Raw genomic sequence first — 72,089 nt, 5'->3', positions numbered from 1 at the left:
CCAGAGGCCATTACCTCAGAATAAAAGGATGCACCTTCATAATGGAGATGAGAAGGAATTTCTTTAGACAGAGGGTGGTGAATCTGTGGAATTTATAGCCACAGGTGGCTGTGGAGGCCAAGTCAATGGATATTTTTAAAGTGGAGATTGATAGGTTTTTTATTAGTATGGGTGTCAGGGGTTTATGGGGCAAAGGCAGGTGCTATATTTAAGAGGGAGTTAGATGTGGCCCTTGTGGCTAAAGGGATCAGGGGGTATGGAGAGAAGGCAGGTACAGGATACTGAGTTGGATGATCAGCCATGATCATATTGAATGGCGGTGCAGGCTCGAAGGGCCGAATGGCCTACTCCTGCACCTATTTTCTATGTTTCTATGTTTCTAGGAATGGGGTTGAGAGGGAAAGATAGATCAGCCATGATTGAATGGCAAAGTAGACTTGAAGGGGTGAATGGCCTAATTCTGCACCTAGAACTTGAACTGGGCCTGGAATTATAAGATCATAAAGCCATAAGTGATAGCAGAATTAGGCTATTCGGCTCATCAAGTCTACTGCACCATTCAATCAAGGGTGATCTAGCTCTCCTCCTAACCTCATTCTCCTGCCTTCTCCCCATAACCACTGACACCTGTACCAGGTGTGCTGCCGGCTGGGGGAGTGGCAAGGATCAGCGGAGTCAATGGTCACAGCCCACGAGTGGCCAGACTGCAGGTAGGGGGTCGGCAGTGGCTGTGGCAGGTGCGGCATGGAAGTGGCGCGAGCTGGGGACGGCCTAGGGAGCAGCCGACACTGCAAGCCTTCAGTATGTCAGTCTGCTACATCTGAAATCCATTATAAAGGGGTTTGTTAAAATGATGGTTTACTGTTTTGCCATGTGTACGGAAAAACAGACCAATTAAATTCTCACTTGCTGCAGCATAACACAGTATTCATAACACATCCAAAGTTCAATAATTTAAAATAAAAGATTTTTTGAGAAATAAAATGACACTGAATATTCCTTTGATAATTCTGAATAAACCCTGATATTCATTTTTTCTAATCCAAAAAGAAGAAAACATAATGTTGTATTCAAAAGAGAGTTAGATAAAGCTCTTAAGGCTAATGGGATCAAGGGATATAGGGAGAAAGCAGGAGCGGGGTATTTATTTTGGATGATCAGCCACAATCATATTGGATATGATTCATATTGAATATGGCTCGAAGAGCCGAATGACCTACTCCTGCTCTTATTTTTCATGTTTCTATGTATACTTAGCTGGAATACATTTTAAATAGCACTATATCACTGGTGCTACAATTACTCACAATTCATAGTCACTCAAACAGACAAACTACATGGGCTGCCGTGACAGATCATTTACTAATTTACAACTTGTGTTAAAACTGTAGCAACAGTGTGTGTAACATTAGATGGAAGCAATGGTGATTAATGCCTGTATGCTCGGTTTATCCTGTAAATCAACACTTCATCGGTCACAAGTGACAAAAGCAGTGGTGCGACATCAGGAGTATTCGCCCATGAGTTAAACAAAGAGACATTTGAAGAGGTTCAGTCATGAAAGTTTTTTCTTCACACACAGAGTGGCGAGTGCCTAAAAGTGCTGCCAGGGGTAGTGGTGGAGGTAGACACAATAGTTGTGTTTAAGAGGCATTTTAGATAGCCACGTGGATATGCACAAAATGGGGAGATGTGGATCATATGGAGACAGATATGTTCAGTTTATCTTGGCATCATGTTTGCCACAAATATTGTGGGCCGTAGGGACTGTTCTTGTGCTGCACTTTTCTTTGTTCTAAAACGTGCAGCAGAATAGATCACAATTTAGTTTAGCACTATTTATTTAATTGAACTGTGTTTTTGTTTGTGATATTATGTTATCCAATGAGTACGATGCTTTATAGACCTCCTATGATGCTGTAGATAATAATGTTATTGTTCTGGTTCAGTACATATTCAATTAAACACTCTTGACACTTCATGGTTCCACGTGGACTACTTGAAGCAATTGATATGATATCGAAAGTTTCACCCCCTAATACTGGTTAGTGTTAAGTGAGTTCAGTTCAATCATCGATTAAACTGGGAAGGCACGGTGGCGTAGCGGTAGAATTGCTGCCATACAGCACCAGTGACCCATGTTCGATCCTGACTGCTGCTGATTGTACGGAGTTTGTATGTTCTCCCTGTGACTGAGTGGGTTTTCTCCACGTGCTCCAGTTTCCTCACACACTTCAAAGAGGTTAATTGGCAATTTCTGTAAATTTCTGTAAATTTCTGTAAATTCTATCTAGTGTGCGGGATAGTGCTACTATAAGGGTGATAACTGGTCGGTATGGGCTCAGTGGGCCGGAAGAGCCTGTTTCCGCGCTGTATCTCGAAAGTCTCAAAGTCTAGTCTAAACCCATTATAGCAGTTCAGACTCCACTCAATGTTATCAATCATTTTTTTTACACTGTTGCTAGATTTAGTTTAATTTAGAGATACAGCATGGAAACAGGCTCTTCGGCCCAGCGAGTCCACGATGACCAGCGATCACCTGTACACTAACACGAGGGACAATTTCCAGAAGTCAATTAACCTACAAACCTGCATGTCTTTGCAGTGTGGGTGGAAACCGGAGCACCCGGGAAAAAAACCTATACGGTCATAGGGAAAACGTATGACAGCACAGACAGTACAGACAGCATCCGTGGTCAGCCTGAAACATAAAACAAAAATACTGGAAACACAACAGGTCAGGCGCCACACGATTAACAGGCCCGCCAACAGTCTGTTTTTTAAATTTTTTAAAAATTTTTAGTGAGTGTTAAAAGATTATGTAAATGTTCTCTGGTTTGTTTTCTGTGGGGAGAGGGGGAGGAGGAGGGTGAGGGAGAAACTTTTTTTTCAATTTCTTACCTTGCCAGAGATGCGTTTAATTTTCAGATTGATTTCTCCGGTCGCTCTATGGCTTACCATCGATGGAGCTGTAGGCCTCCTCGGACTGACCTTGGGCCCTACCTCGGGGCCTGGACTTACATCGGAGTCGATCCCTTGCCTGGGATCGTTCCAATTGCGGCCTGCGGACTTTACATCGGGAGCTCGCAGTCACGGGAGAGGACGTGGATGTCGGGAGCTCCAACGTCGTGGAAGGTTCGACCAGCCCCGAGGGAGCTGACATCCCCCCCGATCCAGGAGCAGATCACCTCGACACAGAGGGCCCGCCGCCTGCTATGTGAATCAAGATCATCCCATCAACGGAGGGCTCGAGGACGGTAGAGCAAAGAGAAGAGATTGAAGTTTTTTTCGCCTTCCATCCACAATGAGGAATGTGGAGGCAGTGCTTCCGCACCTCAAAAAATAATCTCCTTAAATAGAATCGCAAATTTCCTGGAATGTGATGGTGTTTCCTGAAATTTTCAAAAATGCTTCCTGCGTGTTGTTTTGTTGTTGTTTTTTTCGCAGGCACACGTTAACAACACAAAGAAGAACAAGGCAAAACAGATCTATGTAACTACACCATATCTGCCTGCTTCTGTTACTCACTTGTACAGTGTTATGCAAGGCAGCTTTCGTTGCCTCCAATAGCTTCATGTGTCTCAGTCTCTGCTCTCCCTCCCACACTCCCTCTCTCCCTTCTTCCTTCCCTCCACCCCTCCCACTCTTTAGCGATGTTACAAAACCTACCTTCAGCGGCGCTGCAGTTCTGCCACTGGCCATGTGCGCGACTTTGGCGCCTTTGAGGGGGGGGTGGGATTAAAATGCAGGTTTGTATCGCTGGTCGGAGAGAGATTTCCTCGGGCTGCTGGTCGATGAAGAAAAATCGATCGGACTTCCGTTCCTGGTTTTTTTAATTAAAAAATCGCTGGACAATTTAATAATTGGATTAAAGTAAAAAGGGACTTCGAACGCCCTCAACGCCTACAACATGACGGATCGTAATATCAGGACAAAACAAAAGGTAAGTTGTTTATTTCACATATAATCTTGCTTCTTGGGGCGAAAATGTTATTTGGGCCCCATACGAATCGGCAGTGTCTTTGCCTGCTGATATGGGGTTTAAATTCACGGCAACGGTAACGTTCCAATCGATCACATCCAGAAACACCCACTCGCAAGATGATTTAAATCTTCTTCTTTTTGGACAATAATGTCATAAGAGGATCTAAATCGTCTATATTTTGTGTAATTGTCTATCCATAGTCAATATTTTTATTCTAAATATCCACAACAGTTTTAGCCACATGTATTGTGCAAAAAATAATAATTTTGATTATATTGAGAGTGGATGTTTCTAGATTAATTTATGGGAATTAAACATTAAATTCCTTCCATCTGGCATATAAATTCATAACAGTGAGATTTAAAAATCATGTTATATTGTGAATTCTTGTGTGAATGGGATTAGTTTGTTATTTGGATACTTAGGCTATTAAAAAAAATATCCTTTTCTTAAAAAATGGATAGATGTTTAGATCTAGTAATTGAATTTAGATGAATTTAATTGATTAGATGAATTTAATTGATTTCATGAAACTGATGAATATGAATTTTTTGTTGGGTATTTACTATTTGTTTTAGCGTTTAACTTTATAATTTCTACCTTTTTTCTAAAACTGCAAATAATAACTTGTTTCTGTTAATGCTGTTCAGTGTTTTTTATCCTTTACATTTTAAACAGATGTCTCCGAAGAAGAAATGTAAAATTGTCAATCCAAATGCCCAGCAAAAGAGACTGATTTAGAAAGCATTCGTAGAGATTATCTGAATTTGGACTACTCCAAATGTGATGATCTACAGGACATTCTTAATGGGAAAGTAGTGGGCAGAAAGGCTTGTCATGTGTGGTTTGAAGAGCAAATACTTGTAGTTTACAATGCCAAAATTGAAAAGTTGAGGAAAAACAAGGTGTACAGAGTTGCTTATTGGTTACAATCTGAGGAGTATGATGATTCTACTGATTATGATATGCCAATGTACCAGCTAGCTTCTCCATAAAGACTTGTTCTATTGCTAGAAATTGTAAATTTTTTACCTACCTGTTACGGACTTACAGCATATGTACAATAATATTAAAGTTCTGATCTTGAGAATATCACATTTTTTAATTTTCAAGGCAGTCTGGGTGTTTATTACTATTTCTGTCACAATGGTCAATTTTGTAATTAGCTACAATTAGGTAACTAACTAATTATATGCTTTAATTTCAGGTCATCCAAGTAAGATGTATCATATTTGTTTCAGAATGCGTCAATCTATAATAACTGAACATTTCATTCAGTTCTCTTAATTTTTAAGAAAGTTATGGGTTTTTGACTGTCCTCGATCACAGCTTTTGTGTTAAGTCAATGGAAAAGCAATAGGGAACAAGATGTTGTGTTCAAGAAGGAACTGCAGATGCTGGAAGATCGAAGGTACACAAAAATGCTGGAGAAACTCAGCGGGTGCAGCAGCATCTATGGAGCGAAGGAAATAGGCGACGTTTCGGGCCGAAACGTCGCCTATTTCCTTCGCTCCATAGATGCTGCTGCACCCGCTGAGTTTCTCCAGCATTTTTGTGTGCATAGGGAACAAGATGTTAATTTCCGAGTATGAAAATGGCCATAGTTTTTTTAATACTGAAGATATGAAAGTGAATTAGGTATCAAATTAAACTTGTTTTATGCTTTATCTGATGGGATAAATTAGACTTGAATTTTAAAATCTCAAAATGTTGTAACATTGCTACTTCTACCCTCTCTCCTCCTCACTCCCTTTCCCGCTCACTCTCTCTCCCTCCTTCCCTCCCTCTCCTTCTCCCTCCCTCTCTCCGTCCCTCTCTCCCTCCCTCCCCATCCCTCATTATTATATGAGAATTTTCTCGACCTGTCTGTGACCCATAGCGCTGTGGCCATAGCGCTATGTTTAAAGCCCATAGCGCTGCAGCCAGTAGCGTTATATTTAGAACCCATAGCGCTGCAGCCGTCAGCGCTTTGTTTAAATTCCCATTTGTTAAACTGACAGCGCTCTGTTTAAACCTTTGAGCGACAAACCGGCAGTGCTGTATGTATTACCTTACACCCCTTTGCGGGCCGGATGCGGAAATTTCCCGAAATGATTCCATTTCCCTACAATTACCCGAAGGCAACCAGAATTTCCCGAATTTCGGGTAATTTCCTTCAAAGTGGAAACATTGTGCGGAGGAGTCACTGTGGTGGATTTTCATGTTACAATGTGTTTTGTGCGTTCCGTTGCTTTTTATTTGTATGATTGACTTGGCAAATGAAATTCCTCGCATGTTGCAAAACATACTTGGCTAATAAAATATTATTGTGATTGTGTGGTCTGCAGCAAGAGCGAGAGCTAACGTATCAGATCCAAGATCCTTTGTCAGTACTGAATCAATATCCCAGACCTGAGATTCCTGCTCCATTTTGCCAGGCGGTATTTCAGATTGGGAAGCACACGTGTCTGGGTAGAACAACTACTATTCCACCTGGGAGCATCTAGCTTGGCCTCTATTTCCAGGACGATACTTTAAGAATGACCAGTTCGGTGAGGCTTGTGAACCTTCTTATTTGCAGACATCTCATGATTAAATATTCACCACCACTGAGAGAAGATATTAGAAAGGCTTTTTCCCAAAATGCCAAATACATTTCAAATACAAATAAATTATTGAGTTAAGGGTAAGGCCATTGCTTTGGGCCAAACTGCAAAGGCTTGAGGCTATGTATCTATTGTCCGTGAAGTTAGAAGTTGCCTCAGTCGGCAATCCATGGGCACGAGGAGATCAAACCAGGAGCAGACTTTCCAGGGACTAAAGCATAGCTAGAATTCATGGAGTTATATAACAATAAGTAAATCTCCAAAACCAAGATGCAAACAAATGACAAGATGCAAACAAAAATGAAGTGCTGGAGTAACTCAGCAGGTTAGGCAGCATCTGTGTTGGGAACCGTTCCTTCCACAGATGCTGTCTGACCCACAAAGTTACTCTAGTGCTTTGCAGTTTACTCAAGATTCCGGTACCCACAGTTTCTCGTGTCTCATACAAACAAGTCAAGTCACGTAGTAACTAATAAAGAGGCCATTCAGCCCAACTGAATAGACTTTATATCTGCATGCAGGAATAGTGGTGATACTTTATTGTCACATGTGCCTAGATACAGTGAAATGCTTTGTTTTACATACAACCCGGTAAAATCATATAGCAGACCTCGCCTAGGCAGTACACAACGTCGCCACGTTCAGATGCCGACAAAGTTGCAAAAGTTCACGGAACAGCCCAATCTACTGCCTGCCGAGCCCCCTGGCCAGGTCCATGGTTCGTTCTAACCGGACCCCCTGCCGGGACCCCCATTGCTCTCAGCTTTCCCACCTCCCCTCGGGTCCCCCTTTTGTTCTTGGCAGACCCTCCCACAGACAGGGATGGCCCAGGCTTGGTCCAAAGGGAGGGGTTCAGAAAATTTTGAATAATTGGCATTTGAAAAAGTTACATTGGAATTTTAATTCAATTTAGCTTCCAACTGATTCCAACCAATTAAAAACAAAGTGCATTTGTTTAAAGTGACTTTGGTGAATTAACAATGGAGTTTTGCTCGTATTAATAAAATAGAAACCAGAACTATGGAAAAATACTCTGATGTACTTATATTTTCATTTCTACTTGGCAGACAACTTCAGCAAGCCAGACTGTACGAGAACACTATCGGAAACAAGGCAAATGCTGTAAATATAAAGAGTAAGAAAAGAACCCAGAGTTGCTGCAAATCATCTGTTTTCATGAACAAACGCAAAAGGCATCACAATGTAAACATATTCTTTATTTATCAAAATCCAATGACTTCATCAGAGGAGTGTATCATTAACTTGTGATGGGTGGCACAGTGGTGCAGCTGGTAGAGCTGCTGAATCACAGCTCCAGAGACTCAGGGTTCGTCCTGACCTCGGCTGCTGTCTGAGTGGAGCTTCCACGTTCTCCCTGTGGGCTTCCTCCGGGTGCCCCGGTTTCCTCCCGCATCCCAAGCATGTGTGGGGTTTTAAGGTATTTGGAATCTGTAAATGCGCCTAATGTATAGGGAGTGGATGAGAAAGTGGGATAACATAGAGCTAGTGTCAACGCGTGATCGATGGCCGGCATGGACTCGGTGGGCCATGTTGTATCTTTAAACTAAACTTAAAAACCTAAATTAAAATTTTGAAGGTATGTACAAATATGTATCCATGAGCAAAGATTGGCAAAATAAAATTAAGTTTATGACATTCTATCTCTGGAATCCATTAATTTGAACTACATCTAGATTGTATTGGTTTTTAATGTGAATGCCAAAGCAGAGGGGCAGGTGTTATGAGCAGTGGCACAGTGGTGCAGCGGTAGAGTTGCTGTGTTACAGACCAGAGACCCGGGTTCAATCCTGACTACGGGTGCTGCCTGTATGTAGTTTGTACATTCTAATTGTGACCGCGTGGGTTTTGTCCAGGTGCTCCAGTTTCCTCCCACACTCCAAAAATGTGCAGGTTTGTAGGTTAATTGGCTTTGGTTAAAAAAAATGTTTTGTCTTTATCTAAGATAGTGCTCATGTGTGGGGATCGCTTGTCGGCACGGACTCGGTGGGACAAAGGGCCTGTTTCCACGCTGTATCTCTAAAGTCTAAAAGAGAGGGAGTTGCTTTGGTCTAAAAGTTGGAATATAGACTTGGTCATAGTTATATTACACAGAAACCGGCCCTTCAACCCAACTCAGCCATGTTGACCAAATTGCCTGCCTGAGCTAGTCCCATTTGCCCATGTTTGACCTGACCAAAACATGTACCTGTCCAAAAGTATTTTAGACATTGTACCCATCTTCCCACTTCCTCTGGTAGCTCATTCCATTCTATATACACACCACCCTCCATGTGAAATATTTTGACTGAAGAAAGTCAGAGCCTATCCTCATAACTAAAGCCATCCAGTCCTGGTATCGCCTTTGTGAATCTTTTCTGCACTCTCCATAACTTAATGTTGCACTTTACAATATCTCTGCAAAATTGTATTGATAGCACCATTGCGTCAGGTTCTGAAATGCAAAGACAGGACCTTAAACCTTCATGACCTGGTTCTCACCAATCTACTTGTTCCAGATGTTATCCATAGCAGCATACATACAAGCACTCACCACACACCCCTTGTGGAGATGAAATCCTGTCTTCGCACTGACCTAGACTTCAAATGCCTGCATACACAAACGTTGTCTTCATGTTACAGATGGATGATCAAGCTTGGAGTGACCTTGGTTCTTGAGTGGAGAAAACGTAGGTTGAATAGTTTCCCATTTACCCTGTAGAATAGCTCCACTCCAGTGGGCAGCTTGGTGGAAGTAGAATGCAACATTCCAGATTGAGAAAATTGTTGGGAAGAAGATATAGCCTTTCTTGACATCTGTCTGAACTGAGATTGGGTCTGTTGTGGACCCATAGAAGCCACAGTGGTGCAACAGTAGAGCTGCTGCCTTACTGTGCCAGACACCAGAGTTCAATCCTGAATGCGAGTGCTGCCTGTACGGAGTTTGCACGTTCTTCCTGTGACCACGTGGGTTTTCTCCGGGTGCTCCAGTTTCCTCCCACACTCCAAAGATGTACAGGTTTGTAAGTTAATTAGCTTTGGTAAAAATTGTAAATTGTCCCTAGTGTGTAAGATAATGTTAGTGTATTGGGAATCGCCAGTCGGCACAGACTTGGCGGGCTGAAGAGCCTGTTTCCATGCTGTGTCTCTAAACTAAATTAAAATCATGGTTTGCATATCAAGCATGAAATGGAAACAGATTTCTGCAGGAGGGCAACTTTGAGAAGGATGCTCCACACTCCATTTCAATTGAAGCATTTTCTGAGATTAAAAAAAGCCCTGGGGTGGTAGATGCTACTCCTTACATTTCTCTTAGAATTGATGTGCTGGAAGGAACATGCCAGTTGTGCCTGTAAATGAATAGAAGCAAACGAGGCAGCTATTCAGGCACTAGGTGTTTGTGAAAGGGCCTGGTGAGGACAAATGTGGCAGCCTTTTGGGGAATGCCCAGCAGTTATCAGAATCTGGTGAGGCCCGCTCTCACTGCTCCCCCTGAGATCCAGCCCTGCCTCACCAGGGTCGCTGCACGATTGGCAGCCCTGCCAACAGTCTGTCTGTTTTTTCTTTTTTTTAAAATTATTATTAGTGTGTGTTTAAATTTAAAAGAGATATGCGGGGGTAGAGTGTTGTGGGTGCCTTGAATTGCAGCCGTGGTGGTGGGGAGGTAGATATGATAATGGCATTTAAGGATAAGACTTTTGGATAAGCACCTGGATTTGCAAGGAATGGAGAGATATGGATCATGTGCAAGCAGAGATTAGTTTAATTTGGCATCCTGTTCGGAACAGACTGTGGGCCGAAAAACCCGTTCCTGTGCTGTACTGTTCTATATTCTAACTTAGCATAGGAGCACCGCAAGGCTGCGTATTCTCCCCTCTCCTTTACTCTCTCTACACCAACAACTGCACATCCACAGACTCCTCTGTCAAGCTTCTCAAGCTTGCGGACGACACAACCCTGACTGGACTGATCCAGGATGGGGAGGAATCTGCCTACAGACAAAAAGTGACACAGCTGGAGTCCTGGTGCCATCGCAACAACCTGGAGCTAAATGCTCTTGACAGTGGAACTGATTGTAGACTTTAGGAGAGCTCCCCCTCCCCTCACCCCATTCACCATCAACAACACCACAGTCACATCTGTGGAGTCATTTAAGTTCCTTGGAACCATCATCTCCAAGGACCTGGAATGGGAAGCCACCAACGACTCTACAGTCAACAGAGGATGTACTTCCTGCGGCAGCTGAGAAAACACAATCTGCCACATGCAATGATGGTCCAGTTTTATACGGCCATCATAGAGTCTGTCCTCACCTTCTCCATCATGGTCTGATTTGGCTCAGCCACCAAGCACGACATCCAGAGGCTGCAGCATATCGTTCGATCAGCCGAGAAGGTTGTTGGCTGTAATCTTCTCCCCCATCGACAAACTGTACACAGCAAGGGCCAGGAAGCGAGCGGGTAAGATCATCTCTGACCCCTCTCACCCTGGCCACAAACTCTTTGCAACACTTCCCTCTGGAAGGCGACTCCGGACTGTCAAAGTCGCCACAGCCAGACAAAAAAAGCCTTTTTCCACGAGCAGTAGCTCTACTCAACAGCCAAAAGTCTGTAGCCTCCTTTTGCTCTGGTATTTTATTTCATTCTTCACATGTTTAAATTATAATGTTTTATTTTTAATTGGCCACTGTATATCGTGTTGTTACTTGCGAGCAAAGCGCCAGGGCAAATTCCTTGTGTGTATACATACTTGGCTAATTAAATGTATTCAATTCAATTCAATTCAATTCAGATGCATGAACAAATGTAAATGAGCGATCTGAAGGTGGATGTTGAACATGACGGGGTGGACAGGATGGATAGATACATCAGCACTTCTACAAATTCAAGTCTCATCTCAAGTAATAAAGCTATTCACAGTGATCTCAGACTTGAACCGTGCCTCAGTCACTCAAACTACTTGGATTTCTTCTTCACTTTTTGGACAAACACAATTAAAACCATTGACTAAAACATCTCTTTAAAACTGATATCGTTCAAAGATTTCATTCAAGGAAATACAAGATTTTGTTTTGAAAATAAATTCAAAAGAAAGTGGAGTTACCAAAAACTTAGAAGCATGAAATATTTTATTTTTGTAAGAATCACATCATAACTTTGAAGGAGGCATCATCTTAGTTTGAGATTATATGACATATGTTGGGTTCTCTGTATAGGAAGGAACTGCAGACGCTGGTTTATAGTGAAGATAGACACAAAATGCCAGAGTAAATCAGCGAGTCAGGCAGCATCTCCGTAGAGAAGGAATTGATGATGTTTCAGGTCGAGATCCTTATTAAAACTGAAGAAGGGTATCGACCAGTAACGTCACCTATTTATTTTCTCCGGAGATGCCTTCTGATAGCTGAGTTCCCAGCATTTAGTATCTACCTTCGATGTTGCCATCTCTGCTGAGTATGTTTACGGTGGGTTATAAGAGTGTGAATGATAATAGGTGTCCTTTCACAAACTTCATTCTGCCCATCAGCTGATTGGCTCGGTTTCCTTCATGAGCCACTGTAGTGTCTCCATTTTTCCTTGTTTCTTCAGTTCTGCTCCAATCACATCTCTGCATAACTGGTGGTAATGGTTAAGCCAATCACGCTAAAGGACATTGATACAGGGGTCATTATTCATCGTAATACTACGCACAATAAACAAAGCTGTTGAGTTATCAAATGGAGCTGAATCTCGAGACAAATGAATAATGTTTCAAACAAATCATACATTAGTGTCTGAGACCTGATATTTTTACAGATTGCGAGCATTAAAGCCAGATGGGGTTCCCACACTCCAATGGGTGCCTGATAGATGTATAATTGTTCTAATCACATATGCATCCACAGAATTACCTTTGTGTCAAATAATTGTTCAGGGTGTCAGCATGAGTCTGCAATTGTCAACTCACACACATCCTGTTCAAATATATTGTAGGAAATAAAGATTATTTTTAATCCAATTACTTACCTGGTAACATTTTAATCTTTGTTCAGGAAAAATATAATAGCACAAAGCTTCATCTGCCCCAGTGTATTCCTGCTCCCCCATACTTTGTTCATTTAAACCCAATCTACAATAAATTGTCTGTTCCATATATCAGTTCTCTAAGTAACAAATAGGGACAGTTGCCTAGTGGTAGAGTTACAGCGCCAGGGACCCGGGTTTGATCCTGACTACGGGTGCTGTCTGTGCGGAGTTTGTATATTCTCCCCATAACCATGTTGGTTTTCTCTGGGTGCTCCGGTTTCCTCCCACATTCTAAAGATTGGCTTCTGTATAATTGTCTCTAGTGTGTGGATAGAACTAGCGTATGGGTGATTGCTGGTCGGCGTGGACACGCTGGGCCGAAGGAACTATTTCCACGCTGTATCTCTAAAATAAACTAAATGTTCTAGTTATAGTGTTGAAACAATGAACTGCAGACGTTAGTTTACTCAAAAGAACACAAGTGCTAGAGTAACTCAGCAGGTCCAGCAGCATCTCTGGAGAACATGGACTGGTGATGATTTAGGTCGGAACCTTGCTTCAGAAGTAAAGTTTCTTACTTTAATTCTCACATTCCTCCATTATTTCTCAACATACATTTGGGATTTACAACACAGTTTATAAACAAAATGAATTTTCATAGATTTTAAACTGGTTTTGACGATCATTTTAAATGACAAATTAAAATGTTTAGATGCAGAATTTGATGAGCTGCTATTAACTTTTCATGTGTAGGAAAGAACTGCAGATGCAGATACAGATACAGAGGATAGACGCAAAGTGCTGGAGTAATTCAGCAGGTCAAGCAGCAACTCTGGATGGGTGACGTTTCAGATCGGAACCCTTCTTCAGACTGGACTTAACTTTACAAACTTGCTGATAATCGCCAGGCACAAATATCACCTTGAGGCAACCTGTCCACAAGATGTTAACGACTAATTACTTAATTTCATCAAATTCTGTTCCTAGATAAACCTGCAACATTGGATCTTTGTGTCTTCAAAATTAGTTTCAGATCATATATCACAGCGGGCAGAGCTGCTGCCTCACAGCACCAAAGACCCAGGTTCGATCCTTCCCTTAGGTGCTGCCTGTGTGGAGTTTGCACATTCTCCCAGTGACCATATTCTGCAAGGATGCTGCCTGACCCGCTGAGTTATTCCTGCACTTTGTATCTTTTTTGCAAACACGCATTTGCAGTTCCTTGCTTCTAGATTTACCCAATATAGATCCTTACTTCACGTCTAAACATTTACAGTGGATTCTTAAGTGAGAAGGAAGTGCAGATGCTGGTTTACACTGAAGATAGAGACAAAATGCTGGAGTAACTCAGCGGGTCAGGCAGCATCTCTGGAGAAAAGGAAAATATGACGTTTCGGGTGGAGACTCTTCATTAGACTGTCAGGGAGGGAGAAAGTGGATTCTTACCTCTTTTTCTGTGAGTAGCTTGACATTCACCATTTTGATTTGTATTGGGACGAGAGTCAATGCTTGAAATCTCAGGCTCTCTCTGTTCAGAAACCGGTACTAAATAAAAACAAAGATAATTTAATTCAGTGCATGTCGTGCATTATCATGCTGGGTTTTCATATGAAAGACAAGGCAGAGATTACCATAACAAACAGCTCACATTTTCCAGCAATGACTGAGAATATAAAACTTGTAATGAAGCCAGATTGGCACACTTAGCACTACAAATCTGTACCTTCCTTTGTTAAAACTATGAATACAAATCTTAACTTTTCTTATTTATCTCATTTCTGAAATGGGTGACGCTTCGGGTCGAGACCCTTCCTCTGACTGAGAGTCAGGGGAGAGGGAAAGTAGAGATATGACAAGGTTCAGAACAAATCAGAGGCGGCACCGATGAGCAAGGAAAGGTGGAGCCCACAATGGTCCATTGTTGGCTGCGAAAGAGGTGATAACAAAGTGACCTATGGATGCAAACAATGAAACTAGCAGGATGACTAGCATGGGAGAGGGACGGAGAGAACGGTATTGGGAGTTCAGTATTGATGTGGATAGAGAACTAGCTGGCAGACAGGAAGCAAAGAGTAGGAGTAAACGGGTCCTTTTCACAATGGCAGGCAGTGACTAGTGGGGTACCGCAAGGCTCAGTGCTGGGACCCCAGCTATTTACGATATATATTAATGATTTGGACGAGGGAATTGAATGCAACATCTCCAAATTTGCGGATGACACAAAGCTGGGGGGCAGTGTTAGCTGTGTGGAGGATGCTAGGAGGCTGCAAGGTGACTTGGATAGGCTGGGTGAGTGGGCAAATGCATGGCAGATGCAGTATAATGTGGATAAATGTGAGGTTATCCACTTTGGTGGCAAAAACAGGAAAGTAGACTATTATCTGAATGGTGGCCGATTAGGAAAGAGGGAGATGCAACGAGACCTGGGTGAAATGGTACACCAGTCATTAAAAGTAGGCATGCAGGTGCAGCAGGCAGTGGAAAAGGCGAATGGTATGTTAGCATTCATAGCAAAAGGATTTGAGTATAGGAGCAGGGAGATTCTACTGCAGTCGTACAGGGTCTTGGTGAGACCACACCTGGAGTATTGCGTACAGTTTTGGTCTCCTAATCTGAGGAAGGACATTCTTGCCATAGAGGGAGTACAGAGAAGGTTCACCAGACTGATTCCTGGGATGTCAGGACTTTCATATGAAGAAAGACTGGATAGACTCGGTTTGTACTTGCTAGAATTTAGAAGATTGAGGGGGGCTCTTATAGAAACGTACAAAATTCTTAAGGGGTTGGACAGGATAGATGCAGGAAGATTGTTCCCGATGTTGGGGAAGTCTAGAACAAGGGGTCACAGTTTAAGGATAAGGGGGAAATCTTTTAGGACCGAGGTGAGGAAAACATTTTTCACACAGAGAGTGGTGAATCTCTGGAATTCTCTGCCACAGAAGGTAGTTGAGGCCAGTTCATTGGCTATATTTAAGAGGGAGTTAGATGTGGCCCTTGTGGCTAAAGGGATCAGGGGGTATGGAGAGAAGGCAGATATAGGATACTGAGTTGGATGATCAGCCATGATCATATTGAATGGCGGTGCAGGCTCGAAGGGCCGAATGGCCTACTCCTGCACCTATTTTCTATGTTTCTATGTTTCTATGAAAGACAAGGGTTACTTGAAATTAGACAAATGAAAATTCATGCCACTGGGTTGTAAGATGTCCGTGCAAATTATGAGATGCTGTTCCAATTGGTGTGTGGTCTCAGTCTGACAGTGGAAGAAGCCCAGGCAGAAGGGTCAGTATGGGAATGGGAAAGGCAGTTAAAATGTTTGGCGACCAGCAAATATTTCAGTGTGAGGAAGAGCCTCGGCTCAAAGCGTCACCTATTCCTGTTCTCCATAGATGCTGCCTGATCCGCTGAGTTACTCTTTTTTTTTTACACAGAGAGTGATTGGGGGCCTGGATGCGCTGTTGGTGGGGATGGAAGAGATATGATGTGGTGTTTAAGAAACTTTTAGATAGACACATTGATAGGCAGGGAATGGTGGAATATGGATTATTGCAGCTGAGATTAGTTTATCTTAGTAGCATGTTCAGCATTGGCATTGTGGGCCAGAGGACTTGTTCCTGTGCTGTACTGTTCTATGTTTTAATCGCAATGTACGAATGGGAGGTGTGAAAAAAATCACAAGCAATTCCTACGACGTTATTTAATATGTGATGCAAGTCTTTTCGCCATTTGAGACTTACACACATTTTTTTAATGGTATTTCCAATATTTCTTTTTTTTGGAAGGTTGGAAAGAAATCCCTTAACAAATAACGCAAAAGGCAAAATCTCAAAAGGCAAATAAAAAGTCGTCACAATTTGAATGATAAAAGGACAGCCAGAGGCAAATATTATTAAAAATGCAAATTAACTCGGAATAGGGTTATGAATGATGACTTCCTTCAAGAATTCATGAAGAAAGGCATGAGCAAACTGCCTGCACTAAACGGCGATAACCAAGGGAAAATGTACAACTCTGATATAAATGAACTGTCCACGTCAGGCTGAAAGGGCTCTTAACAAATAAATTGCTCAGTTGACAGCTGATTATAAGAGTATATTGCAGGCTGTTGGGGTTTAAATAGATGATTGAAGTCTGGCATTTTAAACAAAGCATCCCTGAAGAACATGCTTTGAGGCTGCTGCTGTTTCATAAACCATGCTAATAATATCCCATTAGAACAAATTCAACATCTGAACATCTGTATTCAGATGTTGTTTCCATGCAAAACAAAAGCCTAGAATACCCACGGCACATTTAAAAATCTGCACCTGCATTTGAATGCAATAATAAAAATACAGTTAAGTTTCAAATCAAAGTGGGAGCTGATTATATGGAGGTAATTGTAAACGAGTGGCTTTCAGAAACAGAATCAGAACAAGCTCAGTCTGCATTATTTTGACTGTTTATTAAGCACCCATTGGAGGCAAGCACCCTGGATCATGTTTAAACAACATTATCCACATCCTAGTCTAGTGCATCTTATAATGCACCAGAGACACCGTACAGCAGACTGTCGGATCGAATCACAGCTTGGTTTGGGAATAGCTCTGCCCAAAACCGCAAGAAATTGCAGACTTCTTTATGTAGTCCAGTGCATCATGATACAGTGGTAGAGTTGCTGCCTTACAGCGCCAGAGACCCTGGTTTGATCCTGACCTCGGATGTTGTCTCTATGGAGTTTGTATCAGAGAATGGGGTTGTGGGGGGGAAATAGATCAGTCATGCTCGAATGGCAGAGCAGACTCGATGGGCTGAATGGCCTAATTCTGCTCCTATGTCTTATGAATTTCAGTTAATGATCTCCTTCATCGTTCTAACCCTGTTTATGCTGTTTGGTGCACCGCTTTCTTTTTGATTCATTCAGAGAGCACAGTGCAGTTGGGAAAAGTTTACAGTTGGATTTTGCAGTTAGCAGGAACCATGGGCGGAAATCCTGGAGGGGGGGGGACGGGGGGGGACACCTATCCCCCCATGTTTTGAGAGGCGGGGGACAATCCCCCCCATGTTTTGTGAAACATTTTGCAGCAAAGGAATCGCAAGGTGGGGGGTGAAGAAAGATCGGATTACGATAGATAAAACTGAAAAATAAATAAATATTGGCTTTGATTTTGCAGATTTGCTGGCAATTCCATATGGCATCAATATACAAGCTTTCACAAATGTCACGACACCCACGTATGTGCAGAATTTCCAATCCTGCTTTGCACGTTCTGATTACAAATTCCTGGCAGTGCACACTGTGGGAATTCCAAGCTGTGTGGAGGCCTGCTGAAATTTCTCAGTAGTTAAGTGACAAGGGAAAAAAAAGACAAATGTATGTTACTTTTTCTAATTATTTGAGTTTTCTTTTATATTTTTAGTTTAGTTTACTTTAGAGATACAGCATGGTAACAGGTCCTTCGGCCCACTGTATCCACGCCAACCCATTCACACTAGAGTTTAGACATACAGCGGGTAAGCAGCCCTTCAATCCACCAAGTCCACGCTGACAATCTATCACCCACACACTCGTTCTATGCTGCTCCTATCTCACACACTAGGGGCAACTTACAGAAGACAATTAACTACAAACCTGCACGTCTTTGGGATGTAGGAGGAAACCGGAGCACCTGGAGGAAACCCACACGGTCACAGGGAGAATGTGCAAACACTACACAGACAGCACCCTGTGTCTGGATCAAACCTGGGTCTTTGGCACTATGAGGCTGCAGCTCTTCCAGTTGCACCAATGTGCCGCCACATTTGTGATAATATCTTCAGACATTTTCATATTTTTTTTAATTATTTACTTTTTAATGGTTTGTAAAATGTTTCTGAATGGCAAGAATACTAAAATAATACTGAGGGAAAAAAAAGATAGTGTTGATAAGTGGCAAAGGTGGTGGGAAGGTGTGATTTGTTGCTTGGCAAAGGTTTTCAGAGGGGTTTCATGGGCAGTCTGTGGCCACATAAACTCTTGCTGTTTGGCTTTAGGACAAGGAATGGATAAGATGGAGGCAATATGCTGTGGCAGTGTAGTGTATGTGTTTGTTCATTTGTGTGGTTTGTGAAAACCCTATAAAGATTATACTTTCACGAGAGAGGTACTCATAAACATCGGACATACAGTACCTCCAAACATCGTTCCGGATTTCTCTCACTCGCTGGATTATTTGGACATACTCGTCAGCGTGGCTCTGGCTGCATTCAAGGTCTTGAGATGGAGGAGGACCCATGGGAAGCACTCTGGAGCACCCATGGGAAGCACTCTGGAGCACTCTGGAGGACCCATGGGTAGCACTCTGGAGCACTCACCGGACTCCAGCCATGAGGATCACGCAAACCACTCCCGAGCATATTTCTGGCAAACGTACGTTCTCTCAATAACAAAGTGGACGAACTGCAACTCCTGCGCTGGACAAACAAGGACTTCTCTCGAGCCGCTGCCCTGTGTTTCACCGAGACCTGGCTTTGTGAGTCGACCCCCGACAGTACGGTGTAATTGGCTGGCTTCCAACTTCACAGAGCCGACTGCGAAGTGGAGGCAGCGGGGAAATCTAGAGGCGGTGAAATATGCTTCTATACCAACCAGGACTGGTGCAGCGACATCACGGTACTGTCAAACTTCTGCTCTCCCAACCTAGAATCCCTCTTTATAAACTGCAAACCCTTCTACTCTCCTTTATTCTCGCTGGAGTTTACATTCCCCCCCCCTCCCCCCCCCCTCCCCCATGCCTACGTACGTGAGGCGCAAACGTAACTCGGCTGATCAGGTAATGAGGGTAGAGAGTGACTTCCCGAACTCCATGGTCATTGTTTGGGGGGGGGGGGGACTTTAACAAAGCTGACCTCAGTCGTGACCTTCCAAAGTACAGACTTCAGGTTACCTGCCCCACCAGAGGGGAGAGAACACCTGACCACTGTTACACGTCAATCAAGAACGCATATCGTTCTGTTCCCCGTCAATCATGAATGCATATCGGGTCTGGGTCTTTCTGATCATTATCTAGTTCACCTTATTCCGACCTACAGGCAGAAACTAAAGTCTGCTAAGCTTGTGGTGAGAACAACGAAAAGGTGGACAAGCGAGGGCATTGAGAACCTAGAATCCTGCTTTGACTGTATGGATTGGAATGTTTTCAGGGAAGCAACCACAAGCCTCGATGAGTACACAGACACTGTATCATCATATGTCAGCTTTTGTGAGGACAGTTGCATTCCCACTAGGACCCAGACCTGGTTCAACAACGGCAAGCCCTGGTTCACAGCAGAACTCAGACAGCTCCGACCATCTAAAGAGGAAGCCTACAGGAACGGGGATGCAGACCTCTACAGGCAGGCAATGTACAAGCTGAGAAGAGGAATCAGAGCTGCCAAGGAAAGGCACTCTGAGAAGTTGAGGAGCAAGATCGGAGGCTGCAGCGAATCGTCCGATCAGCTGAGAAGGTTATTGGCTGCAACCGTCCCTCCATTGACAAACTGTACACTGCAAGGGCCAGGAAGCGAGCAGGTAAGATCATCTCTGACCCCTCTCACCCTGGCCACAAACTCTTTGAATCACTTCCCTCTGGAAGGCGACTCCGGACTGTCAAAGCTGTCACAGCCAAACATAAAAAGGCCATGGAGATGGTTGGTTCGTGAAATGGAAGTTTGCAACAGTGAAAGGTGAGCTGCATGTAACCCATGCCACAACTGAACACATATTGCCCTACATCTTACAGGGCAAGAACCTCTATTTCCCAATACTCCTGGTGCGATGTGAATGAACTCTATTTCAATTGCTACAAGCGGCACAGTGGTGCAGCTAGTGGAGCTACTGCCTCTCAGCCCGGTTTAATCCTGACCATAATGCTGTCTTTATGGAGTTTGCATGTTCACCCTACGACCGTGTGGGGTTTCTTCCACGTGCTCTGGTTTCCTCCCACATCCCAAAGCCATGCAGGTTTGTAAGTTAATTGACTTCCGTAAATTGCCCCTTGTGTAGGGAGTGGATGGGTGGTCAGTATGGACTCGGTGCTCCGAAAGGTGCTCCTTGCTGCATCTTCAAACTAAACTAAACTACAAAGTAGATTAAAGTAGATTAAATGGGCTTGAACAACATCCAACAGAGGTCAAAAGACCAGCCAACAGTCTTACCATGGCTCATATTTTAAAAACCAAATTACTCAGAATAAGACAATTAACGGGCTGATAATTTACCTTGGTTTGTGCGGGAACTACAAGAAATATACTTTCAATCCGTATTCCAAAACTACCATCTTCATAATAACCAGGCTCTAAAAATAAACACAGAAATAAATTTATCAGTTAATGTCCCTCAGATATCAAAACACTGTGTTCATTAGTTATGTCAGATGGCCATTGCTGCATGAAGAGCAAAGGGGGTATTGTTAATTCAGTTTTAATGCTTTGTCTCATTTTCACACTATTAGCTTTGATAACAATGCAACAAAGGAGATTTTTAGGTCATACTGAGTTATGCATTATGGTCTTTTCAAAGCATTGCTTTTCATGATAGGATTCCTCTCTGTACCATGAATTTTAATCATTGCTGGTCGTATAATTAAGCAATCAGCGGTGTCTTGCTGGGGAAGGGAATCGAATGCAACAAACTTGGGAGGTTGTTTTTGATGACTACTGCATTAATAGTTCGCCTCCATTTGTTTTCAATTTTCTCTGAGCCTTTGGTACTTTAATGCATCACTTTGCAAAGTACTATTAATTTTAAAATAGTATAATATCATAGAGTAGAACATATTAACACTGAGTACAACAGTCTATGACTGAATTCAATCCAGTGCTGGACTCAAGCACCATTGAATATGATTGACTGTGGCAACTTTAGTTTTCACTACCTCTCACCAATCTACCAAAGACGAGATTCTGTACACCTCTCAAACAAAGTGCTGGCATGGGTACAACTATCCCACCCACCCTGTGTCCCAGATAAACCTGGCTCACAAAGGTGCAGGAAACTGAAATAAAACAAAATAAGAATGCCAAAGAATTAGGATGTCAATCCCAGGCTCTGTGTATTGTGCATCTTGTGATAATCACAGGACAACTTGGGAAAAGATAGCAAAGATAGCCTGCAGGTTTCATAAATACAAGGTGGTGAACTGTGGGGAATGGAGGGATGGGAGACATAAAATGCTGGAGTATTTCAAGAAGCCAATTTAACTCACACTTTTGTAACGTTTAAAAATGCAAAATGTTTGGACGGACATTTTTAAAATTAGATCTAAAATTATCTATAATCAACTGGACCCAGATCCAAAATTAATATTAGGATTATCAGAACATAGCACACATTTTACAATAAGCCAGAGACACTTTCTTGATTACAGTTTAATAACTACGAAAAAATTAATACTCAAATTTTGGGAAAAAACAGCAAACCCCACAATTAAAATGTGGATTACGGAAATGACCGAGACCTTGCATTTGGAAAAAATAAGATTTGCCTTAATTGAAAAACCAGAACTATTTTTTAAAATATGGTCTCCATTTATTGAATTTTTTAAAAAGTAAACTGGCTTAACATAAAATTAAAGTCAAAACTTGAGTTTAGGGTTGGGTGAACAACTATACTCAACATCTCCCGGATCTATCTCCACAATCTTTATTTTTGTAATCTCCTTTCTCTCTTGCTTTTTTTCTTTCTATTAGTTTATAGTTTCTCTTATCTCTTTCTTTCTTTATTTCTTGTCTTTAAAAAAAAAATTTTTTAAATTGAAGCTATGTATGAACTCTGTAACCAATTTGTCATTTATTACTATTTGTACATATGCTTTTAATAAAAATATTTAACAAATAAAATAAAATAAAATGCTGGAATAACTCAGGCAGCATCTCTGGAGAAAAGGAATAGGTGATGTTTTGGATCGAGACCCTTCTTTAGACTGAACTGACCAGAATGGCGGGATGGTATTAGACAATTAGCAAAACTAAAAATGTTAAAGTACATCTTTAGAAAGTGTGATACTCACTCTTATGTGCAAACCAATATATTTAATGAAGCAGGGTACTGACCCAAATCTTCACCCATTACTTTTCTCGAGATGCTGCCTGACCTGCTGAGTTACCCCAGCATTTTGTTTCTATCCCAATATATTTAATGTTTCCTTATATAAACATTTTTCAACAGGTTTATTATTAGATATGTTTTGCAGATTGCTGAGTGTTGCAAATATAATTAGAGTATCGTTAACTATGCTACTTATTTAATCTTTATGTGAAGTTGTTATACATTTTGTGCAGTAGCAGGCATAACTGTTTACTATGACCATGCCATAGCAAAATAAAGTGTCAAAAGGACTTGCATCTCTCACTGACAGCTCAAAGAGCATGAAGTGTAAAACCACCGCAAAGGCTGCTGCTTAGGAAAATGCTTAGGTATTTTTACACCACCGCAAAATGTCTCAAAACAGTCAGGAGATGAATAGACGGATTAATATAAGTGATATCGGACACATGAAACATTTGGGCAAACCCACACCACCCTGGCCCCGCTCATATTTCACTCCTGCCATCGGGAAGAAGGTGCAGGAGTCCAAAAACTGTAACCTCCAAATTCAGGTACAGCTTCCTCCCAACAACCATCAGGCTTTTGAATACTATAAATGTCAACTAAACTCCAACTACGAACTGCCTGTGCTTTGAGCCAACTCGAAACTTTGAGCTTTGGTTTGCACTATATCAGGTTTTTTTTTAATTTTGTGAGCTTTCTTTCCAGTTTGTTTATATTATCTATTGAGTATAAACCTGTTGTGCTGCTAACTGTTAATTAGTCCTTTATCAACAATGGATTCATCAACGAATTTGGGAAAGATCCATTCACATTTACTCCACCCCTTGCCAATTCCTAATCTTACTGGCAGCTCAAAAATGAGAGCACTTTGCTGATTATAAATCCTCTGCTGATTTGTGAAAGAGGTGGCTGGAGAGGAAACTAATTTCCTTCTGTTAAGTCTTCTCATTGAGAAAAAAACAAGCAACAGTTTTGCAGTTGAGCTGTTGACAGGATAACTTTCCACACTCAGATGTACTTCACACTGAATAACCTGGAACATCTGGTGGTTAAATGTTGACTGTTCTACTGACCAAGAGAGTTCTCCAGCATCATCCTGAATGCAGTCTACACCCCACCTCAGACAGACATCATGCTAGCAACTGAGGACTTGAGTGCCCACATCAACAAATATGAAACAATGTATCCCAAAATCTTTCCCCCAATGTCTTTCCCGTCAACCAGGCTGGCGTGAAGAAGTATCTGCCAAACTACCATCAACATATTATCTTCAATGCAAGAGAACTAACACTCGGTCACTCCTAACCACCATCAGGAACACCTGCTGCTCTATCTCACCCTCGCAAAAGGACACCTACTGTTCCGGTACCTAAGAGCATCGTAGCCCTTACATCTATGACGCTAGGAACCACTTCTTACAATACCATTGTATTTTGCACATTGTGTTATTTCTTTTCACTCCCTTGAAAAAATTGTTTATAATTTATGTTTTGTGTATTGTCCGAATCTGTGTGTCTGTGATGCTACTGGAAGCAAGATTTTCATTGTACCCGTACGTCACTATTCTGGTGCTTGTGACAATAAACTCGACTTGCAGTTGGGCCTCTAACAGGCAATTCAAACTGTGAGATGTACTGACACCTAATGATGAGAAACTGGCACTGCAAGGATTTGCAGCTACTGCTGGAATTTGGCCTGGAATTTCATATCACACATTTACTACATTTCTAAGGGAGAACATTACACAACTGGTTGAACTTTTTTCCGTGATTCAGAACAGAATCAAAAGCTACAAGATGTATCTTATGGAGGCTCAGTGTATTACCCTTCCATTGACTCCATTTACACCTCACACTGTCACGGCAAGGCCATCCCAGTCATTCTCTCTTCTCTACTTTCCCATCAGGCAAGAGGTATAGAAGTGTGAAAGTGCACATCTCCAGATTCAGGGGCAGTTTCTTCAGGCAACTAAACCACAATTCACAAATGATGAACTTATGACTATCCTATCAACAACTAGAGACCAGTCCTGAGTTACCATTTACTTCATTGGAGACCCTCGTACTATCTTTAATTGGACTTTATCTTGCACTAAACGTTATTCCCTTCATCATGTATCTGTACACTATGAATGGCTCGATTGTAATCATGTATAGTCTTTCCAATAACTAATTGGCATGCAACAAAAGCTTTTCACTGTACCTCGGTACTTGTGACAATAAACTGAACTAAACTACTAATATCAGCCCACAGATTTCCATGTTTAACCTGCACAAGAATGCTCGGAGTTACTAACAGTCTCAATGTGATAACTACAACACTAGCAGTTTAACTATCATTATATACTGAGCCTTTTTTGTAAATGTGCAACTCGGAGTGACAGGGTACTCTAGATACTGTTCTTAATGGACACTACAGTACATACTTTCTATGGATATAAATGACGAGTTTGACAGAATGTGTTTGGTTGTAGTTATCTTTTGCACAACCCAAGCAGTTCTGCAAACATTTGCAAATAGAAGCAAATCAGTGAAAGGTTGGCACATAGCCAATGCAGGTACCTGTACACATCTCAACCGTAGAAATGAATCATCGTTTTCTTCTGCTGGTCACCGCTCCAACGATCAGATACAGGCACCATTACTCAACCTGCGGGCCACCTTTACTCACCGTCACTCAGAATCATTCCAGCCTCAAGAGGTTCATCGGCGAACGTTTTATAACTAATACCGCAAGGCCCTTCGTGGACATTCAGGAAAGATCCAACTCCATGTCCTGTGCCATGAAGATAATCCAAACCATGTTCCCAAAGAGTCGCTCTTGCAAATGAGTCGATGAGGTGTCCTGGTAGAAATGAACACATACGAAGGTAAGCATACGGCAAATCTACGCAGCACCACACTGAATGAGGCCAAATGCAAGAGAATTTGAGAGTTTGTGGTTCATCACAAAGCACTGTGGCACGTGAGTAGGTTTTTGGAGTTTGTACGTTCTCCCTGTGACCGCGTAGGTTTTCTCCAGGTGCTCCAGTTTCCACCAAAGACGTCCAGGTTTGCAGGTTGATTGGCATCAGTAAAAATTGTAATTGTCCCTTATATGTAGTGTGTGCTAGTGTAACGGGGATCGCTGGTCAGTGCGCACTAGTTGGGCTAAAGAGAGTGTTTCTGCACTGTATCTCTAAACTAAACTAAACACTGCGGGGCTCCCACAAGATTTGGACCGCACGAATTCATGACAGCCGGATTATTGAAAAGGAATAGGACAAATGGCATAGCTGTTGCCTCATAATGCCGGAGACCATGGTTCAATCCTGACCTTGGATGCTGTCTGTGTGATGTTTGCACATTCTCCCTGACACCATGTGGGTTTCGTCCCACAGCCCAATCAAGTGGGGGGTTGTCGGTTAATTGGCCTCTGTAAATTGCCCCCAGTGTGTAGGGTGTGGATGAGAAAATCGAACTAGTGTGAATGGGTGATCGATGGTCGGAGTCGGCCAAAGGATCTGTTTCCACGCTGTGTATCTAAAACTAAACTAAAATCTGTGATTTGTTTATCTAACGCCACAGCATGGGCGAAACTAGAGGATCGTCAGGTGGTGTAGCCAGTGTCTGTGTCCAAGCAGTTACTTTATCACATTGACAGCTTGTCTCAGCCAGCCACACAGCTTGCCCTGCTGCAGCTCTGCAGTTTTTAAAAGGTCTATAATCAACCACATCTAGATTAATTAATTTTAATATTCTGAGAATCTACATTCGGCCAGTATCACACATTCGTGCAAATATTTCAATTGGACTTTAGAGATACAGCGCAGAAACAGGAGCTTCAGCCCACTGAGACCTTGCCGACCAGCGATCACCTCGTATACTAACCCAAATACACTGAGGTAAATTTAACAACTTACCGAAGGCAATTAATTTACAAACCCACACGTCTTTGGAGTGTGCGTGGAAACCGGAGCACCCGGGGAAAACCCATGCGGTCACGCTGAGAATGGGCTAACTCCGTGCAGACAGCACTTGTAGGCAGGATCGAACCTGGGTCTCTGGAGCTGTAAGGCAGCAACTCTACCGCTGTGCCAGCACAGGATGTCCCAAAGCATTTCATCTCAGAACTACAGAACTAATGTAGGAAATATAACAACCAATTTGCAAACAACATCCCACAAAGAGCTACAAGATTATTTTGTTTTCACTGTTCGGTCCGAACCCTGTTCATTTTAAAAGTTAATGCTGAATCTTCTTCACCTTCAGTTAAGATACCGAATAATCTTTCCAAATCCCATTGATTAACTCTGAACAACAGCATTAGGTGTATATTATTAACTTGTTCAAGGAGGTTCGAGTCAACATTTTCTGCTTGTTCGGACTGTTAAATGTTCACTAATGCCTTGATTTATTTTAAAAGACTCTCCCACTCACCATGTAGTGAATAATTCTATGAAGTAACTGGACAGAGATTATTTTTTTTGTTGGCTCAAAGTAATCAGCTTTCATTTCACTTCATTCATAAAACCATCATATGGACCGACTATCTTACCTTTGGTACCGCTTGGAAAAACTGCTGAACCCAGACAGATATGTCCCTTTAACACGTAAGTAAAGCACTCCTGGAGGATATTAAGGAATTATTAAAATCCATCACACCACAAACGTATTTCATTCTTACAATAAACCTCTGCACTTTTTACCATGAGAAAATAATCACATGAAGTTGATCGTGTGACATGCTGGATACAGAACTATCGCCCCATACCTAGCAACATGTCTGAAACTATCTAACTAGTGATAGACCCGCAATTATCACTCTTGAAAGTCATTCAATTAGAGGATTTATTAAGAGGTTAACATACCTTCTCAAATTCAGTGGGAGTGCCAAAGTGAACTGTACGTGTGACATCTGTAGTTCCATCCCTAGTTCAAGCACAAAGAACAAAGGACCAAGTGCTTTAGTCATTTTTACAACTGAATGTAATTTTACTAAAGCTGCCAAGATCCAGCTCTATGCCCCACAAAGAGAAACTCTGCGTGTTGATTTAAAGGATGAAAGAATACACAAAGCATTTACAAATCTCAGGATGTCCCAAAGCACCTCATGTATGAACTACACTCACTGGTGTAATGTATGAAATGTGACACCCAATTTGCACACAACATCCCACAAAGAGCAGCAAGATTATTTTGGTATCAGTGTTGAAAGGGTAATCAATGTTAACCAGGTCTTTGGTAAAAATTAACTTATCCTCTTGAATTAGTGCCATGAGGTTAATTCAAGAGGTTTGGAGGAATGTGGGTCAAATGTAAGCAAATCGAACCAGCGTAGTTGGCACCTTGGTCAGCATACGGGTTAGGCCGAAGGGATCGTTTCCGAGCAGTATCACGCTACGCCTGTATTAAAGAGCCAAATGAGACAAGGTTTAATGTTGAATGCTGTATTTTTGACTGAGATTACATCCTCAATGGGAAAATTAAAACTTTGGGGACATGAAAGGTGACCAAACTACATAAGAGTTGAGTTTAGTTTATTGTCACGTGTACCAAGGTACAGTGAAAAGCTTTTGTTGTGTGCTAACCAGTCAGTAGAAACACTATACATGATTACAATCGAGCCATCCACTTATGGGATTAATGAGCAAAACAAAGTGCTGGGGTACCTTAGCGGGTCAGGCATCATCTGTGGGGGGGAATGAAAAGATGACGTTTCAGGTCGGGCCCCAAAATCTAAAGAAGGATCCTAATGTGAAACATCATCTGTCCATTCCCTGCACAGATACAGCCTGACCCGTTAATTTACTCCAGCACTTTGTTATTAGTCGATAGTACCATGGAACATTATTTTTATTCATTTATACCCATTTATATATCCTGTCTTTTTCATTTACCTGACACAGCTTCAGGAAACCACAAACATCCTTTTATGAGTGGTAAATTTCTAAACAATAAAATAGTTGCCTAACACATCAGATCAGAAGCATAGCGGGGGCTCATCAAGGAGGAGCTTTTAAAGAATGAAAAAGGCTGTACTCTCAAATTCTCTAACATTGAACTTCTGGATACTAGTTTAGCATATGCACTCCACCACCCCATCGCTTACCCAAACCATTCTTCCAATTTTCCCTTAAAATATTGCAAAAGATTTATTCAAGTTTGTCTTACCTGTACTGGGCACCAGAATCCAAAAGAAAGATTTCATTCAATGATAAAGTTCTGTTTGTACTTGGGATAGGCCTAAAAATGACAAAACAAATTTGGAATTGAAATAATTTAGGCATTGAATTATGTTATATAAACTGCAAAAATTTCCATATGCATCTACTGATTAAAATCTCTGGTTTAAATTCACAAAAGAAATTGTCTATTTTGCACCAGAATGATAGAAGAAATTTCATTTTTAATGCTAAGTTACATCCATATCAATAAATTGCATATTTGTGCTGAGGGGAATATAAAGTGCATGTGCTCACTTTCTGATCAATGGTTCAGGATTTCCGTAGTAACGGCCACAGATATAAAAGAGGAAGACAATCAGAAAACATTCCAATGTCCTGGTCCACCTTCATCACTTACCATTCATTCAACAGTGTCTTCTCTTGCTTTCAGTACTAATATTTTGAATTGAATTGAATACATTTTATTAGCCAAGTATGTATACACACAAGGAATTTGCCCTGGCGCTTTGCTCACAAGTAACAACACAATATACAGTAGACAATTAAAAATAAAACATTATAATTTAAACATGTGAAGAATGAAATAAAATACCATAACAAAAGGAGGCTAAAGACTTTTGGTTATTGAGTAGGGCTACTGCTCATGGAAAAACGCTGTTTTTATGTCTGGCTGTGGCGGCTTTGACAGTCCGGAGTCACCTTCCAGAGGGAAGAGCTTCAAAGAGTTTGTGGCCAGGGTGAGATGGGTCTTACCCGCTCGCTTCCTGGCCCTTGCTGTGTACAGTTCGTCGATGGGGGGGGAAGATTGTAGCCAACAACCTTCTCGGTTGATCGAACGATGCGCTGCAGTCTCCAGATGTCGTGCTTGGTGGCTGAGCCAAACCAGACCATGATGGAGAAGGTGAGGACAGACTCTACGATGGCCATATAGAATTGTACCATCAATGCCTGTGGCAGATTGTGTTTACTCAGCTGCCGCAGGAAGTACATCCTCTGTTGGGCCTTTTTGACTGTGGAGTCGATGGTAGCCTCCCATTTAAGGTCCCTGGAGATGATGGTTCCAAGGATCTTAAATGATTGCACAGATGTGACTGGTGTCATTGATGGTGAGTGGGGGAGGGGAGGGGGAGCTCTCCTAAAGTCTACAATCAACTCCACTGTGTTATGAGCATTGAGCTCCAGGTTGTTGCGATGGCACCAGGATGCCAGCTGTGTCACTTCCTGACTGTAGACAGATTCCTCCCCATCCTGGATAAGTCCAATCAGGGTTGCGTTCTGCGTACTCTCCCCAAAAAGGAGAGGGGAGAGTACGCAGCCTTTCGATGCTCCTATGCTGAGGGTTTGTGGGTCCGAGATGTGCTTTCTCAGCCTCACATGCTGCTTCCTGTCTGTCAGCAAGTTGGTGATCCACTGACAGAGGAGTTCAGACACAGTCAACTGGGAGAGTTTGGAGTGTAGTAGCTCTGGCACAATGGTGTTGAATGCAGATCTAAAATCCACAAACAAAATCCTTGCATAGGTCCCCTGGCAGTCTAGGTGCTGGAGGATGAAGTGCAGGCCTAGTTTGACTGCTTCATCCACTGATCTATTGGCCCGGTATGCACACTGCTGGAGGTCCAGCAAGGGGCTTGGGATATTTTTCAGGTGGGCCAGCACAAGTCTTTCAAGGGACTTCGTGATTACAGAGGATAGTGCGACAGGCCTGTAGTCATTAAGACCAGTAATCCTTGGCTTTATGGGTACAGGAACAATAGTGGAGACTTTGAAGCAGGCAGGGACAGTGCAGGTTGGCAGGGACTAATTGAAAATGTCTGTGTAGACTGGTGCCAGTTGTTCAGCACAGAGCTTGAGGGTAGAGGGGGAAACATTGTCCCGTCCTGGAGATTTCCTGCATTCCCTGCCCGAAACATTGCCTTTTCCTTCGCTCCATAGATGCTGCCTCACCCGCTGAGTTTCTCCAGCACTTTTGTCTACCTTCAATAGAAAGGAGGTTGGTTTGTGTGATGGTTTGGGCCACATCCACAAGTCCACTTAAGTATCTGGCATTGGTTTTCTAGAATTTCCTAGACGGTTTTCTAGAAGTATCTAGAATGGTTTTATGGATTTTAAACAGAACCCTCAAGCTTGAGGACATTTACATCTCAGCACCAATGTACATTATATCTAAACAACCTGTGCATTTGTTACCTGTAGTGAATAATTGCACTGTTTGGACCGCTGCTGGAGATAGTGCAAAAGCTCAAACCCATAAATTTGGCTTGCTGGCTGCAAAACATTAATAAAGAGATTGAAACAAATGGTTACAATTTCCAAATTGATTTTTTGGACTGCAAAACTCAATATTTTTGATCCTGTTAATCAGACTGAAGAAGGGTCCCGACCTAAACAGTCACCTATCCATGGTACACAAAATTGCTGGAGGAACTCAGCGGGTGCAGCAGCATCTATGGAGCGAAGGAAATAGGCGACGTTTCGGGCCGAAACCCTTCTTCAGACTATCCATGTTCTCCAGGGATGCCCCCTGACCCGCTGAGTTTCTCCAGCACTTTGTGTGATTTATTTTGTAAACCAGCACCTTCAGTTCCTTGTTTCTACAAGGATCGATTTATCCCCACTTTCCGCCTTCCGTTCAATAGCTAATTTTCAGCCCATATCATTGTACATCAAATCCTGTACTCTACTCTTGATGACAAGCCTCCTGTATGGGTGGAAAATGATGAACATCCAAGCACATCAGATCTACTGGTTACCTGGATCTATCCTACTGGTCACATGCTCAAAACAAATCCAGCAGCTTGCTCACACAAGATTTTCCGTTCATAATCCACATAGACTTTTTAAATCTTAATATCGATCTTAATGTATTGTGTTCTAGCAGCTTTTGGTATATCTTGGGCCCAACTTGTCCAAGCTAACCAAGATGTCCCATCTACACTAATCCCACCAGCCTGCATTTGGTCCATATCCCTCTAAACTTTTCCCATTCATGTACCTGCCCAAATGTCTTTTGAATCTGTGAAATTATATCAGCGTGGGTCAGAGGAGAAAAGCAAGGAAAACAGTGAAGGCTCTTAAAAGTAAGACAATAATATATGGACAAATACAATCCCGTGGCTCTGGTTTGAAGAAAGGCAGAATATAGCAATAAATTCTTGAATATATCCGTATTAATGTCTGTATACCGCACATTCCCTATACAACCTTAAATGCTGCCAATTTATTGTGGCAAAATAAATGTTAAAAACATGTTACAAACACCAGGCTCACAAAACACAAATAAGACAAACCAAATCAATACAAAGGTTGAGAGTTTCCCCAGGGATAACAAGATCTTTTTTAACTGGAGAAAAATATTCCATCAATTAATAATTAGTCTGGTGACAAATATTTTAGTTTGTTTCAAAATAGATCAAATTTTGTGTTTTTATTTCAAATTTCTGTGCTATCAATAGAGTGTCGACAAGATTTTTTGTCCAAACACGGTGATCTTCACTGATAGCAATGGTGAGTATCAAGGCTTGCTTTTACGTTTTTCAGTAATAATCATTCGCAGTGTAACAGGAATCAAGTAGATTCCCTTCACACAATTCACCCAATAATAAACATAGGTCAGCCTTACCTACGCAGTTTTTCAGCTTTATCTGAAGCATCGAGCTCAGTTATGTTGCCTTTTGGAACCTGCAAAGTTGCAATTTTAGTAGACAAATCAGAAATCATGGAAATACAAAGAGGACTAAATTGTGCATCTAATGAATTATTCCATTACAATTACAGGCTCCACACGTCTCAGGCGGCGGTTACATTCTTGAAACTCAAAAACACGTACACACATAAATGACGACGCTGGCAGCAATAAAGTTGAGCACATTATTCCAAAAATACAGGCGCATATATCAGTATGAAATGAACGTGCATTATTTCAAAAACACAAATCAAACACACGAGGTACGTGTATTCTGTTGTTACTTTCCCAATATATTCTATGCACATTTAGTGTACTTGGTAATATTATACAAGGTGTCCTGTTACATAGAACATAGAAAAATACAGCACAGGAACAGGCCCCTCACCCTATAATGCCTGTGCCAAACATGATGGCAAGCTAAAACTAATCTCATCTGCATGTACATGATTTCTTCACGCTCCATTCCCTGATGGTTAAAAGGACACAAAGTGCTGGAGTAACTCAACAGGCCAGGCAGCATCTCTCGAAAACATGGGGCTGAAGGGTTTGGACCCAAAATGTTACCTATCCATGTTCAACACCGGAAATTGGAGGAACAGCACCTCATATTCCGCTTGGGGAGTCTGCATCCTGCGGGCATGAACATTGAATTCTCCCAATTTTGTTAGCCCTTGCTGTCTACTCCCCTTCCTCAGCCCTCGGGCTGTCTCCTTCCATCCCTCAGCCCTCGGGCTCCTCCTCCTCCTTTTTCCTTCCTTCTCCCCGCCATCCCCTATCAGTCTGAAGAATGGTTTCGGCCCGAAACGTTGCCTATTTCCTTCGCTCCATAGATGCTGCTGCACCCGCTGAGTTTCTCCAGCATTTTTGTGTACCTGCTGCCTGACCTGTTGAGTTATTCCAGCAATTTGTATCCTTTTGTATATTAACCAGCATCTGCAGTTCCCTGTTTCTACATTCCCTGATAATTAATGAGTTCTGTTGAACAACCAAAAATATTGAAGCCCCAAAGAAATAATCCCAGCAATAACATTGACACACACAATGAGATTTCTTACCTCCTTCTCAAGCCAGACAAAGAGCTCACAAAGTGCCACGGCATCTTTAATCTAGCGTTTGGAAACAAAGACAACAGAATGATTAATTCCTATCTATTTAACCTGTCCACTACTTTTAATTGCCATTGCGTTTGCAAATTTCTGCACTTAATTTAAAAAGATTACAAACAATTTCCACAAACACGGGGGGCAACCCTGCCTAACTAAAAAATAGCGATCTTGCTGCCAGAGTTCAACAACTAGAAAATGTCACGCGAGAAAAATCTCTTACGAGCATTAGTATAGATCCATGGATCCAAATCCATGCTAACCATCGATCACCCATTCACACTAGATCTGTGTTATCCCACTTTCTCATCCACTCCATCCACTTTCGGGTCAATTTTACAAGAAGTCAATAAAACTACAAACACACACATCTTTGGAATGTTAGGAAACAGTTAGGGTGCGAGAGAAAAAGGTGAAAGTGGGCAAGAAGCACGACAAACAGGAGAGTTAAAATTGATGAACTGGTCCAAAAACAAGTACAATTCGAGTTGAGAAAAGCCCAGACGTTGCATTTATATAGCACCTTACACCAGTCAATCATAAACTCACATATATAATTACGACAATGACATATTCCAGGTAGATTATGTACAATCCATTTACGTGTCATCTTAAATTGTTCAAGATATGTTTGAGGGACGACAGCAAGAATAAAAAGCTTGAATGATCACAACACTCACATGAGCTTGCCTCATGCCTTCAATCTCAATTGGATTCTTCATAGATTTTGCAATGCAGACTGGGGTATAAACTGTCTCCAGCCTCAGCATCTGTGGAAATCAAAATAAATACCTTTATTTATGCTCAGTGAATTTCCTGTTCTATAATTACAACCTGACATGGCGTGCGTATACACAAGATAGACACAAAGTGCTGGAGTAACTCAACGGGTCAGGCAGCATCTCTGGAGAAGAAGGGTGAGCGACGTTTTGGGTCGGAACCCTTCATCACCAACCGTGATGCCAGAATTAGGGGGTATTAGTTGCAGGGAGAGTTCAGACAGACTTGGTTTGTTTTCTCTGGAATGCCGGAGGTTGCAGGGAGACCTGATAGAAGTTTATAAAATGATTTCAGTCATAGATCGGGTAGACAGTCAGAATACAAATACAAGAGGGCATACAGTAGCTTTAAGGTGAGAGGGGTAAACCTTAAAGGAGATGGGCAGGGCAAGTTTTTGTTACACATGGAAAGTGGTGAGTGCCTGGAATATGCCACCTGGAGTGGTGGCTGAGGCAGATTTGACAGTGGCATTTATGAGACTTTTGGTTAGGCATATGGATATGTAGGGGATGGAGGGACATGGATTATGCAGAGGCATATAAGAGTTGATCTTCACAATCATATTTAGCACAGACTTTGTGGGACAAAAAGGCCTGGTCTTGTGCTGCATTGTTCTATGTAAAAAATACTATTTGGGAATAATACATTTTGTCAACCATTTAAATGACTGTCAATGCATTGGTCGCCTGTTGAATACCTCGCCTTACTTCTCTGTCTCGGTCAATGGAAGTGAAAACTGGGAGAGGATTACAACTTGCTGCTGATCAAATGTTGAGCAAAGTACAAAGCGCTGGAGTATCTCATCAGGTCAGGCAGCATCTGTGGAAAAAATTGATAGGCGACGTTTCGGATTGTGACCCTCCTTCAGCCAACTTCTTCGGACCCAGTCAGAATAGGACTCTGACTCAAAACTTTGCCTGTCCATTCCCTCCACAGGTGCTGTCTTACCTGCTATAAAAATAAATATCTTTTTTGGTTTAGTTCAGAGATACAGCACAAAAACAGGCCCTTGCTCCCCACCGAGTCCACGCCAAACAGCGATCCCACACACTAACACTATCCTGCACACTCCAGGGACAATTTCCAATTTTATCAAGCCAATTAGCCTCCAAACTTGTATGTCTTTGGAATGTGGGTGGAAAATCCCACGAAGGTCATAGAGAAAATCTACAAACTCCGTCCAGACAGCACCCGTAGTCTGGATCAAACCAGGGTCTCTGGCGCTGCAAGGCAGCAACTCTACCGCTGCACCACCGCGCTGCCCGATATTACTTATTAGTTAATTAAATTATTGAGTTAATGATTATTGACACTATTATTTAAAGAGCACCAGATTTATATTTAATAAGACGGTGTGCTCCTGGCATTGGACATGCTTTGACAGAAGCAAAAAGAACAGACAGTGAGAAGGGAAAATTATGATAATTTGGGGGGCATGGTGTGGGATCAATGATGTGAATAAAACTTAGCAAAAACAAATCAGTAGACTGAGCATCTAAAATTCTTATCTGGTCAGCTCAGCATGTTACTTTCACAAGGGATTGAAAAGAGAGCAAAAGCAAGAAAATTGAACTAAAAACAGATGTAACTGAAAGCACACAGCGGGGCAGGTATAATATCCTACAATTATACCTGTCTAATCCCATTCTGCATTCGTCATTTTTTTCCTTCTGGAAACTGCTCAGTTATAAGTGATTTGATGCCAGTGCTGAATCAAGCACCACCAAAAGATAAAATGGGCCCTGGTCAACCTAACAATCTGTCAAAATTGCCAACATTTATCAAAGTTATGTGTAGGAAGCAACTGCAGATGCTGGTTTAAACCGAAGGTAGACGCAAAAAGCTGAAGTAACTCAGCGGGACAGGCAGCATTTCTGGAGAGAGGACTACTGTAGATGGCACATGTTGGCAGAATGGGCAAGTTGGGCCAAAGGACCTGCATCCATGCTGTGTGGCTCTATGAGTAACTCAGCGGGTCATGCAACATCACTAGAGATCATGAATAGGTGACATTTCGGATCATTACATCAGCTACATATATGTTACATATGTTGATGCAAGTTTCTTACAACAGGCTCCTAACAATTAGATTTTGGCAACTTGCTTTCTGTAAATATGCGACAAGTTTTATCAAACAAAATTTAACGAGCATCCTAGGCGAAAATAAAGTGAAGTTTTGCTATCAATACTCTTTAAAAAATATGCATTAATTATAGACTTTGACAAAAATGAATGTGAAAGATTGAAACCAGACATACACCATTTAATAGGCCCTTCATCCAACCAAGTTCGCATTAACCATCGAGCACCCCTTAAAGTTAATTCTCCACTGATCCTATTTTGTTCTCCCCATATTCCCATCAACTCAGCTCAGATTCTATCTCCCCTCCCCCCACGTACTCTATGCACAACTTAGTGGCTAAATAACCTACCAAACCATGGTAGGCACCCAGAAGAAACTCATTCAATCACAGGGACAGCATGCACCCCCTCTCACTGCTCCCCTCTGTGATTCCTGCTGCTTTCCGGCTCTACGGCCACATTTTAACCTGGACTCGCTACCACAGCCAGAGTCTGAAGAAGGGTGCCAACATGAAATGTCACCTATTCCTTTTCCCCCCAGAGATGCTGTCTGACCCGCTCAGTTATTCCAGCATTGTGTGTAAATCTACTGTAGGCTGCCAGCTGCTCCCATGAAAATACAGCCAGAGAAACCTCGGATCACAGGTTCACCGTTACAAATATCAACCATCTGCTCACGCTCTTATGACATTAATCCAGTTTAACCTCCAACTGCTGACAATCACAACCAGCCAATTTTCATTTGTTTCTGGAACAGTATGGAGCCCAGACTTCTCTGCTGTTGCCAAGAAGTGTTTGCAGTCGACACAATTCTACACAAAGGGTAACGAGGTGCTGGAGTATAGAAGATAGGAGGTCATGTTGCATTTGTATAAGACGTTAGTGAGGCCACATTTTAGACATACTGAACTGTGTTCAGTTCTGTGCACCATGCTATAGGAAAGATGTCACGCTGGAAAGGGTGCAGAGAAGATTTACAAGGATGTTACTAGGACTCAAGGGGCTGAGTTTTAGGGAGAGGTTGAACACTCTTAGAAAGGTGTACAAAATCATGAGAGGAATAGATGAGGTAGACGCAAAGTCTCTCCCCAGAGTAGGGGAGTTGAGAACCAGAAGCATAGTTTTAAGGTGAGGGGGAAAGAACCAAACGCAGGCAGGTAGGACTAGTGTAGATGGCACATGTTGGTCAGCATGGGCAAGTTGGACCAAAGGGCCTGCTTTCATGCTGTGTGACTCTACGAGTAACTCAACGGGTCATGCAATATCTCTGGAGAACATGAATGGGTGACGTTTTGGGTTGGGATCATTCTTCAGAAGGTAGACACAAAATGCTGGAGTAACTCAACATCTCTGGAGAGAAGGAATGGGTGATGTTTCAGGGGTCTCGACCCTTCTTCAGAAGATGGGTCTCGACCCTAAAGTCATCTATCCACATTCTCCAGAGGTGCTGCCTGTCCTGCTGAGTTACTCGGGCACTTTGTGCCTTTTGTCAGCTTCAGCGGTTCCTTGTTTCTGTAATTCAGGATAACCTCCCCCAGAAGGACGACAATTTTACAGGCAAATATTTCCAGCACCACTGGTGAAGCTCTTCTGACTGACACCTGGAATCGCTGCCAGATTTACCATTAAATGGCCTTTATGGGTAAGCGATTTCCAATGTTTGTGGAGGGTAGAATTGAAAACAAGAGTTACTGAGAGTCTAAATGTAATTCTCTTTGAATTTCAATGTAATTCCCACAATGAGCATTTTTATTTTGTATTCACACATCCATAAAAACAAAACTTTGGGTACCTGTCTTACTAACAAATTTGAAGTTATGAACTATGATAATGGAAAAGATTTTAGTTTTGCTTTGAACACAAAGTCCTGACATAATTCAGCAGGTCAAGCATCATCTCTGGAAGATATCGATTGACGATGATTCGGATCAGAACCCTTCTGCAGTCTGAGAAAGGGACCCGACCCAAAATGTCGCCTGTCCATGTCTTCCAGAAATGCTGCCTGACCCGCTGAGTTACTCCAGCACTTTGTGTTCCATGCAAGATTCTAGCATGACGGCACCGAGGTGCAGTGGTAGAGCTTGCTGTCTTACAGCGCGAGAGACCCGAGTTTGATCCTGACTACCGGTGCTTGTCTGTACAGAGTTTGAACATTCTCCCCGTGACCTGCATCGGTTTTCTCTGGTTTCCTCCCACACTCCAAAAACATAAAGGTTTGTAGGTTAATTGACTTGGTATAATTGTAAATTGGCCCTGGTGTGTGTATAGGATGGTGTTAATGAGCGGGGATCGCTGCTGGGCGCAGAACCAGTGGGCCGAATGGCCTGTTTCCACGCTGTATCTCTAAACTAAACTAAACCAAATCTGCAGTCCCTTGCAACTCCTTTAGTTTAGCTTTGGCAGGTGAACAATGAGACCGTATTAGCTGATGACTAACCTTTGGGATAGTTTCTGAAAGAGCGTGGCTGGCTTTGCTACTGATCCAGACCTTCTCCTTAGAATTCATGTTGGAACAAATAGTCCGTAGCTCGCTCAGAACAGATTCATAGGGAAGTACTTGTACACTGAAATCAGGCGAGGCATTTGAATCAAGCTGCAGATGTCTTCGCACAGCAGGTTCTTCCATGTGCTTCTCATTAATGAAGAGTCTGTAGTGAAGAAGAGAAAAATAACATTCTTTCCTGAGAATTGAGTTGCTGATTATCTGACATAGTCTTTAATAGTGCACATAGAAGTCACATTTGAAAGAAAATAAAACAAAAAGGCAGATCTGAAACAAAAGCAGAAAATGCTGGAAATACTCAGCATGTCAGGCCAGTTCGTGTTAGTGCTTCAGGTATTTTCTAATGAGCACTGATCCTTTCCGCCTTTTGAAAAGTTAACGTTTCAAAGTTTAAAAACATAACAACAAAGTTGAAGCAGCAACGTGTAACCCATAACCAGGGATCATAAAATGCAATGGAGTCATAGAGACATACAGCTTGGAACAACTTGCCCATGCCAACCCAGATGCTCAATCCACACTAGTCCCACCTGCCCACATATGGCCAATATCCCTCTAAACCTGTCCTGTCCTTGTACATGTCTTGTAAATGTTCTATTGCACTTGCCTCAAATACCTCCACTGGCAGTTAATTCCATATACACACCACCCTCTAGTAAAAAAGTTGACCCTCGGATTCCTATTAAATCTTTCCCCTCTCACCTTAGCCTATGTCCTCTAGTTCTGATACCCCTATCCTGAGTAAAAGACTCTGTACATTCACCCTATCAATTCCCTTCATGATTTTATATACCTCTGTACAATCACTCCTTAGCTACCTGTACTTCAAGGAATAAAGTCCTCGCCTGACCAGTCTCAGCCTGGCTGCATCCTTGTAAAATATATTAACAAAGAAGGAATTCAAGATAAACCCATTTACCCATAGAGTTAATTCCACTGCAAAGAGCTGAAAGGAATGGTGTGGATGCTTCAAATGAAAGTTGGATAACAATAGGGAGAACGGAAGAGGAGATGCTGCAGGAGTTCAATGGTGAGGTGGCAAAAGACTCATGAGAAACATAAATATAGACATGAACCTATTGAGTTAACTCATCCTTCCCTGTGCTGTAAATATTTCTGATGCATACCAGCGACCATGTACAATACAGTGAAAATTGAGTCATGATGGAAGTAAACTGCAAAGAATAAGTGGTATAGAAACAATGAAAAGCACTGTAAGCTGAAAGGAGTGCAGAGAAGATCTACAAGGATGTTGCCAAGACTCGAGGATTTGAGCTATCGGGAGAGATTGGGCAGGCTAGGACTTGGATTGCAGGTAATCTTATAGCGTGCATAAAATCATATGGGTAATAGATAAGGTGAGTGCACAGACAGGGTTGGGAAATCAAGAACCAGGGGTCATAGGCTTAAGGTAAGAAGGGAAAGATTTTATAGAAATCTGTGGGGAAGTTTTTTCATTTAGTGGGTGGTGGGTATATGGAACAAACTGCCAGAGGAGGTGGTTGAAGCAAGAGCAATAACAGCATTTAAAAGACACTTGGATGAGGACATGAATAGGAAAGGATTTGAGTATAGGAGCAGGGAGGTTCTACTGCAGTTGTACAGGGTCTTGGTGAGACCACACCTGGAGTATTGCGTACAGTTTTGGTCTCCAAATCTGAGGAAGGACATTATTGCCATAGAGAGAGTGCAGAGAAGGTTCACCAGACTGATTCCTGGGATGTCAGGACTGTCTTATGAAGAAAGACTGGATAGACTTGGTTTATACTCTCTAGAATTTAGGAGATTGAGAGGGGATCTTATAGAAACTTACAAAATTCTTAAGGGGTTGGACAGGCTAGATGCAGGAAGATTGCTCCCGATGTTGGGGAAGTCCAGGACAAGGGGTCACAGCTTAAGGATAAGGGGGAAATCCTTTAAAACTGAGATGAGAAGAACTTTTTTCACACAGAGAGTGGTGAATCTCTGGAACTCCCTGCCACAGAGGGTAGTCGAGGCCAGTTCATTGGCTATATTTAAGAGGGAGTTAGATGTGGCCCTTGTGGCTAAGGGGATCAGAGGGTATGGAGAGAAGGCAGGTACGGGATACTGAGTTGGATGATCAGCCATGATCATATTGAATGGCGGTGCAGGCTCGAAGGGCCGAATGGCCTACTCCTGCACCTAATTTCTATGTTTCTATGAAAGGTTTTGAGGGATATGGGCCTATCTTAGATGGGCATCTTGGCCAGTATGGATGAGTTAGGCTAAAGGCCCATTTTACTGCTGTATGACTCGATGACACATCACAAACACATCTACCCACTGTGCAAACTGATGAATCAGCAGCATTGAACCAAATTACAACTTAAAAACAAAAATGGCGTCTTTGAATTTGCTCTATACAAGAGAAACATGTATGGAATTAACAGGATGGTGCACATACAAAACATTGCTTAGATTGAGACAAAGCAAATCTTTAATAGGTGCATCCAGTCAATCAGAGCTATGTAAACAAGCCACAGATTACAGTTTGCATGAACAAGCGTTCAACTAGCAATACTTTGTCCTTCATTCCCATACACTGTCTTTACAAAAATCGTTTGCACAGAGAAAAATATATTTTTTTAAGTAAAATGCCTCCTAATAACAAAATAACAGATGCTTCTACAATATATCAGAAAAGGTATCAAAATTATAATAAAATAGCTGCAGAAATTAAGTGCACTGTGCATGCACAATCCGAATTCTGTTTTCAGTCACAACCGCAGGAAACCCTTTGGTTTGTGAAGTAAAAAATGGAAATGCTCCAAAAAGCTTCAAAACCCCACTGAAATGGTCTTTATTTAAAAATATGGGCACCGTTTTAAGGCTTACAAATGACAAATTATCTTCCTGAAGAAAAAAACTGGAAGGTAAAATATTTCAGAAAGAATAACAGGGAGGCCAGACCATTACACAAACAGTAATGGTTTAAATATATCAGCTCACCATCACCTCAAGGGCAATTGTGGAAGGTCATGCTCACACATGACTGTGATGCCTGATTCAGGGACAATAAGATCATAAAATTCGCGGATGACACAACAGTGGTGGGGCTCATCAGCGGAGATGAGGAATCAATGTACAGGGAGGAAGTAAAACAACTAGTGGACTGGTGCGGCAAAAATAATCTAGAATTAAATGTCGATAAAACAAAGGAGATGGTTGTCGACTTCAGGAGGGCGCAGCCAAAGCATACACCCCTCAACATCAGTGGCACCATAGTGGAGAGAGTGGAGAGCATAAAGTTCCTCGGTGTGCAAATTACAGACAGTCTCACCTGGTCCAGGAACACCACTGGGACCGTCAAACGGGCCCATCAGCGACTGCACTTCCTGAGGAAACTAAAACAGGCCTCACTCCCCACCGACATCCTCAGGACTTTCTACAGGGGCACGGTGGAGTCTGTACTCACGTACTGCATAAATACGTGGTACTCCACCTGCAACTGCTCGGACAGGAAGGCTCTGCAGAGGGTAGTGAGGGGAGCAGAGAGGATCATTGGCGTCTCCCTACCCTCGGTACAAGAACTGTTCCAGAGCCGCTGTCTGAAAAAAGCTCAGAGAATTGCTAAGGACAAACTGCACCCCCTCCACATACACCTGGATCTCCTGCCATCAGGCAAGAGATATCGCAGCATCAAAGCCCGGACTACAAGACTGCTAAACAGCTTCCTGCCACAGGCCGTGAGGCTGCTAAACAGTCACTCTGTACTCACAGTCACCGGATTCTGAGGCTTGGCACGGACACTTTAATAACTGGCACTGGCCACTTTAATAACTGGCACTGGCCACTCAAATCAGCTGCCCCGGAATTTTTATGATTGGTTTTACTGTATTTTAACGTTGTTGTTTTACCTGCTTTTAACTATTTATACTGTTCCATCAGGGACTGGATTGTTTTTAGTGTTATTATGTGTGAAATGTTTTAAATTTCATGTGCGATGCTCCGCTATTCCCTGGGAAACGTCTTTTCATTTTGCACTGTACAACTGTTGCTTGCAAGATGACAATAAAGGTTGATTGATTGATTGATTGATTAATAAATACCGACACAGACAGAGAGAGAAAATGAAAGAAATAATTAAAAAATCCATTTGACAGACAACAATATTCACATGTCTAGGCTGCAGTAACAAAATGCATTATAAATGTGATTATGGGAAATTGTAAAGAAAAGACTGTGCCAAAATACGATAACAAACGCGTTATACAAACAGTTGGCGTTATAGCTACAATACACAAAGTAAAAACATGGTGATATAAAATCATGCTATTCAATGAATAGACACCTATCAAAAAAAGCATCTAGAGAGCAAAAAATGTTTTTTAAAAATCTTAGATTAAATGTTTTTATTTGGGCAATATTGGTTTAAAATTGTTTGTCCACACTGCAATAGTTGGAATAGTATTCATTGGAGAGCAATCTATACTGTAATACTAATACAAATTTATTGTCATTTGAGCCCCAGTGAGACTCAAACGAAATTTTGTTTCCACACTGCTATTGTACTGCTATTTCCCGATGCTACTACTGTCTGGGTACAATACATTTCTATGTAGGATAGCCAAAATATATTGACTCCACGGCTTGGTGTTGATGGTCTCTCCAGTAGAGCTCAAAATGTATACCGCAGAAATAAATGACACAAGACATCTGACCCATTGAGTTAGATTCTTTGAGTATTTATAAGTAAACAGAATATAAACAGCAAACCTATTCCATATATGATGAATCTGTGGAATTCATTGCCACATGTGGCTGTGGAGGCCAATGGATATTTTGAAGGCGGAATTTGACAGATTCTTGATGTACGGGTGTCAAGGGTTATGGGGAGAAGGCAGGAGAATGGGGCTGAGAGGGAAAGACAGATCAGCCATGATTGAATGGCAGAGTCGACTTTAGTTTAGAGATACGGCATGAAAACGGGCCCTTTGGCCCACTGAGTCCGTGCCGACCAGCAATCCCCGCATATTAACATTATCCTACACACACTAGGGACAATGTTTACATTTACCAAGCCAATTAACTGTACGTCTTTGAAGTGTGGGAGGAAACCGAAGATCTCGGTGAAAACCCACACGGTCACGGGGAGAACGTGCAAACTCTGTACAGACAGCACCCGTAGTCAGGATCGAACCTGGGTCTCCGGCACTGCAAGTGCTGTAATGCAGCAACTCTACTGCTGCACCTAATTCTGCTCCTATATAACTTAGAAACCCTGTGTTTCCTTGGAGCCTAATTATTTATTTTAATGCATATATATCAAGCACTACTACCATACCTCCCTCAACCTCACTGACTCTATGGAAATTACAACTGAACTGGCTTCATCATGGACATTCTAGATCAAGGATTCCCAACCTGTGGTAAATTTCCCAGGGGGTAAATTTCGCCTACCCTGGGGCTATATTTGTTGATTCGGGATTTGTACATATTTTTTCTCATTGACTGACTGTGTTTGGTTCTGGTATACCGATATCTGTTCCTCATTTGTTGTTCATAAATAAGTGAAATAACATTGTTATGTGCTATTAAAGTTACCTGGGGTAAACGGGACGAAAAAGGTTCGGAACCCCTGTTCTAGATTATGACAATTTGCTAACTATACCTGTCCTGAAATCCCCTTCACCCGTCCTTATGAATGTGTCCTCAATTTATCTGCTAAAACTGTTTATTATGAGCTATTTCATGATGGCCTCAGAAATTTAAACCTCCATTAAAATTGATCCTTAATGAAAGAAAAATCCCCAGTCTATAGATTCCTGTAGAACTGCTCCTCATCTCTGTAAATTCACAGCTTTGATGTTTTATGGGGTGAAACTCATACAGTCTTAGAAACTCATACAGTCTTTATATTTACAAGCTATGCAACAATATCTTTAGATAGTGTAAAATGCGAGGCACTTTTGCATCCAAGTTACCTAATGGTGTTTATACCAATGATAGCAAAGGCGAAGAAGACCGGATTGTATATTATATCAGAGCCTCGGAGGTTAAACAGCCCTATGGAAGAAAACAAAATATCAAAATATTACAGTGAAGCTGCAAGCTGAGAAGTTCAATTTAGATCGAAGACTAAATGGTTATTGCTATGGCTGAACACCTCAATAGAGTACATCACCCCCTGCCTGCCATTTCTCAAAGTCTCACGTTATAACTACTCTTCATATAAAATGACTGCAGGTGCCATTACAGGTCAGTTTTTTAGCAGTCTTTGGGATCAAGCAACTACAGAGTATACAGCACAGAAAAGTGCCATTTCAACCCACCTCGTCCATGCTGACTGAGATGCTTATCTTTAGTTTAGTTTAGATGCAACATGGAAACAAGCCCACCGAGTCCATTGATCGCCCGTTCACACCAGTTCTTTGTTATCCCACTTTCTCATTCACTCCCTGCACACTACCGGCATTTTTTTTTACGGAGGCCAATTAACCGTCAACCCTGTAAGTCTTTGGGATGTGGGAGAGAACCGGAGCACCCAGAGAAAACCCACGCGTTCACCATTAATGTCTCCATTAATTCACTTGGCTGAATTAAACTCCATCTTCCACCACTCTGCCCAACTTTCCAGCTGATATGTCTCACTGTATCCTTAAGACAACCTTCCTCACCATCTACGACCGTGTCATTTAAAAACTTCACAAGTTCATAGGTTATAGGAGCAGAATTAGGCCATTCGGCCCATCATGTCTACTCTGTCATTCAATTATGGCTTATCTGTCTTTCCTTCTCGACCCCATTCTCATGCCTTCTCCCCATAACCCCTGACACCCTTAATAATCAACTCTTAAAAAACTTATCAATCATATCAACATATTCCCAATCAGGTAATTCATATACATTATATAGGTCCCAGCACCCGCCCCTATGGTACTCCACTTGATAGATTTATCTCCCATCCACCACTACCCTGTCTCCTCCTACCAAGCCAGTGTTGGATCCATTTCCCCACTATGCCTCAAATCCCTTGCACTTTAACCTTCTGGACCAGTCTTCCATGTGGGTCTGTGTCAAAAGCATTACTAAAGTCCACATTTACCTCTCTGTCTTTATCAACATCATTGTTTACCTCCTCAAAAAAACTCAATCAGGTTTGTGAGACGTGATCTTCCTTGCACTAAACTGCTCAGTAATCCCGACCTTTCCATAAACCTTATCCAAATCTTCCCCAATAATTTCCCTACTACTGATGCAAGGCTCACCAGCATATACTTTCCGGCCCATAATGAGAAGGACAATGATTGTGGCTTTTACAGAAGTATCATAACAAGAACTTTATTTTGCATCACTCACCCCATTACAGGAAAGATGAAACATGTGGAGACTCTGGAGAGGGTGCAAAGTGGACTTCCCATTATTTTGCCTGGATTGGTGGGTTTCAGACACAGGGAGCGGTTGGAAAGACTTAGATTGTTTTCTCTGAAACATCGGAGGTTCCAGACACTAGATAGAAGTTTTTTAAATTATGAAAGGCTTAGATGGGGTAGAAGGTCATAACCTTTTCCCCAGGGTGGAAACATCCAATACTATAGGGCACTATAGTTATATGGTGAGAGGGGGAAAGTTTAATGGAGATATGCAGGGCAAGTTTTTTTTACACAGAATGTAACAGGGGCCTGGGGTAGTGGTGGAGGCAGATACGATTGTGCCGTTTAAGAGGTTTTATGATAGAGACATTGAAGTGTAGGGAATAGAGGGATATGGATCATGTACAGGCAGGTGAGATCAGTTTAACTTGGCATGCAGTTTGACACAAACATTGTGGGCAGAAAACACATTCCTTTGCTACTACAGCTGTACTGTTCTATGTTCTCTTGTCAGCATAGTCTAAATAGAGCATTCCCAGCCCAACATCAGATGCTTGAGATTCCAAATTTCAACAATTATATAAGAAATACAAGGTATAAATGAAAAAAGATTGCACTTTACCATGTGCAGCCCTGTAAAGGAGCCCTTATAAAATGTGCTGTCAAACTAGATGTTAACATTCTCACAGCACTTTTAGGTACTGAAAAAGAATAAAAGGAGGAAGAGAGGACAAAGAAAATAAAAGAAAAAAGGGAAACAGAAAGAAAACATAAGATTGCATCGACCAATTTGTCATTCATTCTACCATTTTTAGGTTTAAGTTTATTTGTAGGATCTTGTTATGCCTAAATCTCACAAGGAATTAAGACAATGATAGAAAATAAAACTTGCTGAGAAAGTAGCTGACAAAATAACACACAAGGCAGAGAAAACATGTTAATGCTTGAGGGGGAAAAAGGTACTTCAGTCGGGTTTGAGAAATTAGGGCAAGGGGAGACCTCTGTACAACATAACCATCAGGGCCGCACAGTGGCGCAGCAGTAGAGCTGCTGCCCGACAGAGCCAGGTTCGATCCTGACTATGGGTGCCATCTGTATGGAGATTGTATGATCTCCCTTTGACCGCGTGGGTTTTCTCTGGGTGCTCCGGTTTCATCCCACATTCCAATGACGTACAGGTTTGTAGGTTAATTGGCTTCAATAAATTGTCCCACGTGTGTAGGATTGTGCTAGTGTACGGGGTGATCACTGGTCAGCGCAGACTCAATGGGCCGAAAGGCCTGTTTCCACACTGCATCTCTAAACTAAATAAGCATGGATCAGTGGAGTTAAATGGCTCTTTCTTGCTCTGAATATATTGCATAAACAAATGTAGAACAATCACATTTCTTTGTTACATTTATAAAAGTAGCAACTGCTTTCCACATAATTCTTCAAAGAACAAAAGGGTACGCACATGCAACTTCATCGAGAGCTGTGATCACCAACCAGCTGGCCTTCCTCTCTGCCATCTTTGCACGCTGTTGCACAATTTTCTCTTGCCATGAAATACCTGGAACAGTTAAAACATGATCATTCTAAACACCTGAATCTTACTTACATGAGCACGCAGCACTATTTTACCTCAAAATCTGAACAGATTCAATAGACAATAGGTGCAGGAGTAGGCCATTCAGCCCTTCGAGCCGTTCAATGTGATCGTGACTGATCATCCCCAAACAGTACCCCGTTTCTGCCTTCTCCCCATATCCCCAGACTCCGCTATCTTTAAGAGCCCGATCTAGCTCTCTTTTGAAAGTATCCAGAGAACCGGCCTCCACCTCCACAAGGCAGAGAATTCCACAGACTCATAACTCTCTGTGAAAAGGTGTTTCCTCATCTCCGTTCTAAATGGCTTACCCCTTATTCTTAAACTGTGGCCCCTGGTTCTGGACTCCTCCAACATCGGGAACATGTTTCCTGCCTCTAGTGTGTCCAAACCCTTAATAATCTTATATGTTTCAATAAGATTCCCTCTCATCCTTCTAAATTCCAGAGTAAACAAGCCCAGCCGCTCCATTCTCTCAGCATATGACAGTCCCGCCATCCCGGGAATTAACCTTGTAAGCCTATACTGCTCAACAGAAAGAATGTCCTTCCTCAAATTTGGGGACCAAAACTGCACACAATACTCCAGGTGTGGTCTCACTAGGGCCCTATACAACTGCAGAAGGACATCTTAAAGCCTATACTCAACTCCTCATGTTATTAAGGCCAACAAGCCATTCGCTTTCTTCACTGCCTGCTTGCTTACTTTCATTGACTGATGAACAAGGATCCCCAGATCCCATTGTACCTCCCCTTTTCCCAACTTGACACCATTTAGATAATAATCTGCCTTCCTGTTTTTGCTACCAAAGTGGATAACCTCACATTTATCCACATTAAACGGCATCTGCCATGCATCTGCCCACTCACCCAACCTGCCCAAGTCACCCAGCATTCTCATAGCATCCACCTCACAGTTCACACTCCCACCCAGCTTTGTGTCATCTGCAAATTTGCTAATGTTACTTTAAATCCCTTTATCTAAATAATTGATGTTCCTACTAGTTCCTACGTTTACTTATTTTATTTCAATAGGAGTCATCAGATACGAAACAAAAATTTGCAGTTACCAAATCCTCACGTGGATGAACAAATTTAGGATATATCAGACTATATCCCTAGTCGGTGGTCTCTGCAGGAACCCAATATATAACATACACTTTATGTTCTTTTGCAACTGAGTGGACACTGAAGTCTACACTGTCAGGCAAGGACTGGCATACTATGCCATAACACTTAAAGTAAATTAATCTCAAATAACATAAAGGATACAAATGCACATACACACACATATATAAACATACACGCACATATACACACACATACATGCACATACACACATATACAAACATACACACACATATATATATTAACATTTCATATATGCATATATCATATTCACATATCATATATATATATGACATAATAGAAGAATATAAAATTATGAGGCATAGATGGGTAGACAGTCAGCCTATTTCCAAGGATGGAAAAATCTAATACTAGAGGGCAGAGCTTTAAGGTGAGAGGGGCAAAGGTTAAAGGACAACTTTTTTTTCCCAAACTGAGGGAGGCAAGTTATTACACAGCATCATGGCCTATAAAGTGATTTTCAGATCACCGCCATGATTAATGTCACACAACAATTTAGTTGATAAATCTTAGCCATGCTGAGGTTTAATATATTATACTAGATTTCCACGTCAGATCCAAAGTTGCTCACTGACAATTGCAATACTGCAAAAAAAATTCCATATTGTTAAAAATATGACATATATTGTACTAAACACTCTATCCATCATGAGAAGTCCTGGGGAAAAAAAGAAAACTGAAAATTCAATTTTAAATGACATAGGGATTTAACATGAAAAAAGGTCTAGAAAACGTTATTCAATTAAGGCCTCAAATCTACCAATTGTTCTCCCTGCTTTTTAAAACATTTAAAAAAATATCAATTAGTACATCTGTCCATTTACGATATTGACTTGCAAATACTAACTCTTGTCTAGTGAGGCTAAGAGAAGGTTTATTATAACTGCAGATAAAAGATTTCTGCAAGACATTGGAAATGATACACAGAATACTGTTCTTCACTGAGTTCAGGGAGGAGAATTGAGCCCTGTACACCTTTGTTGGCAAGTTCCTATCACCATTTTCTGCCTTTTTCGTTTCCTTTCCTTGCAGCTCTTCCTGAGTTTCATGTTCCTGTGTGTTCTGACATTCATTCTCCATTCCTAGACTTGTTTCAAGCATTTTCAGTTTTGCGAATGTTCAAATATTTATTTATGTTGATTTAATCCTGTATATTTGAAATATTCTAAATGCATTGTTAGTCTCAATCTAGATCGTTCTAATCGCAGTAAATGAAGATTACAAAAGAAGCAATATTTGGGTTCCCTAAAATCATATTACAATCAATAAAATATTTCCAGATTCAGAATAATACTTTCACCTATGGTTTTTAATGTTCATGGCAAGTAGCTTTATATTACTGCAAACTTTTGTTTATTATATCAAAAATAGTTACATGATTAATCTACTTAGATATTGATCTTTTGAAACCAATTTATTGGACGTGGAGAGGGGGGACGTGCTGCATGAACAACAGCCTGTCCTCCATATGACATCGCCCAGGCTTGCATCCGACCACAAATCACCCGCAAACTAGGATGCATCCCCCATGGTCAGTCATGACCGAGGGGGGCCTACTATTGGAATTAAATGGCTGGTTGAGGCCCAGCATAAACTAACTCAGTCGGTCAGACAGCATCTCTGGAGAAAAGAAATAGATAACGTTGCAGCTCGAGACCCTTCTTGAGACTTCAGACAATGATACTTATTAAGCTTTATCTAGTGCTAAGGCTCGTGGCTTACGCAGGGGTTACGTGCCTGAAAACCAGTGCGTAAAATTAAACATTTTCCCGACTATGTTGCCAAGCCTAAATTTGAGCGCGTTGCTCCAAATATTCGAGCACCTTAATTAGGTTTCGGTATTAATTGAACGAGCACGTTATTTCAAAGAACGCATAAATCAAACAGGCGTAAAACGCAAGGTGCATGTATTTTCAAAGAGGACAGACTCACCAGTGTAACTCAAATCCATAACCAACAAAGGTTTGCAAGGCCGACATGGCTGGTCCTTCCATATCATATCTACAAGGTTTGCTTTGACAGGCACAAGATTATGACCTGCATTCTTCAGTGCTTTAGACAAAACTTTCCACTGGTCTAAATAAAAATACATAGAGTATGTCAATTCCTAAGGAATAGATGCAGGGGAAAAAATGGCTATCTCATGATCATTTCCATTTCCCATTGGCCAACCCTACAACATGAAAAGATAACCTAAAGTCTTGAGATTTAAATTGCAAATAGTTTTTACCATGTCATCAAGAATCTTTGAAAATATTTTACTCTTAACTAGCAATTTCTGTGCATTAAATGCTTCCCACATATTCTCTCCTAAGACCTTACCGTTTAGAAAAGCATTCAATTCTATTTAAAACTATATTCAAAAAGATTAGTTTAAAAACTCAAACACAAGGGGCTGGAGCAACTCAGCGAGTCTGGCAGCATCTCTGGAGGATATGGATAGGTAAGCTCCAGTTGCTCCAACACTGTTTGGTTTTTCTTGCCAGCATCAGCAGTTTCTTGTGTCTCTTAATTAAAAACACTTTGTTTCTTGTCAGTAAAGAAACCCTTCAATGCGATTCTTTTGAATAGGAAACATAATATATTGACAAGAATGCAAGATACAAGTTGATCACCATTGATCACCCATTCACACTAGTTCTACGTATTCCCACTTTCCCATCCACTCCCTCCACAGAGACCAATTAACTTACTAACCCGAACGTCTTTGGGTTGTAGGAAGAAATTGTAGCAACTGGAGGAAACCCTTGTGGACACAGGGTGAACATGGATATAAGACTATCCTCGGTGTTCTTCCTTCATACCTGCAGAAGTATGTAATTCGAAAAAGCACAGGAACTTATCAGCTCCGCTCTGAGGACTTGTTCTTACTAACTGTACCTAAAGTCCGTACTGAACTAGGGAAAAGGGCATTTAGTTATGCTGCTCCCTTCGCATGGAACCAGCTGCAGAATGAACTGAAACTTAAGGAGCTGGTTTCTATAAACAGATTTAAATCCCTTCTTAATGATGTTGAAGCGGGCTCTTCTGTCTGTACATGCTTTGTTTGATGATGTTATGACTGTGACTCTATTTATATGTTCTCTGTTGTTTTTAAATTATTGTCTGTAACTGTGGAACTGTGCTGCTGCCTGTCTTGGCCAGGACTCTCTTGTAAAAGAGATTTTTAATCTCAATGAGACTTCTCCTGGTTAAATAAAGGTTAAATAAAATAAAAATAAAAATACAAATTCCCCTCTTCTCCCTTCTCCCATTAGGCAAAAGGTAGTGAAGTATGAATACACACACCTCCAGATTCATGTACTGTTTCTTCCCAGTTGTTATCAGGCAGCTGAACCATCCTACCAACAACCAGAGAGCAGTCCTGAGCTACTATCTACATCATCGGAGACTGTCGGCAAAATGCAGGTTCTGCCTGTGTCCACATGGGTTTCCTCCTTTGTATTCCCACAACCCAAAGACGTTTGGGTTTGTAGGTTAATTGGTCTCTGTAAATTGCCCCTATTGTGGATGGGAAAGTGGAAATACGTAGAACCAGTGTGAATGGGTGATCAATGGTGATCAACTTGTACCTTGCACTCTTGACAATATATTGTCAATATATTACATTGTCAGCTTATTTTCCCATTCAGACTTTACTGGACTTTACATGATCGGACTTTACTGGACTTTATCTTACACTAAATGTAATTCACCTTATTCCCTTTAGCATGTATCCGTACACTGTGGATGGATCAATTGTAATCATGTATTGTCTTCCCGCTGACTGGTTAGCATGTAACATTAGCTTTTCACTGTCCCTTTGTACTTTGAGGCAGCTGCTCTACCAGCTGCACCCTGCAACGTGACTTTTATTTTTTAAACATTATGTGAACTTTGTGTACAATGATGGAAAACATAATGCACAGACGTTAGAGCAGATCTTTAAAATATATATTAGTAATTTACAAATTTCACTTACCAAATGCAATAATAAAAGGATCCACACCAACCTTTGACCCTTCAGGTAATACGTTTATCAGCCAATCTTCCTGGGTGGGTGTGCTCTTTAAACCTACAACACAAGAGGTTTATTTTAATTGCATCTGTATAGCACCTTTCCCAGCTTTCCCCCTAGCTCCCAACGCAGTTAATTATTGATTCATCCCATCACTCAGCCACTGAACTTTGCTTTATGTATCCACTCACCCAATTTCATAAGGGTCCAGTTTTTGTCCATTTGCTGGGCAGCTTGAAGAAAGTATCGACCATCCGTCCACATGGCTGCATGCTCCTCTGTTACAATTGCAGTACCTGGAGGTAAACCAAATTGCAAACCATCAACACATTTGTATTATTTATACCTGAAGCACGGACAAGGGTTTCAGAAGTTAATCGTTTAAAGTAAGCGCAATGATAAGCGATGCAACACTTTCCATTGAAAAAAACACAGTAAATTATAAAATCATTCAGCACAGAAATTGGCTCTTTTGCCCAGCTTCCCCATGTCAACCGCGATGCCTATCCCATTTTATTTTGTATTAGGTCCATATCTCTCTATACCCTAGATAGACACAAGTACTGGAGCAACTCGGCAGGTCAGGCAGCATCGATAGCGAAAAGGAACAGGTGGCATTTTGAGTCGGAACCCTCCTTCAGATTCACGTTTCGAGTCGGAAACCTTCTTCAGATCTGAAACGTCACCTGTTCCTTTTCTCCAGAGATGCTGCCTGACCGGTTGAGTTGCTCCAGCACTTTGTGTCTATCTTCAGTATAAACCATCATCTGCAGTTCCTTCCTACATATTTTCTCTATACCCTTCCTTTTTAAGTACCTGTTCAAAACTTAAAGTGCTTGTCACATGTGGTTATCTTTGGAGCTGTACAGTTGATGATATGTGAGTTCATTTGAAGAATGTATTAGTTATTCATATCATATTATGTCAGCATTGAATGCATTCTTTTCATGCATGTGTTCTTTTAAAACAAAATACAACTGACCTGCAGAGCCATCAAAACCAGAAAGAAACTCGCGCCGACAGTCACATGAAGCAATGTATTCACTCTGAAAAGCACAAAGAAAACCACATTAGTTAGACACAGCATTGCTTTAGGCTGATTGGTAAAATCAATGTTTCCGTGCTCAAGGAAGCACAGTTGTTAGTCTCAATAACAAAGGCCAGATACCAGTCAAAGGGTCGCAAAAGGAAAATGCAATAATGAATGTAAGCTGGTATTCAGATGCAAAACAAAAATATTGCATTTTTTCACGGCAAGCTAAAACTATGGATGTATCCAAAATATAAAACACATGGCAATTCTAGAAAGGAATGCTGCAGTTAATCAGCATCTGCACATTTTGTAATTATTTTTCAATTAAATCCAACAGACACAGGCACAGCGGGTGGTGGGTTTATAGAACCAGCTGCCAGAGGAGGTGGTTGAAGAAAGTACAGTAACAACATTTAAAATATATTAGGACAGGTACATGGATAGGAAAGGATTAGAGGGATATGTTCCAAATACAGGCAAGTGGGACTAATGAAGGTGTGACATCTTGGTCAGCATGGAATGAATGTGTAAACGTACGAGGAGCATTTGATGGCTCTGGGTGTGTACTCACTGGAGTTTAGAAGGATGAGGGGGCAATTTCATTGAAACCCAATGAAAAATGAAAGACCTTGGAAATGATTTTTCCAGTAATGGGGAATCTGGAACCATAGGGCACATCATCTGTATAAAAGGATTCAGCTTTAAAATGGAAATGAGGAGGAATTTCTTTACCCAGAGAGTGGTGATTCTGTGGAATTCATTGCCACAGGCAGCTAGGTATTGGGTATTTTCAAAGCGGAGATTGATAGGTTCTTGATAACAAAAGCGTCAAAGGTTACATGGAGAAGGCGGAAGAATGGTGCTGAGAGGGAAAAATAGATCAACCATGATTGAATAGCGAAGTAGACTTGATGGTCTGAATGGCCTAATTCTATTCATATGGCGTATTGTCTTATGGGCCAGTTGTGCTGAAGGGCCTCTTTCTTTCTATGTCATTCTATGAGACTATGAAAGTAAGAAACTTCTAAAGAGAACAATTTTAAAAGATGGAAAAGGATATTTTGTTGGTTTATTATTGTCACATGTACTGAGATACAATAAAAAATTACTTCTAGAGAATACATATTAAAGTATTTAAAAGTGAACAAAATATAAACAGCAATCCTATTCCATATATGATGAATCTGTGGAATTAATTGCCACAGATGGCTGTAAAGGCCAAGTCAATGGATATTTTTAAGGCAGAGCGACAGATTCTTGATTAGTACGGGTGTCATGGGTTATGGGGAGAAAGCAGGAGAATAGCAGAGCTGCCAACTCTCATGCATTCAGCGTGAGATTCACGCATTTCGCCAAATTCTCAAGCTCGTCGTGAGAAATTCTGTGATCAACGTAAATGTCAAAACTCATATCAACTGCATGGGCCGCGGGTGTTGGAGAGCCGGGGCTGAGGGAGGGATGGAAGCAGAAGCAGTGGCGGGTACAGAAGCGGAGCCGGGGATGGCGAGTGTTTGCCGGGCTGGCAAGTGTTTGCCGGGTTGACGAGTATTTGGCGGGCTGGCGAGTCTCTCGCTGCAGCTCCGGCTATGGAGCAGCCTCAGTGCAAGAGTCCCGGGCCGTCGGAGGTGTCGGAAGCGTTGCTCCACTGCCATGAGAGTCTCTGTGCCGAATTCGCCCAGTGACCGGCATGGATCAGACTGCTGCTCGGTGCATCCTAGAGGACAACCAGTGGCTGCTGGAAGTAGGTACCAAGCACTGGGTAGAAACGGTGGAAGATAGTGGCCTTCAAATGGGGGTGGTTGGAGAAAGCATCCTGCTTGCCTGCTAGATTTTCACTTACTGTAACTGCAGGAAAAATGTTCCCGATGTTGGGGGAGTTCAGAACCAGGGCATCACAGTTTAAGAATAATGGGTAGGCCAGTTAGTATGAGATGAGGACAAACTTTCTTTACCCAGAGAGTTGTGAATCTGTGGAATTCTCTGCCACAGAAGGCAGTGGAGGTTAATTCACTGGATGTTTTCAAGAGAGTTAGTCAAGCCAAGTCAAGTCACATTTATATAGCACATTTAAAAAACAACTCTCGTTGGCCAAAGTGCTTTACATTTGTATAAGAATAGTATAACAAACAAACTACATACGCTCAGAGGACGTCAAGAAAGGCTTGGGAGTAGAGATGGGTTTTTAGTCTCAACTGAAAAGGAGTCGATGGAGGGGGCAGTTCTGATGGGAAGAGGGATGCTGTTCCACAGTCTAGGAGCTGCAACCGCAAAGACGCGGTCGCCCCTGAGCTTGTCTAGACCGCGGGATATTCAGCAACTCCAAGTCTGCCGATCTGAGGGACCTGGAGGTGGTGTGGTGGGTGAGCAGACTTTTGATGTAGGTGGGGGCAAGCCCATTGAGGGCTTTGTAGACATGAAGGAGGATATTGAAATTTATTCGGAAACCGCACAGGAAGCCAGTGGAGAGAGGCCAGGATCGGGGTGATGTGGTCCCTTTTTCGGATGCCCGTCAGGAGTCTCGCTGCGGCATTTTGGACCAATTGCAGATGGGACAGGGAAGATTGGCTGATGCCAGTGTAAAGGGAGTTGCAGTAATCTAGGCGGGAGGAGATAAATGTGTGGATGATCTTTTTGAGGTCATCAAATTGGAGGAATTGTTTTATTTTAGCTATCGTCCGAAGCAGAAAGAAGCTAGCTTTAACTACGGCATTGACTTGATTGTCAAATTTCAGTGCCGAGTCAAATATCACGGCAAGGTTTTTGACGTGAGTTTTGAGTAGTGCGGTATGGCTTCCAAGGCTGTCTGCTATCATTTTGATTGAGTCCGAGGGGCCGAGAAGGATGACCTCAGACTTACTCTCATTTAGTTGGAGGAAGTTCTGGGCCATCCAACACTTTTAGCTACATTTAGCTCTTGGGGCTAGCGAAATCAAGGGATATGGGGAAAAAACAGGAAAGAGGTACTGATTTTAGATGAACAGCCATGATCATATTGAATGGCAGTGTTGGCTCAAAGGGCCGAATGGCCTATTCCTGCACCTATTTTCTATGTTTCTATGCTTGAGTATATGGCAATAAAATTTGATCACTTGATTTTGAAGCATTCATGCATAGTGGAGGTATAATGTAGTCATAGAGTGATACAGTGTGAAAACAGGCCCTTCGGCGCAACTTGCCCACACCCGCCAACGTCCCAGCTACACTACCTGCTTTTGGACCATATCCCTCCAAACCTGTCCTATCCATGTATCAGTCTAACTGTTTCTTAAATGTTGAGATAGTCCCTGCCTTAACTGCCTCCTCTGGCAGCTTGTTCCATACACCCACCACCCTTTGTGTGGAAAAAGTTACCCCTTAAAAAGTTACCTCTTAAAAATACTTCAAACAAAAAAACATTGAAATCATACTACTACAATGCACTAAAACATGATTTTAATACATCAAATTTTAAAAGGTCCCTACCGCGGGAGGGGGGAACACCCCCATCCCACACCCTTCCCCCACTCGGTTGCTCCACTCCCTCCTCGGTACCCCCAAGGCCAGTGATCAGTCATTGCTCAGCCTCCCCACTTTCAAAAACGCTCCTTGGACCCTGGTTCAGATAGAGAGCACTGCCAGATGTGAGCGGGGAACTGAGGCCAGTTGTCCGGGATGTCTGGATCCTAATGCTCAGCGCTTCGTGTTTCGGAGTTGGATAATGTTATTGAATTGTAATTAGCCTGATTTGTAATTAGTTGACAAAACCTTAATTTATTCATCCAGAATATCCAGGGGGATGGGATAAGTGTAATATTAAGTACTAGGTGTGCAGTCAAAGCTGGGACAATGGGAGTGTTCAGCACTGGGAACCTAAGCAGGTCAGCAGCTGTGATCAGGGTAGAATAGGGGGCCAGGTGTAAGGCTGGATTGATTCATGGTCAGGAATGAGAGATGGTATGCAGCTGGAGTCAGGGTCAGGAGTACCAGGTGTGCAGTGAGACCCAGGGTGGTCAACATGGGCCAAGTGTTTGATTATAATCTGATTTCCATACATGAATATACTAAGATCATTCATGTGCTGCACCTGTTGATCAGAGCCTGGCTCTACTATGGAATGTAATTAGGAATGTAATTTAGCCTAACCTTATTCATAACTAATCAAATTTAAAGCATAAATATTGCATTCAAATGTAACCGGAAGTGGCGGCGCTGGTGAACGTCTGCGGCTCGCCTGCAGTCCGTTTGTCTTTACTTTTTTGTGTTGTTTTTTTTCGTTTTGTCTATTTACGTTTTTGGTTTTTAGGTTGTGTTTATGTGGTGGGGGGGGGGTTGAAACGGGGCTTGCTGTCTCTCCCTTCGGGGGAATACGACTTTTTTGTCGTATCCCCCTTCTCTGCCTCCGTCTGCGCTGAGGCCTAATGGCGGAGCTGGCGACCTCGAGGCTCCGGAGGCAGCCTGACAGGACTTGCCCTGGGCTCGCTCCCATGAGGGTGGTCCGGCTCGGGGCTGGAACTGCGCTCCCGTGAGGGGCTGTGACGCTCCCGTGAGGGCGGCCTGGCGAGGGGCTGAGACTCTCCCGTGAGGGGCTGTGGCACTCCCGTCGGAGTGGCCCAGCTCGAGGTGGAACGGCACTCCCGTCGGGGCGGCCCAGCTCGAGGTGGAACGGCACTCCCGTCGGAGTGGCCCAGCTCGAGGTGGAACGGCACTCCCGTCGGAGTGGCCCAGCTGGAGGTGGAACGGCACTCCCGTCGGAGTGGCCCAGCTCGAGGTGGAACGGCACTCCCGTCGGAGTGGCCCAGCCCGAGGTGGAACGGCACTCCTGTCGGAGTGGCCCAGCTCGAGGTGGAATGGCGCTCCCGTCGGAGCGGCCCAGCTCGAGGGAGGAACGGCACTCATGTGAGGGCGATCCGGCTTGGGGCTGGAACGGTGCTCCGGTGGCTGGGACGGCGTTCTGGCGGCGGTGACCTGAGTCCTGGGTTCAGCCGCGGGCCAGCGGCTGCGTCCGCTGGACTGGAGGGCGGCAGCTTCGACCACCCCGGGCCGCGGTGTTTGAACCGGCCCGTTTGCGGGGTTCGGTGAGCCGCGGGACTGTTTATGCCATCGCCCGGTGGGGAATCGCCTGAGCGCAGAGGGAGAAGAGGAGGGAAGAGACAGTAACCCTAAGATTTTTGCCTCCACCACAGTGAGGAGGTGCTTGGAGGATACACTGTGGTGGATGTTAATTTGTGTTTATTGTTGTTTATTATTGTATGATTGTATGTATGACTGCAGGCACGAAATTTCGTTCAGACCGTAAGGTCTGAATGACAATAAAGGTATTCAATTCAATTCAAAGTTAAAAGACTCGCTACAGTATGCACCAGATTGCACAATTTCAAGCTGAAAAATGTAAAAGCTCCGTATCAATGGGACACCCCCCTCCCACAACCTTTCCACCCTCCTCGGTCGCTACGCTCCCTAGGGCTTGGTCTCTCGCAATTTGCTCACACCCCAACTCTCACCCAATGTTGGCAGCCCTGGAATAGGGTTTGAGAGGGAAAGATAGATCAGCCATGATTGAATGGCAGGTTAGACTTGGGCCGAATGGGTGAATTCTGCTCCGACAAGTTATATGACGTGTGTATTTTCAATGATGAGGTGACTGGTCAGGGTACCTGATGGTTGTCTCCAGATGGCACAATCAGGGCTTGGATGGGTTCACTCAGGTGCTTCATCACCTGCCTCAGCTGCTTTAACAGCTCTGTTGTCACTTTCGGGGACATTATTCCTCCTGCAGCAATGAGATGATAAAAGGTAAAATTAGAAACCTCCTTCCTAATAACACAAACTTTCAGTGGTAAAAAAACAAACATGATGTTGCGGTAGCACATCTCCTACAGATTGGCTCGAATTTTTCAGAATCCACGATCAAGACAAACCAGTGTCAACAAATCTCATTAATATGTTGTGATCACATATTTTAAAACTGTACAAATCAAAACATTTTTAAACGTGCTCTCTCTTCCATTTGGGATTTATCTTTTCCAACAAGGCGAATAGGAATAAATATCACAAAATAAGAAGTTCCCATTTATTAGCAGAAGCAAGAAATTGCACATGAGGCCACAAAATGCTGGAGTAACTCAGCGGAAGAACATGGATAGGTGACATTTCGGATCTGAAGAAGGGTCCCGACCCTAAACGTCAGACATCCAAGTTCTCCAGAGATTACTTAAAAAAAAATAATGGATTATGAACAAGTTTTGTAAATACAAGAAACTCGGACACATGATAGATTTCAATGTTAAGACCTGAGAATGGCGATCATGTCTTGTTTAACCCAGCCAGATAGTTCCAAAGCTATGATGTCCAAAACCGCATCCAAACAGCTTTTCAGACGGTTACTTCTTCCAACGTGAAGTGGTGCCTTCTAGATATCAAATTTGTTTCTTAATGGCCTGTAATCATGTCTCTAATTTATGATGCCATGATAAAATGCATTCTGGATTAATCGTTTTGAACACAAGACCCGTTACGAAGCAAGGAACTGTGACGAGCCTTCTCAAGGTCGTTATATTTTTCACAAGCTGTAATCTCCACCTGCAGCTTGACTCCCGACTTATTCCACACCTTCTGTGCAGAATACCCCCGATACAAGAAGAGTGCCTCAAGATTCAGGAAGAATTTAACAAAGACCTATGCAAACACCCGCACTCACACACGCTACCTGGGTTATCATAACGGCAAGATCTTTGAAGGATTCCGGATAACAGTTTCAGTCTGGAAGAAACCCTGTTATTAGACCTACTTAAAAAGACAACAGGTCATGAAAAAATAATGAAAAACAAGAAACTCAAGGCGCATACCTTTACCTTTGACATCCATCGTTTGTAGGTACAGTGCAAGTGCCCAGAGATGTCAGAACTACAGTACCAGAAAGAACTGACCTTGCCCTTTACAATCCAATGTTGCTGTGCCTATTTGTTATCTGTCTTTCCCCCCCCCCCCCCCCCCAACGCAATATTAAATGTCATTTAAACCTGTAACATATTAAACCTTAACCATAATAAACTTGCTCAACAGTCATTATTGTGAAATGCTATTTTACTCTCAGGTTAACCGAGTAAATGGTAGAGATTGAAGTGAATGATAATAATTATTATGGTCAGGCTAAGGACTTTGGACACTAATATAAAAAGTACCAAATCTGCAGTGTCAGATTTTTTTAAATTAAAACATGAACAAAGTTATGCAAGGTCAGCACAAAAGGTTTCCAGAGCAGCACAATGGCGCAGAGGTAGTTGCTGCCTCCAGCGCCAGAAACCCAGGTTCCATCCTGACGATGGGTGCTGTCTGTATGGAGTTTGTAAGTTCTCTTTGTGACCACGTGGGTTTTCTCTGGGTGCCCCGGTTTCCTCCCACAACCCAAAGATGCGCAGGTTTGTAGGTTAATTGGCTTCTGTAAATTATCCCAAGTGTGTTGGATAGAACTAGTATACGAGTGATCATTGGTTGGCTCAGACTCTGTGCGCCGAAGAACCTTTCTCCACGCTGTATCTCTAACTTAAACTACATTAAAACTTAAAAGACTTGTGTAACTGTATTCATGTATCTTGTTTTTGCATGTATTTGTTGTATTTTATGACTGTTGGCAAACCAATTTCCCTCCTGGGATAAATAAAGTACTATTGTATCATATCCCATCATTTATTTGTCACATACGTCAGATATGAATCCAATCAGTTAAATTCTTCCTTGTTGCAGCTTTACAGGAACAAGAAATAAACATTAAATGCTATTAGTCATTCTCAGTAAACTAGACCGCAATAGTGCAAAAAACAGATTAAGTAGAGTGACCATAATAGTGCAAAGTCCGCGGTGACTCAGTGCTGAGGTAGCATTGTGATGTCAAAGTGACATCCCCACTTAAATGGACTTTCAGGTCACAATGGCCCATCTTATCCATGCCGACCAAGATGCCCCATCTACACTAGTCCCACGCTTGGCCCATCTCCCTCTAAACCTTTCCTATCCATGTAGCTGTCCATAGATAGACATAAAATGGCTGGAGTAAATAAGCAGGTCAGGCAGCATCTCTGGAGAAAAGGAATAGGCGACGTTTCAGGTTGAAACCCTTCTTCAGAACAGCTGAGTTACTCCCGCATTTTCTATCTATCTTCAGTGAAAACCAGCATCTGCTTTCCCATCCCAAACATGTACCTGTCATTTAAATGTTGTTACAGTACCTGCCTAAACTACTTCCTACGGCAGCTTGTTTTGGCCAAATTAACCCATTGATTGTAATTCTATCTGCCCCTCTATACAGTGTATTTCCCCCAGCAGTAAAACACCATCATTGTGGTTTATACCATCGTCAAATGGTGGTTTATACCATAATGGTATATACAAATTGTGGTTTATACCATCTTTATCGGTTGCATCTGTCAAATCTAAGACACCACAACCTAAACGAGCATAGGTGGCAAGCATTAAATGAAACATAGAAACATAGAAACATAGAAATTAGGTGCAGGAGTAGGCCATTCGGCCCTTCGAGCCTGCAAATGATTCAATATGATCATGGCTGATCATCCAACTCAGTATCCCGTACCTGCCTTCTCTCCATACCCTCTGATCCCCTTAGCCACAAGGGCCACATCTAACTCCCTCTTAAATATAGCCAATGAACTGGCCTCGACTACCCTCTGTGGCAGGGAGTTCCAGAGATTCACCACTCTCTGTGTGAAAAAAGTTCTTCTCATCTCGGTTTTAAAAGATTTCCCCCTTATCCTTAAGCTGTGACCCCTTGTCCTGGACTTCCCCAACATCGGGAGCAATCTTCCTGCATCTAGCCTGTCCAACCCCTTAAGAATTTTGTAAGTTTCTATAAGATCCCCTCTCAATCTCCTAAATTCTAGAGAGTATAAACCAAGTCTATCCAGTCTTTCTTCATAAGACAGTCCTGACATCCCAGGAATCAGTCTGGTGAACCTTCTCTGCACTCCCTCTATGGCAATAATGTCCTTCCTCAGATTTGGAGACCAAAACTGTACGCAATACTCCAGGTGTGGTCTCACCAAGACCCTGTACAACTGCAGTAGAAACTCCCTGCTCCTATACTCAAATCCTTTTGCTATGAAAGCTAACATACCATTCGCTTTCTTCACTGCCTGCTGCACCTGCATGCCCACTTTCAATGACTGGTGTACCATGACACCCAGGTCTCGCTGCATCTCCCCTTTTCCTAGTCAGCCACCATTTAGATAATAGTCTGCTTTCCTGTTTTTTGAAGCCACAGTCCCCATTATTTTTTCAAGGTCATGCATTTTCCGTCTTTGATACTGGATTAAAAATCCCAGAATGTCCATCTTAATAAGGCAGGCATCTTATTTTGTGTGCAATGAGTACAGTATTTTAAATCAACACCACCATTTTTTCAAGGATAGTTATTATCAGGCATGAAATGCTGGCCTTGCCTACATCTCCACTTCATGCTGACTCTAATGAATCTACATTTAGCCTTCGATTATCTAATGGAGGACTGAGGTTCCACGGAAAAATCGAAAACACTGTAATGCAAACGATAACGTAAAACTTTAAAAGGACGGCAAAACTGTTGCATAATACAGTTTCAAGTTTCATAAAATATCCATCGATGAACTTACCGTTTTTTCTTATATTTTCCACAGCATTCATAGAAACAGCTTGTCGTTCAAGAATGAGTTATCTTGTTAAAGATAGACACAGTGCTGGAAATACTCAGCAGGGCAGTCAGCATCTCTGGAGAATATGGATCGGTAATGTTTCAGATCATGATCCTTCTTCAGTCTGACTAAACACTGCATTCACAATCAGTTTTTAGTGTGGTTTTTTAGCAATTGAGTGAACAATAGTTAGATTTTAATTAAAAGTTTCACTTTTGGTTTGTATTCTGGGATGGGTGTGGTATTTTAGACAAAGCTCTGTATTCACAACCTGGTTTCGTGTTTTTATTATTCACTTTCAAGACCAGGTCAACACTCACAAGACAATTGTTGCCCATCCCTAATTGCCCTTCAGAAAGCAATAGAGCAAGCTTTCTGGTGTAGGTGCTCCCAAATCCTATTGGGCACGAAGTGCCAGGACATAGACACAGTTGGCATGTAATGTTTGACATTCAGATATAACCCTGATGCATCATTTTCAAAGGAAATGTTTGAAAAAATAAATTTCAATATAGGCTAAACACAGCAGCATCGGCAACTGATAGATAAAAAGACGCTCACCATCAGACTACTCAATCCAGATTAAGTTTGAGACGCTACCCCTGCGATTTTTGTTTCTGCCCCACTCGAGCTCCATCTGAACATCTCTCAAATCTCTATCGCTCATCCATTTCAAATGAGTCTCGTTCTCTCTCTTCTGGCCTATTTTGTCCCTCATTCCATGTTCGGCGTCACTGTACCTCTTCACCCGATGCACCCCTCCAACAGTCTGTACTAGGGTCTCTCCTCGGTGGGTTTTGAACCCAAGAGCCCATTACATTCCAAGCCCAGTAATTTGTAGACACAAGAGGCTGCAGATGCTGGAATCATGAGCCACACACAAGGGGTGGCACAGTGGCGTGGCGCAGCGCTAGAGTTGTTGCCTTACCCGGGTTCAATCGTGACTATGGGTGTTGCCCGTATGGTGTTTGTACGTTCACCCTGTGACTGCATGGGTTTTCTCCAGGTGCTCCGGTTTCTTCCCACGTTCCAAAGACACAAGGGTTTGTGGATTAATTGTGTAAATTCTGTAAATTGTCCATAGTGTGTAGGATAGAACGATTGTACTGCGTGGACTCGGTGCGCCGAAGGACCTGCTTCCACACTTCAGCGGGTCAGGCAGCATCTGGAAGGAAGGAATGCACAGGCGACTTTTTGGGTTGGAAGCCAAGTCTGGAAAATGGGACCCTAGTCCGAAAAAAAGGTACTCTAGTGCGAAAAAGAGTCCCATCCCAAAACAACATCTGTCCATTCCCCACCTCCACTGCTCTGTCTGATTGATGAGGCTCCTCCCTCTAGCGCTACTGAAAGGTCTCCCTCTTTCCAGAAATGTAGCTTCCCTTCTGGTGCACATGCATTTCCACCAGATCTCGCATAGCTGGTCTCACTCCCCAGAAAGTAGATTGTGTTCTCTGCACCCTCACCTTTCGCCCCACCTTTTGCGTCCAGCACATCATCCCTCACTATTTGCACGAGCTCCAATGGGTTTCCAACAACATTCTCATCTTCACCCCCACCACTCCATCACCACTTCCTGTTTTTTCACAAGGACTACTGCCACCAAGACTCCCTACATAGATAGCACTTTCCCTGCTCCCATGGTATTTGTCCCTGTAATTGCAGGAGTTGCAACACATGATTGCACATCGCCATGCAGAGATCTACGTTGTCCTTCCACTTTCATTAAACAGTTCCCTCTGCCTGTATGGTTCAAAGGTACTTTATTGCCACATGTACCAAGGTAGTAAAATTATTTTTTTGCATATGGTTCAGGAAAAGTATAAAGGGCCTATCCCACTTGCATGCGATTGCCGCGACCAACCGGAAGCGGAGGTCGCCCGAAGTTCGCGCGTGACATCATTTACGCATATAAAGGGGGGTTGCTGGCTGCTATTCCATGATCATCATGGAAAAGATGCAGACTGCTTTGCTGCAACAGCAACAGACTTCTGTTAGCAGCAGCCCTCTTGCTTACAAATCAGCTGGGCAGGAGGCGGGCCGACTGAATTTGGGCGTCGCACGGCGTCGGGCAGTGACGTCTTCACGCAACGCCACGCGCTAGGCATACACCGTCAAGACGCTGCGTGTACGACCGCAATGCGCCTGCGTGCGTACGCGGGCCGACAGGCCGTTGGCGCGCGAAGATTTCGGGCACTGCTGGAATTCCTGAACCCCGCGCGATGTTGGGACCAGCCCCGCACAACTCCATACCCCTCCGCGCTTCTAAGTGGGACCGGCCCCGTGCAGCCATACTGTGCCCGTACGCCTCAAGCGACCACGAGGTCGCGTAATTTGCGAGCCAAGGTCGCGTAAGTGGGACAGGCCCTTTACTATACATGAGCACAATCTTAGATACCGATCATACAATACCGATTCAGCAGAGTGCATTTTCCCTTGCTTTGCCTTTCCTATTCCCCCCGCCCCGTTCCATCTGCTCATTGTTGCTCCCTTACCTGTATCCATCCATCACCTACCAAACCTCTGTCTCAACATTCCCCTTGCCCCCACCGGGCTCCATCTTCCCAGCATTGCTTTCCCCACCTCTCATCGAGTTCGTCAAATTAACGGCCGCCCATCTCTGTTCTCCATCTCACTTCTAATTACTGGCAATTTTCCCTCTATGTTCTCGTTGCTGATGCAGAATCTGTACCCAAAGCGTCAGCTTTCCCTTTGCATCTACAGATGCTGTTTGACCTGCTGAATTCCTCCAGTAGTTTATTTTTTACTCCTGATTCCAGCATCTGCAGAGATTTGTGCCTCCATTCTGAAGCCTTAGGTTCTCCTCAGGATTTTATACCTGAAATAAGGAATTTTAAGAAATAAAATCTTCTTCCACCTCTGCCCCCAATCTCCCAATCAAACCCCACGACATGCTTAACAGACAAACAGTAATTTAGAGTCAATTATCATTGTAATTTTGATTAGAAGTTTCACTTTCCCTTTGTAGGGATGGTTGTGGTATTTTAGACTTCACAATCTGCTTTCTTATTTTTTTTTAAATTCACAAGACAATTGTTGCCCATCCCCAATTGCCCTTTAGAAAGTGATAGCGCGAGCCTTCTGGTGAAGGTGCTCCCAAATCCTATTGGGCAAGAAGTGCCAGGACTTAAGACAAAGTTGACATGTAATATTTGACATTCAAAGATAACCCTGACACATCACTTTCAAAGGAAGTACTTGAAAAATAAATGTCAAATGCGGCAAAATAAAGGCACCTGTAAACACAGCAGAATAGGTGTGAGATAAAAAGATGCTCACTATCAGACTATTTAATCCAGATTAAGTCTGAGGCGCCATCCCTGCAAGTTTTGTTCCTGCCCCACTCGAGCCCCATCTCTCAAAGGGCGCCGCAAGCACCCCCTAACCGCCGCTGAACGGTCCAAGTCCTCCCCGATCGCCCCATCCCCCTCCAGGGGCAATCCTGGACCGAAGGGACACCGGCCCGCCGAAGCAGCAGCTCAGGACCACAGCCAGCGCAGAGAAGAAGCGCCAACTCCAGCTCAACTCTGCCTGTCCCGCCGGATTAACCGACAGCCCTGAACTGACGAGACACCAGCTCGGAGTAGTGGAGTTAGCGCTTCTTCTCTGCGCTGCCAATCCAGGGCTGCCAGTGTACCCAGCGGGACAGGCTGAGCCGAATCGGAGTCAGCGCCTCCTTTCCGCGCCGGCTGCAAGCCCGGGCCCCGACTGCAACGGGCCGGAGCCCCGCCAGTCCAGGGCTGCCGGTCAACCCGGCGGGACAGGCAGAGCCGAGCCTGAGTCTTCCCTCCGCGCCGGCTGCAAGCCTGGGACGCCAACTCAACGGGCCAGCGCCCTGCCAGCCCTGAGCCACCCTGGACATTCCCGGCCACTCCCAGACAGGGACGGGACACCCGGGAAGGGAAGGGGATGGCCCAGCAGCAACACAACAGCGCCTGCAGCACCGGAGACCTGGGCCCGATCACGACCATGGACGAAACGCAGGTCTGCACCCACGTAGCAGCACAGCCGCCGAGAACGTTTATTGCGTGTGACCCATGACCTGGGCATGCGCAGTTGGAATACCGAACTCGCTTATAAGCGATAGAGAATGTATTATCTATCGGTCTCCTTCCTGCTCTTCTAGTCTTTTTTGTTTGGAATCACGGTGCCCTGTGCTTCCTCTCTTCCCCCACTCTCCTAGTCGTCCTCCCCCTCCCTCCTCTCCTTAACCGACCCTTCCCACCCTCCTCCCCTCCCAACCGACGCACCCGTCCTCCGTCAGTCTGTAGACGAGTCCCGCCACGGTAGGATTTGAGCTCCTGAGTCCATTACATTACAAGCCCAGTCATTTGACACAAGAGGCTACAGAAGCCGGAATCTTGAGTTAAACACAAAGAGCTGGAGACTCAGCAAGTCAGGCAGCATCTGTGGTGGGGATGGAGAGGCGACGTTTCAGGGGTCGGGATCCTTCTGCAGCCTCGGGTCCCGAAACGTCGCCTGGCCATTACTCCCCCGCCCCCCATCATCATCCACTTCCTCCCCCTCTCCCCCATTACCATTCCCTCCACAGGCGCTGCCTGACCCGCTGAGTTCCTGCAGCACTTTGTGACCTGATCAATGATCCCACCACCTGCAGCCTCTGGTTGGTAACTCCCTGTGACACTCGCCGCCGCCGCCCTGCCTCACTCACTCACTCACTCACTCTGCTAATGCCGATGCTCGGCTGCGGCCGCGAGCGTCTCACCGGCTGGGCGCCGCCATTTGCAAACACGCGTCACAGCTGCAGGCCGGTGCGGCGCGTGCGCACTGCGTCGAGGCCAGGGGCCGCTATTGCGCGTGCGCACTGTGTCGAGGCCAGGGGCCGCTATTGCGCGTGCGCAATGGGGGGGGATGTTTGAAGCATCTTTGGGTCGAAGGGCTTTGATTGTCACGTGTACCAAGTAAGGTACAGTTTGGTGTTAGTTCGCTAACATTCTGCTTTTCTAATATCAAATAAGATTACAGAAAATATTTGCTAAGGCCCCTTCAGAGTTTGGTTTACTTTAGTTTAGTCTAGTAAGTATTTTTTATTTCTATAGCACTTCTAAATCAAATCATGTTGAAGCCAAAGTGCTTTACAGAGAAAAAAATTAGATTACCATTACATCCATATAAAATAAAAAAGAAGGGAAAAAAAGACACAATACACTATAGGATTCAACACGAACGTCCCCCCAACAGCAGAATCAACACTTTCCACTGTGAGGGGAAGGCACCTAAAAGTCCAGTCCTCCTCCTCCTCCTAGTCCACCCGAGGTTGGGGCCTACTTGAGGCCTCCGCAGGCCCGTCGCCGCAACGGCGGCCCGATGTTATAGGCCCACCTGCCGGGAAGATGGAACACCGGCCTCGGGTGAACACTCCTCAGCGGCTTGGAATGTCTGGAGCGGACGCTTCCTCCCCGGAGACCACGGCACCCGAAGTCCTCAGGCCGAGCTGGTCGGAGCTCCGACTGTGGCGATCTCGGATCCCAGGCTCCGCGGTGTTTTAAATCCAGCGCCGCCCAAGGCTGGACGCCCGCAGCCACAACTCCTCGGATGTTGGAGTCGGCGGCCACAGCACTCTGGAACTTACCGCACGGTGACTCGGTAAGGCATCGCCCGCTCCATGATGGTGTCCCAGCGCTGTGCCGCCGCCGAAACTGGGGTTCTGGCCGGTCCCGACAGGAAACGCCGCTCCAGTCCCGACGGTAGGCCGCGTGGAGAGGCCAGAGATGCGATTCTGAGGAAAAACGCAGAAATAAAGTTTCCCCCTTCCCCTCCCCCCACCCACCACATAAAAGAAAACCTACAACAAACATTTTGATCTAACAGGACTAAAAATAAAAATAAAAAAGGGCGAAAGGACGGACTTAGTGTCACGTGTACCGAGGTACAGTGAAAATATTTTTGCTGCGTGCTATCCAGCCAGCGGAAAGACTATACATGATTACAATTGAGCCGTCCACAGTGTACAGATACAGGATAAAGGGAATAACATTTCGTGCAAGATAAAGTCCGATTGAAGATAGTCCGAAGTCCGATTGAAGATAGTCCAAGGGTCTTCAATGAGGTAGAAGGGAGGTCACGACAGGAAACATTCCCTTCCAACCAACTCACCCATGCTGTCCAAGTTGCCTCCCTGAACTGACCATTTGGCCCAAATCCCACTAAACCTTTCCTATCCATGTATCTGTCCAAATGTTTTGAATGTTGTTATAGCACATGCCTCTTCCACTTCTTCCGATAGCTTGTTCCATTTGGCCCGCTCAGTATTGCATTTATTTTTCTAATGTTTTTAAATATCCTTTACAATATATTAAAGGACACAAACATAGAAACATAGAAACATAGAAATTAGGTGCAGGAGTAGGCCATTCGGCCCTTCGAGCCTGCACCGCCATTCAATATAATCATGGCTGATCATCCAACTCAGTATCCCGTACCTGCCTTCTCTCCATACCCTCTGATCCCCTTAGCCACAAGGGCCACATCTAAGGACCAAAATCCCACATAATGATATTAACAAACAATTGGTAGTCACATAATAATATATTGTACAGAAATGAAAAATTGCAGAAGCTCTTCAATATGCAAAAGGTCACAAAGTGCTGCAATAACTCAGCAGGTCAGGAAACATCGCTGGAGAACATGGATGAGTGACATTTTGGGTCGGGGCCCTTCCACAGACTCACAAAGAAGGATCCCAACCCGAAACATCACTTTTCCATTTTCTCCCGAGATGCTGCCTGACCTGCTGATTTACTCCAGCACTTTGTGACCTTTTGCATATTGAAGAGCTTCTGCAATTTTTCATTTCTGTACAATATATTATTATGTGACTACCAATTGTTTGTTAATATCATTATGTGGGATTTTGGTTAGTCAGTCTCGCCCCACATTAATTTTGGTTGTTACTGGCATTTGTTGTCTTGCGGACCAGATGCTGGTTGAGACACAAAATGCTGGAGTAACTCAGCGGGTAGACAGCATCTCTGGAGAAAATGGTTAGGTGACATTTCGGGTCAGGACCCACTGAGTTACTCCTGTGTGTTCATCAATTTTGTGTCCATCATTAGAAAGAAATAGAACTTTGGTAGTAAGCATTAAAGAAGAAAATGGACTCTAAGTCACTTACTATCATCAGAAGGATATCTATCTTTAAACACTTTGGAGCTTTATGCCTTGCACACATTTTTCTAAACTTCAGTCTTCCTATCTTGTTTTTGCCAAGTTGCTGTTCCTGATGCTGTAAAATTTTATTGGGTCTCTATAAATCCTCAAGCAAGAAATTGCATTTCCTGAACATTTTACTGTTTGCCTCAAGAGGGCAGGATTTGCTTTGAAATCAACAGCCAAGGAAACGTACTGTCTTTTTTTAAGCACAAATTAATCCAATTTAGTGTTACCCAGACGAGCTGCTGCCCTGTGAAAGCGCGACAATCACAAAATCAGACAACACTTTTGCATTAGTATGCCTGACCTGTTTCCCAGGTTTGGACATACGCATAAGGATGAGGAAACAACAAAGTGGAAAGTTGGAGACCGGAAAAGGAGTTGTCACTTTATTGAAATGCATCACAGCATGGTTTAGGAACAGCTCCATCCAAGACCGCAGGAAATTACAGAGAATTGCAGATGCGGCCCACACGATCACACAAACCAACCACACTTCCATTAACTCCTTTTACACCTCACACTGCCTCAGCAAGGCCATCGGCATAATTAAGGACGAGTCACACCCTGGCCACTCTCCCTTCTCCCCTCTCACATCGGGCAAAAGGTATAGAAGTGGTATCTTCCCAGCTGTTATCAGGCAACTGAACCATCCTATCAACGACTAGATCCTGAGTTACCATCTATATTGGAGACCCTCCAAGTATCTTTTATTGACTTTACTGGACTTTATCTTGCACTAAACGTCATTCCCTTTATCATGTACCTGTACAATGTGGATGTCTCAATTGGAATCACGTATTGTCTTTCCGCTGTTGAACAAAAGCTTTTCACTGTACCTCGGTACACATGACAATACACTAAAGGAAACTAAACATTGGGAGGTGGAAATGATGAAAGAAGAGCTGCTCAACAGAACGGGTCCAAAACTTATTTAGGTGGGGGTGGAGGGGTGCAGAGATAAGGCCTCTGTGGGGACGATTCTGAAGAAGATTCCTGACCTGAAACGTCACCTATCCGTGTTCTCTAGTGATGCTGACTGACCTGTTGAGTTTCTCCAGCACTTTGTGTCCTTTTGGATAAGGATGTGACTAGATACCCCCCATATGTTTTTGCTTATAAACAAGAGCAGAGAGCTCCACACCAGAACTGTCAACGTCCAGTAGTACATTGTCTGAAGAAAGGTCCTGACCCAAA

General features: G+C 43.0%; 1 protein-coding gene across 4 annotated transcripts; it reads right to left on the bottom strand.

Moving 5' to 3' along the window:
- Positions 1–11,677: 11,677 nt before the first annotated feature.
- Positions 11,678–68,510, bottom strand: xpnpep1 (X-prolyl aminopeptidase 1). Of its 4 annotated transcripts, XM_033034003.1 has the most exons (21): positions 68,404–68,502; positions 63,663–63,777; positions 59,673–59,788; positions 53,989–54,052; positions 53,198–53,302; positions 52,971–53,063; positions 50,942–51,085; positions 47,730–47,825; positions 44,885–44,966; positions 38,874–39,084; positions 34,255–34,344; positions 33,527–33,577; positions 32,406–32,464; positions 30,974–31,051; positions 28,773–28,844; positions 27,470–27,530; positions 27,157–27,226; positions 25,291–25,464; positions 20,790–20,866; positions 14,019–14,117; positions 11,678–12,209 (listed from the first exon to the last, which is right to left on the bottom strand). In XM_033034003.1, the coding sequence occupies exons 2-21, from the start codon at positions 63,691–63,693 to the stop codon at positions 12,090–12,092; spliced, it is 1,893 nt and encodes a 630-aa protein (XP_032889894.1). In that variant the 5' UTR covers positions 63,694–63,777; positions 68,404–68,502; the 3' UTR covers positions 11,678–12,089. The 4 variants fall into 4 exon arrangements, with proteins under 4 accessions (XP_032889894.1, XP_032889895.1, XP_032889896.1 ...); XM_033034004.1 differs by lacking the exon at positions 63,663–63,777 and having other exon boundaries at positions 68,404–68,510; XM_033034005.1 differs by lacking the exon at positions 63,663–63,777 and having other exon boundaries at positions 68,400–68,498.
- Between the last annotated feature and the right edge of the window lie 3,579 nt (positions 68,511–72,089).

Source organism: Amblyraja radiata, chromosome 15 (genome assembly GCF_010909765.2).
Source record: "Amblyraja radiata isolate CabotCenter1 chromosome 15, sAmbRad1.1.pri, whole genome shotgun sequence".
NCBI lineage: Eukaryota > Metazoa > Chordata > Chondrichthyes > Rajiformes > Rajidae > Amblyraja > Amblyraja radiata.
The sequence above is the reverse complement of the archived record's forward strand: the minus strand, read 5'-3'. Positions and strand labels throughout refer to the sequence as shown.

Bases quoted from the DNA above. Each gene is read 5' to 3' on its own strand.
- xpnpep1 (XM_033034003.1), bottom strand. From the start codon at position 63,693: ATGAATGCTGTGGAAAATATAAGAAAAAACG. The intron at 44,967-47,729 runs GTGCGTACCCTT...TTTCTTCCATAG, and splicing joins AGCTCTCGATGAAGTTGCAT to GGCTGTTTAACCTCCGAGGC. The intron at 20,867-25,290 runs GTGAGTAAAGGT...GTTTATTTTTAG, and splicing joins TGGAATGATTCTGAGTGACG to AGCCTGGTTATTATGAAGAT.